Raw genomic sequence first — 72,089 nt, 5'->3', positions numbered from 1 at the left:
CCGCGGATGAATGGCTGACGGCGGCAGCAGACCGTAATCCCTCGGGCCACGACAGCGGGGACGGTCCAAGGTGGAGGGAAACATCCATCTGTGAAACCCCAATCAGAAATAAAACCCCAGTAACTCTAGCGGACCTGGGCGGCAAGTGATTACCACACAACCTGACACATATATACAATCCCTCCCTGTCTGCCTTTGCAGAGCTTTCTTGCCTCCAGAAACGCAGAAGAAACAAGTTTTTTTATTTATTTATTTTTTTTTTTTTATATAAAGGCCAATCCTGATGTACACACATGAAAGTTTGAGCGACGGTGGACATGGGGGTGGATAGAGGATGACGGAGAAGAATGATGAGGACGTTTCTTGAGAGGGATAAGATAAGGAAGGGGAGGGATGGACTGTCGAGCTCACGATAAGAGACGACATCATCCAGAAGAGAGAGTGCCCTGCCGTTAAAGCAGCCAATACTGGCAGTCATTACCAGAATGACGTATGCTGTCTGTGCCCCTTGTCTGTCCCCAGTCTGACCCTGAATTCACACTGGCCCCAGGATCCCAGGATGTAGGAGACGAGCGCCAATGCCAGGAAGACCTGTGGAGTAGAAATTCTTAAAATGTACCCACATATAGGGGGTCTCTACACCATTCCTCTACAAACTGGGAATACCCCCTTGGTCCTCCCTGCTTTCGCACAATCCCTGCAGACTGTCTTCTCTCTCCCTGCTTGCTTGGTGTGATAGAGTCTAGCAGAGGGGCTCTGCGTAATGCAATTTGGTTGATTAAAAGAAAACATTAAAGCACTAGCTCATTGAATTTGACGGCACGTACGAGTCCGGATCTCACTGGCCACTCTGTTTTATTGGCTGGTAGAAAAGGGGATCACGTCATCCTCCCAGCCCCCACCGCCTCCGGTACCCAACTCCGTACCTTCCCTGCCCACCCCCTCCGCCCCGCCTTCGCTCGTTTCTTCAAGCCACAGCAAGACAAACCTTGACAGGAGGACGTCCTGGCAGGACGCACCTTTGTCCCCTCCACCCCCCCCCCCCCAACTCAATACATTTCCATATGCTTGCCCATTATCTTGCACATTTTCACCTTGAACAATCACAAAACATTGACAGGAAGTTACATGAAGGATTGCTCATCATGTTGTACACTGATACATCAAGTAAAAGTGGAAGAGAAACATTAAATACAGTAAGAAAGTTGTTTATTAGAATAAGCAAACTTCTAGGATATTAACGTCATAGTTGGATGGGTTAAAGGTAGTCAACTCCTTGACTGTTTGACAGTTACAAGCTCCTTCCAAGTATCGTAGTCTATAATTTAGTCTCAGACGGGGGGTGGAGGCAGAGATGGAAGACGGTGGGAGGTAGCCCTCAGTGAATATCAAACAGCCAATCTCTTCAGCAGAGGCCAAATCCACTCTCAGTTCACCATATTCAGTCCATATATTAGAGTTATGTTGATGGTCCCGCTCGATCCGATTGTGTACGGGGGCAACAAAAACAACTTCTGATTGGACGTCCCGTGTTTTAGATGACATCATCTGTGGCTACTTCAGTTACACAGCAAGAAATGAATAATAGCCCATCGGGGGTGATGTCATGTTTCAGCGCTATGTTGGGCCACCAAATGTAGACTTTTCATCCTTATTGGCCTCAGTGCATTGTTGAAGCCAAAAACTTCATTACATTCTCTAAAATTAGGTTTGTCCTGAGCAAGGTAATGCTACAAGAAAGAAACTTTGTTAAGAGGATCTGCATTAATCAGCCTAACACACACACACACACACACACACACACACACACACACACACACACACACACACACAGAGAGAGAGAGAGAGAGAGAGAGAGAGAGAGAGAGAGAGAGAGAGACTGAGACAGAGAGAGAGAGAGAGAGAGAGAGAGAGATGACACATAAACACATGTTGGTGCACCAATCATCAAACCCAGTGATTTACATTACAGATTCAGTCCAGATTTAATTTCCTTAACTTCATTTGCCCTGTTGGTCCTATTAGGATCCCAGAAATTATACTTGTCTTGTTGGGCTTAACACTAACCCTTGCCTGTGGTTTCTGAACCTTCTGACAGAGAAACGCGTTGTTGAAAACATCTCTAAAATGATTACACTGAGAGCACTGTGACTTCTAAAGATGTGGGCTCAGTCCACCGGTGTTCCAACCATTCATCCATTGTCTTTTGCTTATTGGAAATTGGGTCGTTAGGGCAACTGGCCCAGGAGGGAAACCCACACATCCATCTCCTCTAGCTCATTCCATGGGAACCCAAGGCATTTTCCAGGCTAATCGGGATATATGTACTCTCCAGGGAGTTCTGAGTCTTCCCCAGGGTCTCCTCCTAGTGGGACATACCCAGAAAAGCCCTAGAGGGAGGCGCCCCGGAGGCATCCTGATCAGATGTCCAAACCACCTCAACTGACTCCTTTCGATGCGGAGCAGCAGCAGCTCTACTTCTCACTCCGCAGCAAACCGCTTCAGTGCATGCTGGAGGTCATGGCCTGAAGAAGCCAACAGAAGAACCACATCATCTGCAAAGGTGAAGATAGGATCCTGAGGTTCCCTAACCGGATACCCTCGTCTCCATGACTACGCCCAGAGATCGTGTCCATGAAAAACACAGACAGGATTGGTGACCAGACTGCCTCACCACTGTCTACCATAAGCTTTTAAAATGCTGATTTTTTTCTAATTCTATTTTGTGATTTCATGTTTATCCATTTACACTGTTTTGTTGAATGTTCCTCCACAATGAAATGAGATTCAAATCTGTATATTTTATTTATTTATTTATTAATTGGATTTGCATTTGTGTTGTGAACTTTTCTCTTTAAAAATTGGGAAGGAACATTTAAACAGGATTTCAAGCTAGATCTACATTCCATGAGAGTGAAAGAGGCATGGAGAGCAAAAACAAGAGGGGAAGAGAGAGGAACACTCAGGACTACAATAAACAGAGACAACCAATGGATAAAGTGTGAAGAAATCACTGTATGTGAACCTAGAGCAACAGCAGTTTCTTCCTTTTTAATGAAAATTCAGAAACATGTCAGCATGAGAGCTGTGACCATCTGCTACAGATCCTCAAATAAAATCCAGTAGGCTACAAAAGTATTACAGCAACTTGCAAGAGTGTTTATTCACCTTGGACCTTTTTATAAATATATTTTTGATCAATTTACTTCATTGTGAAACAGAGAATTGTGAAGTGGAATGAGAATGTTACCTGGCTTTGAACGTTTTTCTTTTTTTGGCATAGTTTTTTTTTTTTTTTTTACAAATAAAAATTAGGAAACTCAGTGCATGGGCATGGATCCCCCACTTTCACTGTGGGGGATCCATGCCCATGCACTGTATAAATCAATATAATGCTGCTTGTCAAGACTCAATACAATCTGCTGGGTTTCCCTAGAAAGGAAACTTTTTGACCAATCTGTATGATTTGATTGAATTTGACTTTGTAAAGTGCCCATGAGATGACATTTGTGGAGAATTGGCGCTTTATAAATGAAATTTAATTGAATTAAACCTTCTAGGACATGGCTGTCTACCTAAATCTGGCATATGTGATTTCAGTCTTCGAGAGCTGGTGTTCTGCATGTTTACGATGTTGCTCTGCTTGAACAAATAAAATGATTCAATCAACAGTGAGGTCCGGCAGACACTGAAGACAGGTTAATGAGATTAATCTGCTATTTGATTTGATTCCAGTATGTTGGAGAAGGAACATATTTCAAAGTAGAATCAGAGCCACCTAGCCTCGTGAGACCATCCTGATCTCGCGAGCTTTCAAGGTTTCACTCGCAGATCAGTCTGGATACTCTCCGTTAAAGAAAATTTGGAGCTGTTCACCAAACGAACGTCCAATCAGTGTTGGCTTTGAGGCGGGTTGAGGTGTGACGCAACGAGAAGCGACAGTTCAGTCTAAAGACATGGCGGCTTCAGCCGATGAAACTAGCGTTAGCGTGGCTATCGAGCAAGTTTTATCGGAATTACAGAGTATTTCTTTGCTGAGCTAACGAGCCTTTACCTGCAGCAGCAAGAGTAGCTTGGCTTGTGGTTGTGTTTTCGTCGTTGCTCTGTTACGAGCGACGACGAATCTGATTGGTTTATTTGGCCCGTCTATCACCAACATAGGCCAATCAGCTAACCAGTATTTTCGCCCCTTCCCAAAATTACTTCAACGGAAGGTTTCCAGATGGATATGCGGAGCAAATCTATCTGGCGGAGTCAGGTAAAGAGCCACCCGCCTCTAAAGTAAACTTAATGCAACTTGAGCATTAATCAGATAAGCAGTGAAGAGGGCCATGGTTGCTTTGGAGGAGCCACAGAGATTCAAAGCCAGAGTGCGAGAATCAATCATTAGTCATGTACTCCAGAAATATGACCTTTATAGGGGAGTGGAAAGAAAAAAAGCCGCTGCTGAAAGAAAGCCATAAGAACGTCCATTTGATGTTTACCACAAGCCATTAAGGGGATACACAAAACATGTGCATGAAGGTTCTCTGGTCGAAAGTGACCTAAGTGAACTTTTTCCCCTTCATGCAAAAGTGCTATGTGTGGCAGAATAGTGCCCCAAACACACCACTCCCCACGAAACACGGTGGTGGGAGGGTTATGCTTTATGGACGCTTTGCCTCTGCAGGGATGGGGTCAGGGTTAATGTGAAGATGGCTGGAGGTATGCAGAGAGTGTTTCTAAAAGAAAACCTATTAGAGGCCGCAAAAGACTTGAGACTGGATCGGAGATCCATCTTCCAGAAGGAGAACGGCCTAAAATACACACCCATCGACACAGGGGATTGGTTAGGTCAAAGCAAATTCATATTTTAAAATGGCCCATAAAAAGTCCAGCCATGAATCCAACTGATCGTTTTAGCACAAACTGAAAATCCTCATCCCTTAAGGCAGACCTTTTGTGATGTTTGAATAAATAATGGGTAAAAGTTTCAGGTCAAAATGTGACAAGATGGCAGAGACATTACTCTGATTACAGATGCATGTCCCAGATTTATTTATTTTTCCTTTTGTAAATAACTTTGAAAAACCATGTGCCTATTTCCTTCCGCCTAACAGGTATGCACTACTTCTAATTGATCTATCAAACAAAATCTCTTTAAAATTTGTTGAATTTTGTTGTTATAATTTGTTAAAAAAAACATTATATTCCCAAGTCACCGTACAGTGTGACCTCAGGCTGATGAGGTTATGAACCCTGAGGGAAATGACCTGAATGTTATTCATCATGTATATTATGTATCAGCACCTGGAGACAGATTCTTATTGGTAAAAACACATAGACTAAACAATAGTAATAAAAGACTTGGGTTATTTTCAAAGTTATGTTCAGTTGGGACATTATGTGATCCAGCTGCTTAAAGTTTAAAACCCGAGGGCTGAAGTGGTGCTGACCATATCTCAGGTTAAGATAACTATTGACAATGTTTCAGTAGCTCAGAGTGGATTCTGGCAGCTTGTTTAACCACGTTGCATCATTGTTGGAATTGATGGAATAACAAAAACTATGAGCACTTGTGATGATTACTCATTGTTTATAGCTGTTCAGATTCATCATCATGCTTATCGTCCAAATCTTACTTTAGCTTCAGTGCTGCATTTTTAATCCAAGACAGAACCAAGTTCTCTGCTGTTACTACAGTCTTTACTTGTATCGGAAATAACATGTCAATTTGACTTCGGATGTTTAGGCTTTCAGAATGAAAAGGGTACCAGCATCGGTTTCTCACCAAGGACATGTGTTTTGGGTCTTCCAAAAGAATACCAGTGGTGCGTCATGTCAGTTAGCAATGAATTAAAGCTTCAGCAAAGTAAAATCAAAATCGTTAAAGGTAAAGAGACATCCCGACAGCTGTAACCCTGTTTTAGGGTGTTATTGACAAATTAAAACATTGTTTCTTTTTTAAACAGGGTTGTGTAGAGTAGCCAATTGCCAATCAGTGTCTTAGCTATAGTAAACAGCGATAAGAGAAATTTACTTTCAGAGAATTTGGGTTAGTTTTCATGATTGAGTGAAGTTAATTGCTTTTCAGTGGAGGCCCCATTTTATACAATTTATATCAATTAAAAAAGAGGCTAAAACCTTTTCCCCCTCCTGTCAATAAGATCATCCATTAAGAACTTTAAGACCACACAAATGTTCCATTATACCTTGAACTGTTGTTCCTGTTAGCGAAGCCAAAAAAAATCTGTATATTTTTCTATTGTAACTGCCCTCATTGCTACTTAATAAAGTAATATTCAATAAATTCGAATGTTATTGAAAAGATAATTTATTTTAGTAACTCAATTCACTAAGGGTAATAATAAGAGTAATGTTTCAAAGCCTTTATCTCTGTTAATTATGATTTATTTTCCATCTACAGCCAATAAAAACTCAGCATGATTAGAATATTGCATCTGACCAATCAAAAATCAAAATTCTTTTTAATGCAGAAATGGCGGCTAAATGAAAAATATATTTAATACAAGCTTAAAGGTTGTTTTTCCCCTCAAAAGTTACTTTTAATCTGACAAACATATTAGAGATGCTTATTCTAATTTATTGAATATGACTAAAAACTGCCATCCATCCATCCATCCATCCATCCATCCATCCATCCATCCATCCATCCATCCATCCATCCATCCATCCATCCATCCATCCATCCATCCATCCATCCATCCATCCATCCATCCATCCAACCTACTTGATCCTCTCATTAGTGTAAAAGTCCATTTCAGTTGTTAAGAATACAAATATTTAATGTCTAATGAGTTTATTGATGTCTTACCTAAATGTTTCCATGCTTAAAACTGTTTCCAGACATTTCTGTTGCAAGTCCAAATATATTTCTGTTTTAGATGAGACAGGCACGCACAAAAAAAGCCCCCTTTAAAGAAAGAAAATCCCTTTAATGCCCCTGAGATCATGTAATTACGTGTATGTGTGCATAACTTCAATATCTTGCGGTCGCTTCACCCAGTGGATTTTCTTTTGCATCGGTGCAAATCAAGTTAAACCGCTGGATCAAGGTGAGTGTGAGGTGGGTGAAGATGGAGAAGGAAGACATGAGAGACGGAGGCAGAAGACAAGAGTCCCAGCCAGAGGGGGGAGGAGGGGGTGGCTGTGGTGGGCCGTGCAGGAGAAAAGCAAATCTGAAGGTTAGGTTGACGAGAAAGCACGGTCTCATATCGGCTCTCGGTGCCACTGGGAAATTTGAGATGTGAGCAGATAGGATTGTGTGCTAGAGTTTCCCGCAAAGAGCCCCCCCTCAAAGCTACGCTCGTAGAGGGGCTGGGAGGAGGGTGGAGGTATTATCACGTTAGGACATCAGATCCAGGGCCGCATCATCTTTATATCAACTGCGTAACACTTGTGGTGGAAAGCAAGATAACTGGACAACAGCATGAAAGTCATAAACGAGAGACAAGGATCATAAATCATCCAATCTGTATAATATGATTGAACTTGACTTTGTAAAGTGCCTTGAGATGACATGTTTCATGATTTGGTGCTATATAAATAAAATTGAATTGAATTGAATTGAATAAATAACATTAATAGAGATGGGTTAAAGTCATGAAGATCAAAATCATCCCAGTGTTACAGCAACAAAACTCTAATTAAACAAAAGAGAGTCAGTGACGTTGGGGAAGATGGTTGGAGGTAGGGGTCTGTTTTAAAACCTTATTACACCACAGATTCCTGGAAATACTAGGAATGGGAGAATAATGTGAGTTATTTCTGTTTTAGTGAGCAGATCTTTGAGATTGATCCCCGCTCCACATGTATGTTAAACCATCACTTCATCATATATGCTCCCTGGAACAAAGGGTCCTTAATATAAACCAAAAACCACCCAGTGCACTTTACTCACACTGTAGCCACACTCCCCCTCCTTCTTTTACATACCCCCCCCCCCCCCCCCCCCCCCATATTGATCTTAGCCAATATCAATACATAGCAGGGGCCAGATGTTGCAAAACTCCACAGTGCGGTAGAGGAGCTTGGGAAAAGAAACCTCTGGAGGAAGTTGTGTGCATGAATCTTTTAATACTCATAAGCATGCCAGCAGATTTCCATTCAAGTGAATTGATATGAAATAGTTGACAGCAAACATGTTCATATTATTGATTCATCCTTGTTTTTCACAGTTTACATTTTCATCTTCATCTCAGTAAATCAGCTCTCCGAGTATCACAATCGGTTGTATAAATATATTAGACGCAACACTTTTGCTGCGTTGAGAGGTCTAATGCTGCCATCTACAGGCATTAATACACAACAACAGAACTTAGGCGACCAAAAGTGTTGCACGGGGGTGACTGTCGACCAAGTGCAGGCATTTTTCATGTCCATGTAAACGATACAGCCCTGGGGAGTCTGAGGCTTGCTATTAGTTGTAAACTGCTGGCACACTAGAATCCCCCTTCCAAACAGAAACAGGCTGTAAAAGCTATTGGACTAAGAAGAAGGCTGGGAGACAAGAATAGTTTAACACAGATATACCTAAACTTGACTGAAACTGTCGGAGCAACAACCCAGTTGCCTTCTGATGAAAAGATTGATCTGTTTAGCCATGATGAGGGGTGGCCTTAAGAATGCTGGGTTAGCTGCCAAGCATGGTGGTGGCAGGATCATGCTGTGGGTCTGTTTCACTGTGATTGTACAAGGTGTCTGCAGGGATGGATGGCTATCTCCAAATTCTCCTGCTTTCCCTGAAATGAACTGAAACACAGACAAAACCATTTAACAAGATAATGTTCCCAACCATGTTAACATGTTTTGCATGTTTTGGACTGGATGAAGCAGGCTAACATCAGGCTTCCAGATAGCCCTCTCCAAGGTTCTTACCTCACTGAAATAGAAAGTTTGGGGACTATGCCTAAAAGCCTTGCCAGTACCAAAAAAACAAAACTAGGCAGCAGGCATTGTGGAGGACGTGTGATGCACCTTGGAAAGTTTGCCAAGCCACTGCAGAACAACCAAGATGTACACAGAAACTTCACATAGAAACTTTACATCGTGAGCAACCTGAACCATCACAAATGTGCATCATCAAATGGCACAAACATGCTTCCAATACTGAAAAAAAAAGAAAAAAAAAAGCTTGTCTTGGCACGCCACATTATTCTGCGTTTAAAGATAGCAACGTTGTTTTAAGAAATCTTTAAAGCAATTTCTCTTCTTTTAAACCAGAATCATTTTTGTGCTTTTAGCTGTCAGGAAAAAAAATGTACAGTAGAGCATCAGCTGGCAGAGAACTGCAGAATAAGATGATAAGTTCTGTTTTTGTTTAAAATTAAACTACACTGTTAAAAATGTCATTCAAAATGACATAGAAATTTGAATTGGAATGGTATGAGACCATTAAATCAACCAAAGGAAATTAATGTTACAGATGCTATAAATTATCCTTATCAAAGAAACAGCGGAATGCCTACATATTTACAGCATTTATTTATTGAAAGGTAAGGCAAGGCAAATTTATTTGTACAACACATTTCAGTACAGAGACAATGCAAAGTGCTTTATATGATTAAAATATAGGAAAATAAAACAGAATAAAAGCAAGCAGGAATAAAATGCAGAAACAAAATAGAACATGGGAAAATAGAAACTAAAAGCAAACATTAAAAACAGTTGGACTACAAAGTTGAACTAATGATGTTTAAGTAGAACAGTTTAACTAGAACAGTTGAAGGCAATCCTAAACAAATGTGTTTTTAATCTTGATTTAAACAAACTCAGGCTTTCAGCACTTATACAGTTTTCTGGAAGTTTGTTCCAGATAAGTGGATCATAGGAACTAAATGCTGCTTCTTCGTGTTTGGTTCTGGTTCTAGGTATGCAGAGTAGATTTGAGGCAGAAGACCTTAGTGGTCTGGAGGGTTGATACACTGATAACAAGTCTGTGATGTAAGACATTGCTTTACCATAACAAATATTGCAAATTTGTGCAATGAAGGGAGAAAAAACAATATTATCATGTGCAACATATTATTATACAATGCTTCTGTCTAAATAAAAGGTTTGACAACTAAATGTGTTTTAATTTAAAACCTATAGGACATGGGTTCATTCTTGCATCAGCAAAATGCTAAAATCTTAATATGTTAGGCTTATGTTCAGTTACATTTAATGCTCAACATTTAGTCCAGTTTTGCAAATTTTGTCTGAATGATAGTGAATAAATTAAGCTTATATTTTATTTTCCAAAACTAACTGGTTATTGCAGTAAAATCTATGTGGTGCAAGTTGCAAATGTCTCATAGAAATTAAGTATTAAGAAAATAATTTTTAAGTGGTATAGCACATTAAAGTTGCATGGTGTTGGTGGAGTTTGCATGTACTCCCTGTGCTCAAGTCTGCATTTACTGGTTCGCCTTCTATGATGGACTGCTGACCTGTAAGATGTGCAATACCTCTGAGGTCATGACAACAGAAAAAGGCTTCACGAACATTGACCAGGTCAAGACTGAAAGAATGAATAAAAGACATAAATAGACATAGATTAACTAGGGATATAGTTATTTGCGATGCCTGCAAAAATAATGCTACCTCACTTTTCTTTTTTTTTCACTTTCTGTCTCATTAAAAGCACACACTTCCATTTATTTATGGAGATTTTATGTAAGAGATCAACACAAAGTAGAACATGTGGGTCAACATGAAGAAAGAGGGTGGACAGTTTTCAAACATACTTACCAATTCAAATGTTCAAAATGTGGCTTGAAGGGAGTTCAGTTCCTTTTAATGTGACACCCGGAGTAGAGTGAGTTCAGAGTAAGGCAAGCGATGCGTAGGCATGGCCCGGCAGATGCTTCAATGCACTGCAAACGCTTACGTTTAAACTTTTAGCACCGCTGTAACCTAAGGTGAGCTGTGACAAATTGACATTTGGCTTCTAAGATTTTGAACATAAATTATTTATTTGAGAATCTAGCAGTCTCAACTGTTGGGTCTGTGATGCTGATCAAGTGCACAAGTAAACCCATCCAGATGGTTAATTCGTGGGCCCAGAATTTAACCCCTGCGCTCAGGGATACAGCTCAGCAAAATGTAAAGTCTGATAAATTCTAAAATAATTAATAAAAATATTTAATTATTAAATAAGACCCCAGGCTTTTGATAATTTAGATCACCAAATACACAGCTGCAAACCTCCGTAGACACGGCCATCCATCTCAACCATAATAAAAAAAAGCCGCCAAAAGGTCTATGGTGACTGTGGAGGAGCTGCAGAAATCTGTAGCCCAGGTGGGAGAATCTGCCGTCACAACTATTTGTCATTCACTTCACACAGCCTGTGAGGGAAGAATAGTAAAAGGAAAGCCATCGTTTGCTCCACTCGCGTAGGGAACTCACCATCCCCGCCATGAACAGCTTTGATAACCAAGTAAGGGTTTCCTTCTATTTTACAACTATGAATTGGTCTGACTTCTACTTGTGTTGGTCTATCACAAAAAATCCCAAGAAAAAAATTGTTATTACAGTGTGGAAAAAAAAAGACACATAGTTTTACAGGTCACAGTCAGAACAAAAAAATCACAACTTAGTTACAACTAACTATGGTTATGGTATTTAAAGATGTAAAACTTTACATATATTTTAAAGTGCAAATGCTCTAATGTATGCTCATAGCTGTCTCAGAGTGTCAGTATGTAACACACGTACACATTCCTGTCCTCTGATGGACAGTCTAGGGTGTACCCTGCCTCAATGACTGCTTTTCCACCCCCCTCCCCCCACCCCACCCCCACGACCCTATAAGTGGGTATAGATAATGGATTGATGAACATACATGTTCCCATGAGTGTATCAGCATGCTCCCACTCCACATCCTGCTGCCTCTCTCCATCACTAGGATCATCTCTCAACACGCAGATGCTATGGTAACATAACACTGACAGAGACTGAAAGGCACTGCAAGACTATCAGCTCTGGAGCACCTGCTGTTGGTCCAGGTTTCAGACCAAACAGGACTGCTGACTCTGGCCACAGTCTGGCCTCTTTTTTCTTTTCTGGGTTGCTCATCTAAATATAGCCTTGTTCTCTTTGTCGAGTTAAGGCCACACTGCAGGTGCTGAAACAGCAAACGTGCAAACTCAGAAGTGTGCAAGGGTAGACGAGCTGGAGTTGTGGTGGCAGAGGCGAGTACTATTTTCTAATCCATTGAAGTTTTTTTTACCATGAGCACATCCTCATTATTGTCCTAACTGATCCCAATTAACTTTACAGTTACACTGCCAAGCAAAAGTATTCACACCCCTTGAACTTTCTCAGATTTTTTTTTTATGACCACAGACTTGACTAAGACTGAATTTGGCAAAGCAGACTCACAAAGGGAATTTCTAATCATCTGAAAACTATGGAGTGAATATGGGTTCAGATTCTTATCTATCAGGCAAATTGCCTCATGTAGTCTTGAGGTGCAATCAGACAATCAAACACATGGATGTGATTCAGTGTGCACAGTTCCCCTGCAGCTCTGGCTGCATTTGTAGGGCGGTTGTTATTCAGGTAGGTGAGTCTCTGTAATCATCTCAGCAGCTGACAGATTCCCCTACCTGAGTTGTGGATCTCTGCAGCTCCTCCAGTTATAATTAGCCTGTGGTAAATGTCCTTCTGGCCTGATGGCTCAGTCTTGCTAGGTTTGCAGTTGTGGTATACGTCTTCCACATATGGATCAAAGCTCCAGTTCTTGTGTTATAAGTGAATCCTTATTTATCGTCTCTGACCTTGTGGTTGTTCTCCTTAGTCTTTATGTCATCACATGTTCCCTAAAGTTTCCACAATAGTTGACTTATTTACTAACTGGTTGCCTAATTAGTTGATGCGAACAAATATTCTAGTGCAGCATTAATCTTTGTTGTTCCGCTTCACAACCTTGCGATGCCTTTTGTTAGTTTATCACCTAAAATCCAACCAAAATATGTGGAAATTTATGGTTATAATGTAAGAAAATAAGAAAAGGTTCAAGGGATAAGAACACTAATACTACTAATACTTCTGTTCTTTCAACCATTTTGTTGTTTTGTTGATTTCCTGATTAAGATCCTGTCTTGGAGCAAATCCTGGCTGTCATCCAGTCTACACCTGACAGGTCAACGGTAAGTTGCAGAGGAAGCATCCATCTAAATAGGAACCATAAATGAAAGAATACTTTCCTAATAGTATATTATTATAAGATACTTTCAACTTCTATAAACTGAATACATTTTACAGATTAAAATGTTTTAATTTTACATAATTATGAAAGAATCAATGATTTTCATCAGCTTGCTTTCCATATCTATTTCCGGTTCCTTTTAGACAGAATTCACAGTTTAGACTAAACTAAAAAGTCAAAAAAATGTTATCCGTGGCATGTTCCTTGGCCTTCATGAAGTTCATTTACTGACGGTGAGCCCACCTCCAAAGCCTTTACAATACAAGTATATCTATCTATCTATCTATCTATCTATCTATCTATCTATCTATCTATCTATCTATCTATCTATCTATCTATCTATCTATCTATCTATCTATCTATCTATCTATCTATCTATCTATCTATCTATCTATCTATCTATCTATCTATCTATCTATCTATCTATCTATCTATCTATCTATCTATCTATCTATCTATCTATCTATCTATCTATCTATCTATCTATCTATCTATCTATCTATCTATCTATCTATCTATCTATCTATCTATCTATCTATCTATCTATCTATCTATCTATCTATCTATCTATCTATCTATCTATCTATCTATCTATCTGTCTACCTACCTACCTACCTCTCTCTCTCTCTCTCTCTCTCTCTCTCTCTCTCTCTCTATATATATATATATATATATATATATATATATATGCATATAAAACTTTTCATAATCAACATGGTCATATGTGAAAAAGTAAGTGCTACTTGAATAAAATTGTGAAGGCACTGTGAATTTTACCAGCCATGTCCGGCCAAAACCACTGCCTGACTTGTAGAATCAAGAATTCACTTAAACAGAACCCTGTCTGGCAACATGAAGTAGACTCTCAAAGAGCAAGACTTCATGCTCCAGTCTAAATAAATAAAAAAAATTGCATCCATGGGAAAGTTCCAAGATGAAATCCCTTGCTGACCAAAAATACCACAAAGGCCCGTTTCCCATTTCCTCAGACACATCTTGATGATCCACAGCACTGTATGAGAAATGTTCTGTGAGACAAAAGTCAAACTTCTGAAAAGTGCGCACCTTGTTACACCTGGCATCAAACATACTCCAAAAAAGAGCATCATTTTACAGTCAAACATGGTGTTGGTAGTGCTGTGTTCTGACACTGCTTTGCTGCATAAGGACCAGGAGAGCATGCTGGGATTGATGGAACCATGAATTCTGTGGCCTGGCTAACCAGACAGACTTACGCCTTAAACACACCTTATGAGTCTGAGAAGCATCGGGTAGAGCCCGATTTCAAAGGTGGGACCAGGGGTCTGGCTGGCCAGGCCCTAGCTGAAGACATCTGACCATCCTTTTGTACCCTGAAACTCTGGTGTACTTCAGTTATAGCAGGATAATAAAAATCCCTGAATCAGGTATAAAAAAAAAACAAAACAAAGTAAGTGTTAGGAGTGACCTAGTCCAAGTCCAGATTTTAATCTGACTGAGATGCTGTGGTATGGCCTTGAAGAGGCTGTTCACGCTTATACTTTAGAACCTACAATGAGGCTCACTTTTTAAAAAATTGTAAAGAAGACTTCTAAAATTCCCCCACAGCTGTGTAAAAGGCTTACTGCCAATTCTAACAAACTCTTAATGGCAACCGTTGCCACAGAGGGGGGCATAAGCAGCTGCCAGGTTTGGGGCAGCCTTTCCAACTAGGGTCATCTTTGTCTGGATTTTTTTTTTTTTTGCCTTTACAAATAATCATATTTTTAAAATTTGCCCAGCTTATTGCTGTGTAGATTGTCAGAAAACCGAATAGGTTGTTTTTAACCACTCTCTCGGCCGTGGAATGCCGTCCCAAAGGCCAGGCTCCGACCCATCTGGAGCATTTACCGCGGCAAACTTGCAAGCAATCACTGTGATTAGAGGTAAACGCAAAGGCATAATGGGGCAAACGAGCATACAGGAGGCATTGCATGACCAACCACCACATTAGCAATTTCATTCAAATTAAATCAGCAGAGCCCAGTAAGTTGGGCTGTGTGATTTACAACAGCGTGTGTGTGTGGGGGGAAACAGAGAGGCGATCGAGGGGCGAACAAAAACTGTGATTTGTTGAGCAATATATCCGCATCACCCGCACGTTTGAAGCTGAAGAGGCGTTAGTTCATCTGTGATATTGTTGTGGAAGCAGCGCCTCTGCAACCACATCACCAAAAGAGGCATTATCCCTGCCACTGCATACAGCGCATTAAATATTCACTGCAGCAGACGATAGAGGCAGGAGAGAGAAAAAGAGACATGAAACCTGCATTGTCTTCCTGCAGTGGCTGAGTGGTTTCACTGTTTGATTGATCTATCCGATCACCTAATATCCTCTCTCATCTGACGTAGCATCTGAAGCACTGATGGTTCGCGCATCCGAGAAAGTGAGAATGGCTCGGTGGACATTTATGTGTCTGCTTTGGTCTACCAGGGCGAGGGAGCAGTGGCACCAGTGGCACCAGGGAGGATGGACAGGCAGGGAGTGATGGAGCACTTCTCAGGAAGGTGACAGTGCCAGCAATTGACAGCAAGGGGCTCACCGGAGATCTGATACGTTTTGTCATAGCTAGAGTTTTGTAATTTAAGTTAATGGTTGATTGGCAGGTTGTTTTTTTGTAGAATTCGAGGCTTTAAAGGACATTGTCACTGTTGAAATGCAAAGCAGCCGAGCCTAGCGCGTTCTCAGCAATGAGCTTTATGAAAAACGAGCTTCCCAATAACCCACTATGCATATAGACTAAAAATATCCTTTCTGAGGCAAAAAAAGAAAAAAGGGGGATGGAAGGAACAACTGAGAATGAACTCAGATGCCTTTAGGAGCTTGGCATTAGTTTTCCTCCTCAAACCAATCAATAAAAGTGGAAAGCTTTCCTTTTTTTAACCGCCAAGTAGAAAGTCAGCCTTCTGAATACAAAACTGAAGCAGATTTTTTTTTTTATCTTTAATCAATGTAAAGCTTATGTGCAATATGAAAATAACTGAATGTATACTTTTCCAATAGTTGTTTTTTTAATTATACATTCAACTTCCATATAATGAATACATTTTACAGATTAAAATGTTTTGATTTTGCATATCTCTTTCAGAAACCTTTGAGAAAGAATTTACAATTTAGACTAAACAAAAAAGTCAAATGAAATGTCATCCGTGGCATGTTCCTTGGCTTTCATGATGCGGTTCGTACAGTGATGGTGAACCCACCTCCAAAGCCTTTACAATAGAAATGTTTTATTAAAGGGCATCAGAGTAAAGGCGGCTGAATACATACGCATACCAAACTTTTCAAACATTTCTTTTATAGTATACCAACAAAGAAAGCATCCTCTATGACTTCCACCTTACAATTATGTGATGATGTGTGTGTGTCTTTAGCTTGACGTTCACCCAAATATAAGGAACAAGTTGTCGGACCAAAGAAAATGACTTTCCTTAAAGTTTGAGCCAGAATTTCATGTTTTCGAACACGTTTGAGAGATTAGCGTTTGTGAGCTTAAAACACCAAAGCCACGTTATAGTTTATATTCAAACAAACCAGGTGAACTGCAAAAATAAAGAAAAATAAAAAATCTAATCAACCAATCCTACACGGACCACCAATAAGTATTCGAGGGGGTGGGGTTTGTTGCGTGGTTGGACCGGACCCTGAATAGGCTTAAAACCTAAACAGTTTATCTGAGGGAATGGCTCTTTGTCAATTCTGGTGGCTTGCACTGCAATGAAACAACATATTTGTTGGAAATCTTATAAAGAACTCTTTAATCATTTAAAAATGGAAATAAAGCGCAGGATGACTGCAACCAAGACATAGCCGACCACCTAAGCTGATAGGTCGGGCAAGGAGAGCATTAATCAGAGAAGCAACCAAGAGGCTAATGTAAACTGTAGAGATCAACTGCTCATTTGGAAGAATTGGTCCAAAAGTCAATAATTAGCCATGAACTCCACAAATCCAGTCTTTATAGAAGAATGTTTATTAAAATATCCAGGAGAGGTCACCTTTGCAGTTTGTTACAAGTGATGTAGGGGTCACACCAGATATATGGAAGAAGATGTTCTTCTCAGTTGAGATGAAAACTAAACTTTGTGGCTTGAATGAAAAACCGTCTGGGTGACAGAAGCAAATATTGCACACCACCCTGAACATATACTTGTGTTCGAATGGCCTAGTCAAAGGCCAGACCCAAGTCCAGTTAAGAACATGAGGCAATACTTATAAATGTATGTTCACAAACAATCCCCATCCACTTCATTCGATGAATTCAAATGCATCCAGTAACATCTTTGTTTGTAGTAAATATTGGTTTCTTTTCTTCCTCTTCACATTATATTTGACTTTGTGGTTTATGACATAAAACCCCCCTAAAATACTCTCAGGTTTGTACTTGTAATGGTGCAAAGTGTAAAAAGGTGCAAAGGGAGTGCGCATCTGTGCAAGCACTTTAGTTTTCCACGTTGGAGTTTCGACCAATACAAATATTTGCAGTGGACACACAAAGCATTCACCGAAACAGACTTTTTAATAAAATCCTAATATTGCGTTTATTTATTCAGGCAGAAAGTAAAATCCGTTCCCCTGAGATTTATAATGCTAAATGAAGAGCTCAGCGTATAATTTTATTCCATTTAGGTCCCATTTCTAGTTGGTCGTGTCTGCCATTGCACCAGACCATATTCTGAAAGTCATAAATAAAATAATCAGCTTTGACTCAAATATTCCAGCTCACATCTGGACTTTTAGTAAAGACAGGACTGTCAGTGACCCCATTAAGAAATTCAATGACGGGGACAGTTTAGCTCCTCTTCGGCCCCAACTAAAGGGGTCGACTTACCCAGAAGCCGAGCAAATATCAATAAATGTGATTTAGCTGTGCACTGCTCAAGGATCAAGAGCTTATGTATGAAAGCTCTGAAAATACACTTGAGCCCGGCATGTAAAATGCTGTCGCCTCATACAAATCCCAGATTAAATGCCTCCAACACGTTTAGTTGGCTGTATGACTGGAAGCCTGGATGCATACGTGCTGCCAGCCGTGATTTCAGAAGGTTGAAAGAAGCAGAGGCACACTGATGCAGAGGGAAATGCAAAGAGGAGGATGTATTTGTTTAAAAAAAGCATCTCACAAAGCAATGCCTTACATTCTGCAAATGAGGCTCTCTGTGTCTGTTTATGGCTTCCATTTGGGATTTAAGCTCCTTTGTGTTTTGGGATGATGGCATTATCATAGATGAAACATGAGAAGACGACTGTTTCAGAGATCCTAAACCTACATGTATTTCAGGAGTTTGGGTTAAATTCTCAGCGTTTTCCACCCATAATGTGCAGTGCTGTGAAAAAGTGTTTGCCTGCTTAAACTTCCTCGGAATTTGCTGTTGTGTAACAAAAGGTACAGCTCATCAGGCAAATTATATCTGACAAAAAATCTTTGTAAACACGCACACACAAAAAAATAAAAAAAACATTTTCCAAAGATGTCTTCATTTATTAAGGGAAAAGAAAAAGTTAGCCACAGTAATCGGACAAAAAGCTAACCGATGACACATCCAGGAGGTCACAAAAGAAACAGGAACAACCATTTGAAGCACAAAAAAAGAAGAAGAACAACACATCTTTACAATTTCAAAGATTTTTCAAGAAATATTCTGTGGACTGACATTTCAAGTTATATCAGCTGTAAAACTAACAGCATTTCAGAAAATGACAGTCCAACATGGTGGTGAGTGTCTGATGGTCTGGGATTGCCTCGGTACTTGATGGCCACTACAACTTGCCTTCATTAATTCTGCACTCTAGCAGAAAGTCTTGAAGGAACCCCTTTGGAACCTTTATCAAATGACTACTTGGGTTAAACAGCCGTACCGTGGCTGAACTGATGCACCCAAGAAGGGTTCAACGGTTTTCGAGTGCCTTGGGCAAGTACCGCACTTAAATCCAATCGAGATGTGGCAGCTTTTACTTAACCAGGCTGTTCGTGCCCCAAAAACCCTTTAATGTGGCTGAATTTAAACAATTCTGCAAACACACATGGAACAGATATCCCCACAGCAATATAAAGACCACAATGGCAGTAATCACTAACACTCCACGGCAGATGCGCCACCAAGGAGGGCCCAATCAGTTATTAAGCTTAGGAAGCAATTACTTTTTCCACACAGGTTGGTTTGGATAGACGTTTGTCCTTTAACGAATGAAATCGCTTGAAAACAACGTTCTTTGTTTAAACGCCGTATCTTTGTCAGATATTAAAATCTGCTTGATGATCAGACATACTAAAGTGTGGGAAAAAAAAGCAAAAAACAGAAGAAATCTGTGAAGGGGAAAGAAACACGTAAGGCACTTTATGGTCGTGGTGACCCTGCTGTAGAGAAATCTTCCACAACCTGCAACTTGGACTTTCCTGTTGGCAAGAATAGACGGTTGTAACTGAATTATTCATTTAATATCTTGTCAAATGGGATCTGGATTTACAGAATATGTAAATGGCAAATTTCAAACATTGCCCCGTCGCCGTCATAATTTTTTATTACCTTTCCTGGAAATGTCTTCATTTGCCATTTCATTGCAATTTGAAACAGACGCCATTATTTTCAGAAAAAGCGCACACATTAGTCAGTTCTGTGGTCAGATAAAGACAACTTCAAATGATATATCATTTACCTGCATGAAGTTGATCCCCGGAATTTTCTGTTTTGAACGGTCTTGGCAACAAACGCCTGTTTCTTTTATGCATTGTCTGCTGTCTGATACACAGAACGCACTTCTGTGCTATCAGGATTTTCAGAGATGCAAGGCAAAAGCACGACGGCGCAGCAACACTGTGACCTCGAGCTCTGTGACGTATGGTGATCAGCCTACGTGTCCCATTAGCAGAGCCTGACTCATGCCATTCTGCATATAAACCATTGAAATGGGGTCACGCAGCCCTGCAAATCAAAGGGAGAGTGACCAGGGTTACAGAGACACGGCATAAGAATCATTTGCACCCCAACATCTTACTGTAGAAAGCAATGCCGGGAATTATGCAGTGTTTGCTTGAAAGCCAACCCTCTCCTTCTACTTCTCATATGCAATACACTATAATGCCTTTTTTTAATGAGAAGACAGTTTCATTTATTTATTTATTTTTACAAAAGTAAGTATCTCTATTTTTGTTGTTTTCTCAAATAAAGTCAAATCTGCTTAGGAGCTTTCTTTTGGCTCCAAGCTAAAGGGCTATTTCATCATTTTTAAAGGATTCCAGACGTCGTGTTTTCTCTTTTCTCGTGGGCAGCATATTTTATTCCCTCACTGTTCATCCATCCACTCATCCATCTAACAGTTGTTTATACCTACTTGTCCTTGCTGAGCGACTGATGCATATCTCCGGACGGTGATTGGGTGAAAGGCAGAGTACACCCTGGATAGTTCCCCAGCCCAACAAAGCCCCCTACTATTAAAGTTTGTATAATTTACATCAGTTTGATCAGTCTAGATCTTTTGGATTTTAAACTGAGAAAATATCCCACATTCCTTAAAAAAAAAAAAAAAAAACAGTATTATAGCCCTTTAACGCCAACTTCATTAGCCAGCTGTGGTATATGGCCATATATTTTAAACTGTGCTTAAGCTGTGCACCCATTTCCTATTGGCAGAACCTTTAAATAAGCAACTAAGAAAATTTGTTTGAGTGTCGATGACGGAACAACTTTCTGAGGAACTTGCACTGATACGATGGCAGTGACTATATAAAAGCCATCACTCCAAGTACTGAAATAAAAAAAAAGAATGTTTTAGGAGACAAAAAAGCACCATGTATATATATATATATATATATATATATATATATATATATATATATATATATATATATATATATATATATATATATATATATATATATATATATATGTACATATATTATTGCAACATATAATCAGAAAAAAACTTGTTTTTCACATAAAAGCTAAAATTCTTTTATGTGAAAAATAAAATAATTTTAATTGGGGTGTGGATTTCCAAAGCCACTGAGCCCAAATCTGTGAGTTTATCCTCAGCCATTTCATCGGCAATTCACTAATCACACAAAACGTAGGGATTTAAATATAATAATATCCAACATATAAGAGATAATTGTCTCTTTGAAGTCATGGCAGCTTAGGGTTTTGGAAGAAGGGCGACTCTTTCATGTGTTATTAGTTGTACTTCAACTGCATCTTTAAGTAGGGGATGGAAAAAGAAAAGCTTTCTGATAAAGAAAGGCTGATCAACCATGAAAAGTCACAGACACTCGCGTTGATGTTTTCCCAAAAATCTTTCCAACAGATAACATACAGTACATGCAATATGTAATGAAGGCCTTCTAAGTGGGGTGATTGTGTCAAATATCTAAAGGGCAATGAAATGTCTCCGGCTCAAGGTGAGGCAGAAGGGAGAGGAGAAAGGATCAATCGGATGTCAGCGTCGTCATAGGGAGTCAAACTGCTGGCAACGGTCAAACCAGTGTGTGTCTCAGGCGCACATGCATCAAGCCAGGCTTACTGGCTTACCTCAGCACTGCACCGGAGAGGAACTGTCACTGGATATTACCGTGTGGACCACTGAGCTGATTCTCCTCCTCCACGGCAGACAGGGGGCCTCCGCTTTCTCCCAATCATTTGCCCGTGGGGGGGGGGACGGACGCGTCCTTCCTGAAATGTGTCCCTGTGCCTTTTTACTGCTGGGAACCATCACATTAAAAATGAATGTCTCTAATAAATAAAAGCCCTCGGTGTTGGTCACAGAAAGCTCTGAGTGGTTTGTTTGGAAAATATGCCATTTAAATCTAACAGACGTCTTTGTTGGTTTGAACAGACTGAAACGGGTTCAAGCAGCACTTTGATGAACCGACACGATAATGGAGTTGTGGGAGAGATGAGCTAGGTATGAAAATTCATCAAATCACAGAATGTGTTTTGCCAGACCCTCACATTATTCCCCTCCCTATATTTAAAAAAAACGGAAAGCATCAAATTAATGGTGAATGCAGCATCATTCTGCCGATTTACGCAGACTCAGCAGAGTTTGAGAAAGAGGGGCCAGTTAGTTTCCTTGTGCTTGCAAACACAGGTTTCATTTAGCATTTTTCAAAACTGTCTTTGGATCTATCAGCAGTTAAAGCACGCATGAAACGTAACTCCAGCTAAGAGATGAAGCGATGAAGAAGCAACAACCAAGTGGGATGAGTTGGGATTGTTTACTGGGGGGGTGTCAAGAAATCTCACGAAACAAGACTTTGCAACGCTATATGCCACCGTGTTTCATGTCAAAGGGAAGTCTGCGCGGGGAGGCACTACTTTGCTGTGATTGCAGGACTTTGTCCCGTCGCAGACATGAAGGTGAGTGCTTGTCACTCCGGATCTGTTTTTGACCGACATATTTTAAGAATAACGGGAAGTAGTTCCTGAGTTCATCTGTTGTGTCGTTGGAATCAACTAATAGAGACGTCGATGGGCTGTCTAAAAACATTACTTCACGGAAGCACTGGAGAAGCCTTCGCCGATTGTTTGTGACATACTGTGACAGAAAGAAAAAATACAAACAAGCTGCAAGCGCCTTGGAAATAATGCCAGTCTTACTCTGTGCTCCTAACAATGCTCAGTGTCAGCTTTGGAGCTTAATACTGGAGTTAAACTATAGGGCTATTTCACAGTTCTTCAATAACCCTTGTCCGCATTGGACTGTGTCTATTTTGAAAACCCAAAGCACTTTGATCTATCGAACGAGACCTGAATTATACTACATTGAACAGTGTGAGTTTTATGAAAGTTTTATTTATTTTGTGAAAACACAAAATAGAGGGGAATTTTAATGTGTTTTCGGCATTAAAAACACAGTAAAAGGAGGCAAAAAGCATTAAAAAAACCTAATATGTTGTCAAGTCAAAGCCGGACTGGAATATTCTAAACAGAATACAGATTCTTTCAAAAAAAAAAACAAAAAAAAAAAACGCTTTTTAATCTGTGAAACCTTACTCTGTTGTTGTAAAAAATGATCAGTTCTTTTAAAAAGAAAATGGTATTGTTGTTGTGAACTGGGTGTATTGTTATACCCTTAGCTCAAACATTCCAACCGCATACTTCAAATCCTTCATACATTTAAAATTTAAAGACCTGGAAATTATTTTAAATACGCCATTATTAAACTTTTAATGTGAATCTAGATGTAGGATATTTCTTCGTAAACATAGTTACAAATAGTTTTTTTGTATGTGTTTAATCTGTGTGAGAAGTCAGGAGTTCTCAGTAGATGGCCTGGGGACCTAGCTTGGTTATGTCTCTGTCTGGCTCTGGTCTACCGGTTTACACATGAAACCTATAAAGGCAGGAAACGGGCTGAAAAAAAATCTTTTTGGGGGATAGTCCCTGGGCTACAATGTGAGTGTAGCTACAAGGTTCTCTGCCTCCATAGGTTTGGTCAACTCTGGATAGAGTGTGGCACTAAATGGGCCATGGAACAGTTGTGCAATTTTTTTAAAAAAAATGCTGAGACTGCTTTACTGACAGGAGTTATTACGTTGACCCTTGTAGCTCCCCCATAGGATGCTAACGGGGAGTCCATGTCCACTTAGTGCACATCCAGCCTTAAAATGCATGAGAGGCCCACATATATATGTTGATTGGAGGTAATTTACCACATGGCTTTGGTCCATTGGTCTTGGGATCCTTCTGCTGGGCTGGAAACCCAAAGCAGCAGCTTAATTAGCTTATGCACTAGGCTGCCTTTGGTCCCAGTCATCATTGACATGTGGAACCCTTATAGTAAAAAAAATAATAAAAAAAATAAATAAAATGGGCAGACAAATGCTAGCAGTGGTAATTTCCCAGCCAACTTGTGCATATGGGCCCTTGTTTTTTTGTTTTTTTTAGGGTGAATTAGTATTAAGAAAAACAATAGTTTAGCTTGGTTCCCTCATACCCAGAGCTGTCCCATTTCAAATAGGCAAGTAGCAGGTGTTCATTGTGTAAGCCACACACACTCCCACGTGGAGCCCATCTCTCTGCCCATTTCCTACCATTAAGGGTCTCATATGTAATAGTTGACTGGTTGTTATGAAATGAGTGTGACTGACATTAATCCTTGTTTAAACAAATGGTTCTACGTTTAAAGCAGCAGCTTAAGCCAAAGTCTCCACCATCTCCTCCTCCAGGGACAAGCGCGCAGAGGAGTGGCTGGGACTGGATCTTGTCTTCAGGCTGATGGAGCCGTACAGTTTGGCCGAGCGTTTGGAGTAGGCGGCCAGCTTCCTCCTGTACATCTCCCCCTTCCACATGGAGATCATGAGCAGCGTGGAGAGCACGACGCCGCCCAGCGTCAGCAGGCAGAGTCCCGCAATCACGCAGCGGTCCAGGTGGGCACCTATCCGGGCGCTCTCCATCTCCAGCCGCTCCATCTCCCTCGCCGACACGCTGTCGCGGTCCACCTCCACGTCCCGCGGCACGGCGTAGGAGATGATCACCAGGGTGATCCCCGTCACCAGGAACGTGACCGCGCTGATAAAGCCGTAGTCCACGGAGCCCCCGGAGCCCTCGCCGAAGGAGAGGTCGTCCTCGGACATGAAAGAGAGCTCCGGGAAAGTCTCCGAGCAGGGCTCGCCGTTGCGCGCTGGCCTGTGAGCACTTTTGCTGCTGGTCGCCGGGCTGGCCAATCGCAAGTTAACGTTCTCGTCGACGATGGTAAATGACGTCTCCAACTCCTCGTCGCAGCACACTCGTATCTTCTCCTCGCCGGGGGCGCAGAGTTTCCCCTCCGAGCCCGCCCTGCGCGGCGCCGTCCTCGGCGTGGAAAGGCATTGGCCGCGGCTGCCGCGGACGGGGACGCAGCCGCCCTCCCCGGGGAGCCCCTCTCCTGTTGAGCCGGCAGACTTCCGGCCGTGCGGCGCAGCGGAAGCCCGGCCAAGCGCGTCGGGGTTTAGTGCGGTCTGTCTGCCTCCCTCCGCGACGGGAAGCAGCTTCGGGGAAGCCATTCGTGCTTCGCCGCCCTCTGGATCGTTCTGAGGCTTCCTCCCACGGCGTCTCCTCTCCGCCGCATCCCTAAGAAGTGAACACACACACACACACACATACACACACACACACACCGGCTCAGAGCTTAACATTGCAGCCTAATTAGATAAGCCTTCATCGGAGATCTATCTTAGGACAAAAGTGCTAAAACTTGGGGTGGATTCTGGCAAAGTGGCGCAAAGTGCAGGTGTTTACGGCTTAGAATGAACGAGCGCTTTAAAGCGGATGGGGTAGTTAAAAGAAATCCACGGCCCCGTTCTGAAAGGCGCTTACAGAGCTAGGTGATCAGCCAAAAGCCTTCGTATCCAATTAGGAAAACATACCACGTTTAAACCGAGCTTACGCTAAAGCCATTCGGTCTCTAGTGGGCAATACCTGGCGCACAGACACGTTAGAGTGACACCGCACCATTGCGCGAGCTACGCGCGCACAGTCGTTTAACTTTAATAACCAGAACGCAAGAGATCCACCTCTAGCATGAAAAGCTACTGGAAAGCTACAGCACACTTTTTTTCCCCCTGAATGCCGCGCAGGATCAGGCATAAGCCCCGCTGCATAAGGGTGGACCCTGCACAATCCGCTTTTATTTATTTATTTATTTATTCTTCACTAATCCCTGACAAAATGCCTCTGCACACGGGACAAATACGATAAAAAACAGAAGCAGGAAAGAGGAGAGGACTCACCGCGCTACCTCGGCATCCCGTTACTTTTCTTTCAGCCAAAAGACAAGGAGGAGAGATCAGGGGGAAAAAAGAAAGCTTATCAGCTAGTGTGCTTGAGTCTCTCCCCCCCCTTCTTGCACGTTGCGCTGGCGGAGGGGAGCTTTCCTTTTAGTCCCTCCCACGCACACACACACGTTCAGACCGACACGTCACACGGAGCGCTGAAAGGAGCGCCGTCGTTATCTGCCAGTCGATTGAGATCACTGTCAGTCAGTCAGTCAGCAGCACAGGCAGAGATGGCTGTTTTCATTTAAAGGCTGATCAGAGGGAAGACCCGGATTTTAAGTTCCCCCCTGTAAGCCAGAACGCTTCCTTCCTTTGGAAACAATCCGACAGAAGCTCATGATGTCAGGGTTACTTTGTCATATAACAAGACGGGCAGGCATCTTTTGATTTTAAGTGGGATGTACTACAGTAGGCTGTTCACACATGAACCGTGTTCAGTCTGTATCCAGGGACCGTCTCCAGGGTTGAAAGACAGTTGTGGCTTTTTCCCCCCAGGGGTGGATGCAGTTGGGGTTTAGTCCATCCCCAAGGGGGACAGTAAACATGTTGAATAAAAGGGAGATTACGTAATATTTTGGTAATGTTTAGAACGCGTGTAAAATCCTTCTTTTGTTTGCTAATTTTCCTTTGTGAAGGTTTGACACATTATGTTTTAAAGTATATGTGATGCGTGTAGCGATCTTTAGTCCAGCTTGGACCGCTCCATCTATTCTGGTGCCTCTAACAAATTAATATTAAGGTGGTCCAATTTGCTTTTTAAAATGAAATAAATGTTTCATAAAGATCAAACTGGGTTTGAATATTTTCTCTTCAGTGCCAAATTCTATCCACGTCAGGTTTGACCATATTGCAACACCAGAACTTCAGCGCTTTGGGTCGAGCATTGCCTGGAATGATGTCAGCTTCAGTATCGTTAGCAGCTAAAGGCTAGCTGGGGTTGGTACTGGCCTCACACTTTTCCTTACAAAACCTATCTTGCCTTATTGTCTAACAAATCGTGTCACCTTGTTGTTATGCGCTGCTCTTTTGTCAACACGGCACACTTCTCATCAGCAGCTGTCTTTATTACTTGAAAAATAAGAGTGTGAAAAATAGGAAGCCAACACCTTTGCATCTGAGACATGGCATACTTTTTTTCACCTATAGGTATTTCACACCAAATATTAGAGGTTTATAAGGTGAGTGAGGCATAAATATCAGACAGAGGTTATAAAACATAGCTGAAGTGGTTGGAAGAGACCACTGTTTATGGGTCACGTAAAATATTGGATCCTGTGGCACATGGTGCCTCTAAATAGCAACAGATCCATATCACGTGTCTTCACAAGTAAAGAGAGGGCTTCATAGAATTGGTTTCCATGGCTAAGCAACGACTCCCAAACCCTTTATGCTTTACCTTGTCATGCTCCAACCTATGTAGGAACAATGTGGCCATGGCTTTTTACTATTCCAACATGACTGCACGCCAGTGTAAAATGTAAGGTCCATAAAGCTAGCTGAGTGGGTTTGGCGTAAAATAAAATGAGTGCTCTGAACATGCTCCGGGCCTCAATCTGATGGAACACCATGCATATATTAATTTGATACCAGTGATATCAATCCATCTTGTAAAAGGAGTCATTTCATTCATCGTCCTGGAAGCCTACATTAATGATATATTCATGCCAAAGAGAGGCATGTGTATGTACATTTGTGACTGGCGCTGCATTACTGCACACTTACCTTTGCCATATTTGATTTTCAAGTCAGGCTTTGTGAGATAATTCAGGTTTTCTAAATTGCTATTCTGACTTTTGAGGGAGTTACTTGTTATTTTTCTTTAAACACACACACACACAATTGCAAAAAACTCTACAGATTTCATGACCTGCAACTGGAAAACACTGGTTTTACGTTAGTCCTAGATTCCAGTTTAAACGTTTGATATGAATGAAGCACTAATATGAATAGGTAAGGGGTTCTTAACATATTGTTAAAGACAGTGGAACATGTAAGAAATAATAAATATAGCCTGCATGCATATACATAGAATCATGGTGCACAAATGCTGTCAATTAATTAATGTATCCAGCATATCTCCAAAAAAAGGTATCCAGCTGTGTAAAGCAAATGATATTGTATTGTGACAGCATGCATCATGCACCATCTGTTTAGTTTTGTCCTCTTAGAAGATCACATGGTCAGTAGGTCAAAGTCATCCTAATCCATGTTTAATCTAGAGATCAAATGGGCAACCCCCATCTGTGACCCACCTCATATTATAATTTTGGGGTTTAGTGCTTCTCATTGTTGCTTTTGAAGATGCACACACCAAATGACCCATAAACAGTTAATTTTCTTCTTAGGTAGTGGCACTTCAGAATCTACATCCTAAGTACCATCCACTATCCATCACAGAAGAGCTTAATACGGGTTCAGACTGAACCCTGCTCCTTTGCTGATTGTTCCACATTTTTGGCACAGGCAGACTGCAGCTATAAATATAGTTGCCACTTCTCCTGGAGACCTGGTGGCTGGGTGAATGGCTTTGGCCCACATCCCGATGAGACTCCATTTAACAGATGAGAGCAAGGATAGAGGCAAAAAAGAAAGGTTTTTTTTTCCTGAAGATCCTAAAATTAGTTTTCGGGACATGGAGAGGGCAAGAAGGCTTGTGCATCATTCCCTGATGGATCATAATACCTCGTGGCCTGTTGGGCCGCATTGGAGAGAGGAAACTGAAATTTGACCGTGCATTCCTCTCCAAGGTAAAAATGGCCAACTATCAGATGCTGCCCATCTGCAACAGTGCACCACTTTTCCTGCTGGCAAGGACAGCAGGCCTGCAAGAGGAGGGGCAGCTGGAAGAGTCAGCATGTCTAACAGCTATCCTCCTGGAGTCTCTCCTGACACAAGCATGCACCACCTTGGGGAATAAAAAAGGAACATGGATGTGACACTGCTGCAGTGCAAGGCAGGGGTAGAGCGGGAGGAGGAAGAAGAATAGTTAGGTTGATATGTGTGTGTGTGTGTGTGTGTGTGTGTGTGTGTGTGTGTGTGTGTGTGTGTGTGTGTGTGTGTGTGTGTGTGTGTGTGTGTGGGAGAGGGAGTTATGAAATGAATTCATGAACAAGGGCGTGGGTGCATTCACCTCAGCTTCAGAGAATGTATATACTGCTAGGATCAGGCATTGTCCATCTGTAGCCGTCTGTGCTGCAAAAAGATGCAGGAGTAAAAAGAACATGTATTGCTCTCTCCTTTTCCTCTCCTCTTTTTATTTTATCTTTTCTCCCTTTTAGCATTTTGTCTCATCTGTTTCTCTCTTTTTTCCCTCTTCTACCTTCCCGTTTATGTGTCCATTTAACATTAAATAGTCCCAGCATTAAAGATAATAAAACTTCATCCATGTATAAATCAGGTGGAGCACTATGGCAAAAGCAGTAAGGCTCCGCTTGTGAAAGTAAAATCTGTTGGGCTCTCTTTGGCATTAAGACAGCAATTCTTAATGCTTCCACCCCCCACCCCCCAACACACACACTAACACAGGAAAATCCTGAAATGTAAACCAGTGAAGGTGTGAGTTTAAACTAGTCTGCTATAGAAGAAAAAGGTCTTTGCACCTGCTCTATCCTTACTTATCTGTGATTTAAAGGAGCAATAAGCAATATTTCATTATTTTAGATTGAAAGAACTAAACAATAATGATATGAAGAACTAAAGGTATCTTTTTAGACAGAATATGGTATGGTATGGTATGGTACGTCATTCGCCATCTCTCTGTGTTGTTCTTCATTCTCTTGTTTACAAAGCCAGGGTTGGTATCCCACGCGTATATGCATGAGAATAGCTGCCACTCAGGGCTTAGCCCATCCCTCCCCATAAAATGCTACCACCGCGTTCACGATCAGAACCCATTATTACCACAAAAAAAACAGTCTTTGGCAAAGAAGTTGTCTGATCAGGAAAGACAAAACAAATATTTGGAGAGCATATCAAGAGCAGAAGCAGCTCCAAATCGACTCGGGGCTAGCTTTCTCCTCCAGTCAGGTGAATAATGGCATGAAGTCAAATGCTGGTATTTGTTGGTTTTACAGTCTTGTTAGACTTGTGTTGCTATGATGATTTGATTCAATGCACTGTTACAATTGTGGGACGTGGGTGAATCGTTGGAGTTTGACCAGCAATAGGCCAGGTGTTGATGCTGTGAGGCGAGTAGCCGTTGGTAGCCCAGCTAACATAGTTAGCATTGTTTCATGCAGCCCGACGGGCTTGTGACCAGCCCACTGTGATCCTCGCTTATATTCAAGTGATTCTCTTCCTGTAATTTTTTTTAAATTGAATCAGATAACTGGTCTGGTGATTAGATTTTGGAGGTAGTGAGAGGCGTGGCTTGCCACACATCTTGTTTTGGTCTACGGACAGTGCTCAACAGCCCACCTAGTGGTGAAATTTCACTTTTTGCTCATTAAAACGGTATTGCATCAAAATTTACTCTTTCAGTTTATAAAAAAGATACACCCAATTTTCCACCAAGCCTTGTGTGTATCAGCACTGATATCCTATCATGTATGTACCTTATTCCTGTTCTTGAGTTAGTTCAGTTCTTTCTTGAAAGAAATTATTTCCACTACCACTCAAAATTTGGGGTCACTCAGAAATGTCCTTACATTTCTAATAAAAAAGCACAAATTTCTTCAGTTAAAATAACATTGAATTAATCAGAAATGGGTCTAGAATTTTCAGAGTGGTATTCTGTTTATAATGGAGTGGCCCAGCACAGTCACCAGATCTTAAACCTATTGAGCTGTTGTGGGAGCAGCTTGACTGGATGGTGTGAAAGGGGTTTCCACCAATGCAACTTGTGGGCGGTGCTTCAGGCAGCATGGGGAGACATTAGCTCAGATTACCTCAACACATTGACAGATAGAATGCCACAGGTCTGCAAAGCTGCAATTGCAGGATTTTTTGATGAATGCAACGCCTGAGGGACAAAATTATTATTTTAAGTTCAAATCACTATTTCTTTTTTTGCAGCTTCTAGTGGCTTGCTTTTTTATGGAAAGTAGACTGACAGGAAAGGGAGAGACATGCGGCAAAGGACCGCAGGTTGGATTTGAACCCAGGTCGTCCGCGTTGAGGACATAAGACCTCCAAACATGGGTGGCGCCGCTATGCCACAAGCTAGCCTTGTCAAAGTCTGGACTATATTTTCTATTAATTTTGCAACTCATTTGAATAATATAATGTGAGTTTCCTTTGCAAAAACATGACATGTGACCATAAACCTTTGCACAGCAGTGTAGGTGTTCTTTTATTTTGTGTCTTGTAATATTCTAGCTAGTGAATGTAAATTATCCTTCCAAGTCAAGTCAACCTTTCACTTCAGTAACCTACATAGATAGACAAATGAATTGTAATTTCACATTTGTGCATAAAAACAAGGAATTTGACTTTTTTTTGTAAATATGTATAAATCTGTTGGATTGGTGCAAATAAGCATGGTAACAACATGGGTACTCTGACTGTCAAATGCTCATTAGAGTGACAGCCTGGGGGAGGAACCTGTCTCTGTGGCAGCTGGTTTTGGTAAATAGCACTCTTTAGCTCCATCCGGAAGGTAGAAGTCTAAGCAGTTTGTGGCCAGGATGTGGGGGGTCTACAGATATGTTAGCCGCCCTTATGCTACTCAAGACCTATACAAGTCCTGGATGGAGGGAAGGTCAGCCTTGATAATCCTCTGCAGAACTCAAATTGTTTGTTGTAGTTTGGGCCTTCCATTTTGTGTGGATGAGTCTAACAGAACTGTGTTTCTCTTGTCAAGAAGATACTGATCAAATAAAATCTTCCTTCAGATGCAGGAGATCAAACAACACTTGGGATGGAAGCAACACTTGAAAGATCCTTTCATGTTCTAGCAAAAGATGGAATGGCCTAAGAATCAGGGCAGCTGCTTGGCAAGCAGTGTTTCTCTGCTAGCCTGTGACCATAGGTCTCCATGGGAGGCAATTTATTTACCGGCCAATGGTTCACAGTAACCAACATTTCTTTCATTAATGCTTTGAGTTTTAGTGAATATTTGTGCCATAGAATGAGGGTATGGGTTTCACGGAAGGCCTGTTGCACCTTAGTTAAGATCTGGTGAGACCTTTACAATAAATCAATCTTTGCTTACATGGAGTGGATTGGGACCCCACTGGGGTTGTGAAACAACAAGTTGAGATAAAAAAAATCATAATATATGGCAAAGCTGTCTGCAAAGCATGTTTATGCCATAATCGTAGAAGAGAAAAAGACAGTACTTTAGATAAAAGCAATATATTGTTGTTTGTGTTGTCATTATTACGCTGTTTACATGACTAAGCAGTGATGCTCCATCATTACTCAGTGGGTAGTTCTGTTAATTTGTGGATTGGAAGCGGAAATGTTTATAAACCACAGCCTTGGATTCTCCAGAGTAATGGGTCCTTTGTTTTATTCAATTATCTGCAACTCACACCACAGTTTTGTTGGATTTCTGTCTGGGAACAGAGATGACAATAGAAGAAGGTAGAGTTTATGTCTGATGATCCAAATCTGGGTAGATTTGGATTATTGTTGTTTTGAAAGACCCAGTGACAGTCATTTGTTTCTGTGTTCTCTGCCAAAGAACTGTTCATGTCCTGGTGTTTCAAAGAGTCTTTGTTCCTCACACCCAAATATTCATCAACATTGGCAGGCCAACTGTTAGGATCATCAAAAATTGGGCAGTGAGGACGGTCCCTGTAGTCCAGGACAGGTTTCAGGGCGTGTGCAGGGTGTGTGCAGAGCAGCTCACCGGGATCCTCACATTTACAACCTGTTCCTTCACCCATGTAGCTGTGCCAAAATGCTTTAAAACAACATCCATCGTGCCTGTGCAGAAATACTTCACCCCGACGCCCCTCAGTGACTACGGCCCTGTAGCACTCACACTCTACCTCATAAAGTGCTTCCAGCGACTGGTCCTGGCACATGTAAAGAGCTTTCTCCCATCCACAATGGATCCACACCAGTTCACCCACTGCAACAATAGGAGCCTAGGAGGTACCATATCCACAGTGTTGCACTCTGTGCTCACACCACTGGACAACAATGACACATATGCACATTACTGTTCGCTTACTTCAGCTCACTATTCAACGCTGTTCTCCCCTCCAGTTTTATCACCAAACTTGGAGACCTAGGGTCTCAAGTTTAAGCTGTTCCTATGCGCACAAAAGCTTGTGTCACATTTTCCCATTTCAAGCACAACTCAAGATGTAATAAAATTAAAGTTTGCAGAAATCCACTCAAACCTCTGACCTGCCGTGAAAATGAACGACACCCACGCAAGGCTTTTTAGTCCACAGTAACACATTATAGAGAAGTAAAACTGCCCAAATACACTGAAATGTGACTCTATTCAGCTTATTTAAACTCAAAGAGCATCAGTTTGAGCTTTTATGGTTTAAAGCGGTACAAAGAAACTGAACCACATTTAGCCCCATATATTAATGTTATACACCTAAAAACGAGGAAAACAATGTCAATCAGATGTAAACTCTAAATATTCCTCTGTTTTTGTCAGTCTGTGCACCGATAAGCATAAAATGCATGTAAACGATATAAGGGACTGTAATTCTCACTGAAAAAAACTGTTGGATTAGCAGATTAGGCCAAATGTTTCCTAAAGTGAACAACATGGACACAATTACACATGTCCATAATTAGCTGCATAAGGATGGGAATAATTTTATAATGATGGTAGCTTTGGCAGTGCTGGAGGACATCTGCGATAGAAGAATGCAGAAGGAGCGTGTTTTTACTGCGCTGGGATTCCTTACAACTGGAAAATCTTTAGAGAGAGCTGGCTGACAATTTAGGTAAGCCGTAGTCATCCCGGACAGCCTCATCCATATATTACCCAGATATATGAAGTTCCCCTTCATGGTGGCTGAAAAAGCAGAAATTAATTTGCAGCAAGTAGCTGATTTCCAAATGAGACGGGAGCTAACGACTGCATTCATATTACTATAAGGACAGAAAACAATTCCACTGAATAAATGTGCAACTCATATGCAAATGTGACAAACAAATATAGTGGCACACTGGCATTTTAAAGAACCTGACTGACACTGAAAGTAGACTAAAAGACCTCAAGAGCAAAAGATCATGCCCTGATCAAAAGAAATTGAGAAATAGATAAGAAACAAAGTCACTGAAAAACCATGTTGGGTTACAAAGGAAAGGGTTACAAAGATATTCCTGATGCTTTGATGCTCTCAAGATAAAAAGGAAGGGCTATTATTCAAAAAAAAAAGAAAGAAGAAGAAAAAATCATTGAACACTAGATAACCTTCCTAGGAGTGGCCAGGCTACAAAAATCCCACAACACATTAGCGACTCATCCAGGTGGTCACACCAGAACCAAGAATAACATTTGCAGGAGACGTTTGCCTCAGTTGAGGATAGTGTTCATGATTCAACAATATGAAAGAGATTGGGCAAAAATTATAACCATGGGAGAGTTTGGAAAGATAAAAACATAGGTGGACCCATCTCACGTTTCCCATTAAACAACTTCATGATCTTTAAGACCTTTGTGAAAATATTCTAGCAATTGACAAGACAAAAGTGGATCAAGTAATGTAAGCTGGAAAAGTAACACAGCAGTTTAGAAAATTAAAGTGTTGTCTACAGTGAAACATGGTGGTAGTGTGATGAACATGGACGACTTGCTATAATTTACCCAGGATTGTACTGTGGCTAACTTACATGATGGTGGCTGAAAACATAATTTTTTCTCTTGTATGTTGGGGGATCACAGGGAACAGAAAATATGGAAATGGACAGTCTCTAGTTTTTCAAGGAAAAGATATCCTGAAACAGTTTAATAAGATAATAAGATTTTTCGGTGTGCACAACTGGTGGATGGCAGGTTTACATTGATTTATGCTACCTGGAGCAAGTTTGTTGAAGACTCTATTGCCAGCTACAAACTTGGTGCCAACATCCCTATAGATGAGCAGCTTTTCCCAACCAAGACCCAAGACCTGGTGCAAATGTATTAATTGCATGGCAAGTAAGCCTGATAAATATGGGATCAAAGTTTAACTGGCAGAAGATATTGGTTAAAAATACATGCTGAATGGATCATCACATCTGGAAAAGGAGGAAACATGGAGTACAGGTCAGCTCCATGGAGAGAATGTGGTTCTGAAACAGGAAAAGCCATTTCTGGGGAAGGCAAAAAATATCCCCACTGATTTCTTCACTTTCCTAAAATTGACTACCAGCTTGCAGGCCAAGCGATCCAGTATTGTGGGCACTCTGGGGAAAACAAAACACAAGTTCCATCCCTCCATCAAACAGCAAGTGGAACTGTTCTTTCCATGGGTGCTGAAATTTGGAGCCGTAATGGTAGCAATCATATCAGAGGAAGCCCTGATATTTGTTTTTATTCTCTGCGCTGTTTACATGAGTTTAAGCTTCACTAATGGGCTGAAGACAAAGCCAGCATTGGTGCAATATTAAAACGACACATCATATGGTGTGGACATCTGGATCAAATGACATGGACATATTCACACACACACATGACCTTGCAGGAATAAAGGCCAATGTTCTTTTCCAGAAATGCACTCTGCAGCAGCTGACAGAAGATCTTCGAGCTGAGTTTATGGAGGGGAGACAGCCATCAAGGCAGGTGGAACAAGGTGGTATTCTATCCCATCTGTGCTGCAGCCTCAAAAAGGAGGCAATGCCTGGTGTGTAGAAGCTGCACTAAAAACAAAACCTCAAGCACCTGCAGAAGATGCTGCAAAAGCAGAGTCTCTTCAGCTTGGTTGTAAAACGGACAGCTACAGGAGATCTTTCCTGCCTACAGGCATTATCATCTATAATAAATCCTTGACAAAATGAGGTTTGTGAACATTTAATTTCCCTTTGGGATAAATAAAGTATTTTTGAATTGAACTGAAAGCCGTGTGTGGAAGTTGAGAGTTACTCGCTTATTACAGACATTTTGTTGATGTGAACATTTGTGTTTAGATTTGTCTCTGTGATAAAGGAGAAAAGATTTTTGTTCATTTACAATAATATATTTTGTTAGATTATTCAACAAATTTTTTAGCAAAATTAGCTTTTGTATATATGTTATGATAGTTTGTTTGATGACGATGATCAATACAAGTAAACACTTATTGCCTAATTAAACCTTATTTATTCAATTAAAATCAGTCTTTTTTTGGTGTTATTTTATTGGTAAAACATGTAGATAATTCAGTTTAGTATTTAGTTTCAGTTCAGTAATCTTGAGTGAGACAACCCCTTACGTTTACGGGGGCAGTTTGTTTTTCACATAAGGTCAAGATGGTTTAGAAAGCTTTTTTCCCTTAATGTTTGAAATTGCCATTCAAATATTGTGGTTTAAATGCACCCAGGATATCTTTGTCAGTTAGTAAAATGTGTTTTGTGATTTGGAATATGGAAAATATGACCAAGCAAAACAAAAACTAAAGTAATCTTAAAGGGGGAACAAAGCTCTGTAAAATTGTTTCCAACAATCTCACCCACGGAACAGTTATCAGTATCCATAAAGATCCATATTGAATTAAAGTTTAATCAAAGTCCCCCCCCCCACACACACACTAAATAAATCTACTCAAATTAAAGGTTCATTTTTTTCCTAATTAGAAGTATCAGAGATTACGCTACTACAAATTTTTTTTTAAAGAAAAATGCCTAAACCCTATAACGGCAATTCTATTTTGAGAGAATACTACCTCATTAACCTTATTGGTTTCTTCAAAAAAATATGCACCAGATGTATTGTGGTAAATGATCTCTTGGTCAAGTATACAGAATATAAGCTGGCATGAGTTCATTCCAAAAAGCTAAGTTTAGAAATGCCTAATGTATAAAGTATGGTATGTTGTTTAAGCATCCAATAAACAGTCAATATTTCATACATCATTTCTTCTGTTCGGCTTTAGAAGGTTAGGGATTTTTATACAACTCTATACCTCACATCTTATTCCACATTTAAAATTATCGGCATACAGGTCTGAAGAAGCCCTCAGTAGAATACACTCCTCCTCTGTCTGCCTGAGATCATCTCGAGGACTCTGAGGGGAAAGTGTGCCACGACAGCATAGTCCTGTAGATTATTAATAAGCAGGTGTACACGGTCCCCCGGGTTTGCTTGGAAAGTCTGGCACGCAACCACCCCACCCCCACCCCGAAGCTCTGAAACAGCATTTCAGATGAGGGCGCTGCCAAGGAACGGGAGACAAGGGGATCTAGATAGAGGTCATCTGAGGTTCTGCCTGGACTAGTGTTTCCTTCCTCTTTGACTGAGTGTGGGTCTGGGAGTGGATGCTGGCATGAAATATTCCACATTAATGCATTTAAGTTCAATAAAAGCAAATTTACTGGATGAAGCATGTAGGTTTGTCAACCAGCATGTAGAATGTTGGATATTATTTTAGATAATCTCAATTATTACATCTTTTGGATGTTTTCATAGGCAGCAGCCACATAGGGGTCAGTTGGTGTCCTGCTTCATTATAATGAGGATGGCATGCTTGGTTTCACCCTTTCATCAGTCATCCAGGTCTTCATCACGTCATCATATTATCGTGTTCCCCCACAAACAGTTTCCATAAGCAATGCTCTGTTTTCTGTCACTCTTGTCCATTTGGGAGACTAATTATCTATGAAACACGTTCTGATGCCTCCTGTTAACATGGCACATTAGTCGGAATGAAAACACCGGATTGATGCTGATTGATCAAATGCATTTTCCACCACGCGTGTCTTGACCCTTGTGTGGGTTGAAGTCGCTGCTTGGTATGTGGAAGGCAGAGGCTGTAAACAAAGATGGATTGAGACTCATTCATTAGGTAAATAAAGTCTGGAGTTTGGGCCAAAGACCTCATTTATCTTAAAATGAGCCAAACACTAAGTGGTCTCCTGGCACGGCTGCTACTGGTGACATTTCAGTCTTAGGCTTTCCGTTGGAGGGTTCAGCTTCTTTCTCAACGACGAGAGGAAATATATGTATCTTTAAAAGTTGCAGCAAATTAATAATGAAATGTCCTTGACATTCAGAATATAAGTGGTGATATGCTGACATGATTTTTTTTTTTATTGTCTCTGGTAAAAGACTGTTGTTAATATGCATCCTAGTTAATGCTCAGCTGCAGAACAAAATGTCTCATATTAAAAGACAGGGTTAAGGTTAGGGTGGGGGATGAATTCATTAAATGAAATACTAAACAATTAAAAACAAAGTTGCAAACAGTGCTACCGATTCAATTGTGTAATTACAGAGAGGGAGCCTTTTCCACGGTATGCTGTCGTAGCATAAGAGAACCATGAGAGGGCAGCAAAGATCAATTCAAACTGATCAGAGAAAAGAGACATGAAGAGAGCGCCAGCAAAAAGAGAGAGGCTTTCCATTTAATATGTTCACATTAGCATCTTATAAACCTGGAGGTAAAAATAGCCCAGCCTCTATAAATATATCAACCAACAGCTGCATTAAAAGAGAACAGATACCATTTCAAGTAATCACAATTGTTTCTTTGGAACCATGATCATATATATATATATATATATATATAAATATATATATATATATATATATATATATATATATATATATATATATATATATATATATATATATATATTTTTTTTTTTTTTCCGCAAAGTAATACCACAGAAAGTGACATGTGTTAGTGGCTGCTGGAAGGAAGGTGTCTGTGTTATTACATGAATTTACTCTTATTTAACCCATTCCATTGTAGCTCTGGCTGTAGGTTTATGATTACTGTTCTGCTGGAAGGTGAATCTCTTCCCCGGTCTCAAGTCTTCTGCAGCTGCCCACAGGTTTTATTTGGTTTGTCCTGTTCTGTTCCATGCATCTTCAGGTCTACTCTGACCAGTTGAAAGAACCCATCTCCACAATACGGTGCTGCTACCACCAGGTACACAGTACAGGTGTTTGATCAAAGTGACGTGTAGTGCTAGTTTTCCACCACGTATAACGGTTTACTAGCATGCCAAAGTGTTAAGTCTTGGTATCATTCGACCAGACCATCTACTTCCATGTGTTTGCTGTTTATCAAAAGGCTTTTGGCAAACTGCAAACAGGAATTCCTCTTACAGTTTCATCATAAGGTTACTTCTTGTCGCTCCACCAAGGTCAGATGGTGGTGGAATCTTTAGGTTAGACTTTAGACAACACCCTTCTGAGACCCTGAGACCCTCTCTGAATAGGATAAATACAGGGATTTAATTACAAACAGGCGATCTTTAGCTAGGTTAGATTTCCAGCAAAAAAGTAACCTTTGAATCCTTTCAAGCGTTCTAATATTTTTCTGTTGTCTTTGTTTTTTTTACAGCCAAAGATCTTGGACACTCCTGGGATTCCTCGAACAACTATTCCTTTCCATGGTCGTCTCCCGTAGCTCCTTCGTCTCTGAGTCCTCTGCTTGTCCACTTTCCAGCCACACCAATCCCTCTGGATAGCTTGCAGTACCTCACCTTCAAACCCGACTAGAACCGCTCCCTCTGAGCCATCACCCGACACAGGAAACTTAAAATCACCCATTTGTCCAAACTTCAACTTTGGTCCCGACTTTTTCAAACTAACTCACACTGTCCTCCCTACAGAGAATGGTCATCGGGTTTGTCAATTAACTTCTTTCTCCTGCATTTGGATCAAAAAAATATCTCCAATATAAAAAAAATGTCATAACATCTCAGTTAAACACATTGATGTTTGTGGTTTTGTTGTGACTAAGTACTCAGCACAGCCTGTGTCCCAACAGCATGATGGCGGTCTGCTAGAATTAGCCTTAAAATTATGTTTTTGAATTTGCTCTCACAACCGCCCCAGGCTGTCTGTCCTCCTCCACCACCCACTCTATCATCTCTCATGCATCAAATAGGCAAATTCCCTAAAATGCCAAACAAGACATTTTTTTTTTTCTAAAATAACAAAGGGAAACTTGTGCTGACATTTGCAGTGCAGTGTGTCAAAGCAAACACGCATACATCTACATGTTACAAATCAATGCTATTAAAATTACAACCGTACATCATGCTGCCATTGATAGCGCTAGCGGTGTACACTATTCAGGGATCCCAAATGAGTTTGACTGATGTATCCATAATGAATGATAGCGAATACAGTGAAACACTTCACATTAATGGAATCAATAGCTACATAAAATGACCTATAAGCCTGCGACATGTGACACCTCTGCAGGATGTGTTCTTTAGCGGAGCAATTACCAAATTCCTCTCCCCACCTGGGATTGTGTCATTTTTTTTCTCTTGACCTCCCGGCCGGGAGGACTTATGATCTGTCACGGTGCTCCACCTACGCTGAACTCTTCATTTACCCTCCCGTGATGTGGCATAAGGGCTCAGAGGGGATCGATACAAAGGTGTAAATGAAAGGCAGCAAGTTATTTTAGGGGCCTTGGAGGGATCTGCGGATTATATAACTCGCTGATTAGACTTAACACCATAATAGTTCTTTGCCAGATTCTAAAACAGTCATTACCTGTCAGGTAATGTTGCATTTTATCTGTATTGACTGTGGCCAACCTGTAGCCTAAAGGAAAAAAAAAAACACTGGCAGTTTCCCTTAAGAACGCTAAGCCTTCCTAGCTAAAACAACTCTGGGGGATGTTATGTACACAGTTATAAACAGCTGCACCCCACGCTGTGCTGAGACATCATATTAATTTTCATCTTTCCCATCATGCATTAAGGCAGCCCACCCCCCCCGGAAAAACAATCGCACCAATATGAATAGCGTTGGGAAGAAAACTGCCTGAAACCTCAGCGAGTTTGTTTATCTCTGTAGCCACTGGACTCAAAACTCCAGAGGGAGGAATAGGGAAGTGTTTATCATATCAGCAAAATCATAAACACGCATGTCACAGTCTGTTGTTCTGCAGCAGGTTTCCGTGGACAGAGATTTGTTCAGACAACAGAAGGCAGGGGCATGTTTCCTCCAGCTCCTTTAGCTAATGTCACAGGTATCCCCACTAAAAAGAGAATTGCAGCTTGGGATTTATCAGCGGCCTGTTTCCTTGTGGCAAAGCAGAGCAATGATAACATTTGCTCCCTTTTGTTGTTGGAGATAGAATAAGTCATGTGGACGAAGGGTTGATGACAAAAAGTAGAAAAGCGTAGGAGCCATGAAACAATTTTTGTTGCTCTTTAAATGATCCACCTCTTATCCAGGAAGCGGAACCACCGCTAAATGAGGTCTCCCGTGTTGGCAGCTTCTGATTTAAGATGGCGACTTAAAAGACATACATTTGAATCTGAAGACACATCTCGCGTCTCTGACCTGCCTCTCCATCATTACGAGACCTTTAGGTCTCACTATACGAGGTGCAAATGGTGGCAGAGGCACCTGGGTAGGTTAAAATTCAGCATATATTAGTGTAACTGTTCCAGTTACTGCTGGCAGTGCTTTGCTCAAGTATTCATAACCCGAGGAGAGCTCAGTATATGATCTAAAATTGAAGAGCATTACACAACTGCAAATCTTCCAAAACATGGCCACTGATCTAAACTCACAGGCTGGGCATGGAGAGCATTATGGAGGAAATTATCTCACCATGGTGCATTTGGTGGACAAACCCACCTATATATTAATGGTATTTTAAATTTTCATTAAAACATGGGAGGGAGGGGGGGCAATGCTCTTTGTAAAATGTCTAATTCCGATAATTAGACACTTTGGCTAACAGCTCTTTGAAAGGGCCTTGGTTTGGTACAAATATCCCATTCCATGCTTTCCACTTTGTATTATCTCTCTAATTCACAGATTAGGTGAGGAAATGAGCACAATCTGTGTTTTTGCAATAACCTGTTTGTCAAAACATGCATTCAGGGTACAATTAAAAGAGTGATTCTTTGCTAAATTGTCTGTTGCAGCTCATTCCTTATTTAAGTACCTTTAAATGTGTTATACGGCAGTGTTAGGTGACTAATAATTCATTTCTGTTCATTTACAAGGACGGGATATTTTAAAAATCAAATGATGATAAATAAAATGCATGTCTGCAAGGGAGAGTTGTGAAAGCTGTTTAGAACACCTGCAGAAATATTGCTCAGACCAATTTTATTAACATGCAAAATAAAGACAAATATGGCTCCTTTTTTTTTTTTTTTTACTAAGATATAAGGATATGAGAGTGTAGTTAATCTTTTGCTCCATATTTTGATAATGGTGTTTACATGAATTGCAACTACTTTGTTCCTTATTAATATTGCAGGGCACATGTCATATTAAGTTTGATTAATGGCTCATGCTGCAAATTAAACCCACCTTTTTTTTTCTGTAATGATGTTTGTAACAATCCATAGCATTAATTTATTCAGTCTGATCTAGATTATTTCTATTGCACCACGTAACAACAAATGTAATCTCAAGGCACTTTACAAGACTAACAATTCTCATCCAGACACGTGTAATCAAATTACTGCTACAAAACCTAATCATATTGACATATTTAAACTCAACCGCATAATTTGCAATTTAACTCTAGTTATAAAAACAATGCAGTCAAATTCAGTTAATGATGCCTACTGGTAAAAAGTTATCCATCTAAAGAAGCCAAGCTCGGTTGCATTAAGTCAACGACTTTGCAGCAATCACTTCTCGTAAGCAAGCATGTAGGAATAGTGAACGCCTGATTGAGTTAAATCATAAATAGTTGGATGAATAATTAATGAATGAGCATAATTAGATCTATACTTCAAAATGCAAACTTTGCTAAATTTCTGCTTCATTTCTACCCAAGGTCCTGCTGCGGTCCATTGAATCTACCTAAAAACAATGTTGTGCAATGTCTTTGACATATTTGTCTTGCCTAGTTTTATTGGTATAACCCACCTGCCCCCCCCCCCCCCAACCCAGACCTGATCATTTTAACTCCATATATCTATCAATATGAACGCGTTGCTGCATTGTAATCACATCAAACCTAAAGGGAAGACAGATTTTTCCTTTTCTCTTGCTCTGGCAGCTGGTTTTATGCCTCCTGCAGCATCTGCTCTGCTCTATAACCTTTCACAGCCAAGTCAAGGTGTCAGCTGCTGGGAAAATGGTGTTTACATTTCATGTGGGCGCTCATTCGGTGTGTGCCTGGAGTGCGCGCATTTTCTTTGAACACCACAATCCCAGACCTTTCTCAGACACCGCGGGTTTCTAAGAGAAAGACGGCGTTACCTGTAGGATGAAACACCCAACGCACGCCGCGCAAAGTGTTGCTGCACAGTCAGGTGATAGTTCCGTGATAAAAAATCCTCACGGCTCCGCTGTTTTAAATAAATAAGCTCGGTGCGTTTCAACTACCACACATCCAGGAGTCTGTTTAACATTAAACCGGTAAAGACTGGATCAAACCAAGCCAGGATTAGAGATACTGCGTGCTTGTTTTTCCAACAACAGCGGTGAAGCAAGCAAACTGCTACCAAATGATCTCTGACCCTATATAGAAGTAAGAGTGAGGTCTTCGGGTGAAGGCACAGCAGTCCTCCTACATCTGGAATAGAAATGAATCCTTTAAAGACCCTAATGCACATGTGTGGAATGGAGAAGATAGAAGGGTTACTAAGAGGTGAAGGTGCAAACTACACACAACAAAACCACTGGCTTGTTTCTCTAACCCCAGAGCAGGGTTTATGCTGCTGGGACAGATGCTGAGCAGTTTTGCTCAGAGACTAAATCAGAAATCCCGACCCAGTTTGTTAGAGTGCAGACTCCAGGGAGACTTATCCTTTTTAACAAACTATGTGGTATAAAATAAGATGCAGTCAGGTAGTAAAAACTATGCTGTGTAACAATAGTAATGTCTGCTGACTGTGTTAACGACTGTAGTCCACACTATAGAATAAGTTTATGCACTTTAGTAACAAGTGTACACAATGACAAGTGTGTGAGTATCTAGTGTAAGTCGGTGATAGCTGAGCTGCCAACTCCCCTGTTTTCTTCTCTTCTGCCCTCCATCCAGGCTATAATCAGTCAAAACAAGGCAACTTTATTTCACCCCTTCGTTATTTCAGACTTTTGCAGTCTGCAGGACATTTTATGCCAACCGTGTATCAATTCATACCCACTCAGGAGACAATTTGCACACGCTTTAACGTCCAACAACTTTAATTAATTTCAAATATGCTTTGCATAGGAAAATGTTATTACATGACTCAAATAAATACTATCTGCCAGCAGGAGCCAGTTTGGGGCGATTTTGGATTGATATTTGTTCAAATAAGAATCAGAGCTGAAACAAATTGAAATAGAGTGCAATGCTATATTTTCAGACAATAATTCATAAATGAATTAAACTCTAGGTGTGTTTTGAGAGTTTTCCATTTTCATTATTATTCATCTCCACAATTCATGAAAGCTCTGTGGAGTCATTCACTGTGGTAGCTTAACTTTTTATTTTTACTTAATTTAATACTATTTTTCATTATCTGAATAAAACTGAAAGTAGTAGAAAAAACATACATTTTATTGCGATCCAGGCTGTGGAATATTCTTTTCAAATCACTCTTTGCCAGTCAGTTTTTGAGTTGAAAACCAAACCGGTGTCCTGCATCAGAGCCATAACCCAACCCCATTGTGTTGAACCAAGTCAGGCCTGGATTGGTCCTAACCCTGAATGGGTTAGCAGTATAAACCAATTTTTGTTGTTTTGCTTTTGTCCTAGCACTTTTACATTATTTAGAGATGGACAAACAAGAAGGTTCCTCAATAAACACGAGCAGAGCTCTATCAGTGTCTGTCTGGCGATCACATATAATGTGGTTCTGACACTCTTTCCTGTCACACCAGCACATGCAACCTAACCCATGTAACCGTGACCTCCCACATGATTCCCATCGCAGCTGGGTTGGTCAAAGACCCACATATGACTGTAGGGTCTCTAAAGCGGCAATTAACTTAATAATAGGTGAAGTACAAAAGACTCCTTGATAGTACTATGAACAGAGGGCTATAACTCGAAGTTGAAGAACTTTAAAAGCAGAACAAATTTAAGAATCCTTTGCATTCTGCTTAAGTGCCTGATTACCATAAATATGTGCACTAACAGTGGTAATTTTAAATATAAAGGAATATGGCAGCACAGCCTGGAGGGTCCAGTGAGGTAAATAAAAAAGTACTGTGCGAATAACGTTCTAAGTAAATTTGTGGTGGTGGTTCTCATGTGAAAATCAAGCTGGGGAAGACCCCCCCTCTCCTTATCCTGCCTCTGTCAACACCCCAGTTATTTTCACACTCTGGGACAGGATAGGGTGCAGCGCCATCCCACACAAATCTTATCTTCCTGTTCTCAGAAGAAAACAGGGGGCACCTAATCAGCTCGTGGGGGTTCCACTTCTCCTTTCAAAATTAAAGTCTTTTTCAGAACTTTTTCAGACCGCAAGTGACAAATGCCTATTGTTTTTTTCATGGTGCTTCTACACCCCCCCCCCCCCCCCCCCCCTCCCCAATCTGATCCTGCCCTGGGCAACTGCCCACATGGCCAATATGAAATGTTGTCACTTCCTCCCACTGATGTGCGCCTCATCAGAACATCACTGTCTGATGATAACAAAGCTGTTGTTGAAACTGCAGCTTATGATTCTGGCAAAATTAAAGGTTCATTTTAGGGGTTTCATTTCATTGATAAATTGTATAATAAAACTGCTACAATGCCCATGATTTCTACTGATTTTTATTTTCTTCCATATATCATCAAAAAGTTGATTGATTATGAATTGATAAAACATTAACTAAACATTTTCATGTTTTTGCTACAGATAGGTACTTTAAATGTGAGGAAAAACTGACATGATGAATGACTTGAAAGGTAAATCGGTAATAATAACATTTGTTCTGAATTAATTTACAACAAAACTTTAATAACAATCAAGTTCTTGACAGCTTTATTCTGGCAGGTTCCCCAGTACTTAGTGTGTAATAATATGCTACAATTATTCTGTTAAATTATACTATACAAATATGCAGTTTTAAATTAAGGCATGCACTATTTTCCATTCAATTATAGACACTAATGCAAAGACCCTTGTATTGACACAAAATAAGGTCTAATTTTATGTCTGCAACACTACCAGCTCATAAAATAATATTTTTCACATCTGTGCTGTATTTATAGGAGAGTCCCTATGACATTGTACACTGTTAAAAAATATTAAAGGAACACATCAGCTCTCAATTGACAGGAAAAAAGTAATTCTAGAAATTCAGACTGATATAGAATGAATAATGAATTAGGAGAACAACAGATGCTACAACATTTGATGAAAATGATCACACAGAGGGCTTAATCCAAAGTCACCAAGAAAAAGAATCTGAAAAACTGATGCAGCAGGCTAGTCCAATTTGCTGAAATGTCATTGCAGCAACTCACAATGGTACTCAGTAGTATGGCCCCCCGCATGATTGAATGCACGTCTGACAATGTCAGGGCATGCTCCTTACGGGATGATGGATGGTGTCCTGAGGTATTTTCTCCCAGATCCTGATCAGGGTATCACGGAGCTCCTGCAAAGTCTGAGGCACAACTGGTAGTTTTAGCCAGATCAAAACGGGATGTCCTGCCTCGTCAACTTCTTTTGACAAGACGAGGCAGAGAGCTTAGGAGGGCAGTCGTAAGGTTTTTCCAGACAAGGCAAGGAGATCAGGAGAATGGCGGTGGAATTGTCCAGATGAGACACTTAGTCCTAGATGTCCTCGACGCTGGCAGAGATCAGGAGCCCGACGGCCCTGGATGTGGTCTGGAGGCTAGCGGGCGCAGGACCCCTAGATGCTGCGGGCTGAAACCACAAAGATGCAGGCTGGGACCCAGACCTTTATTTTGCTGACTGGAACACAGAGCTTGATTTCGTCCAAGAGATGATACCAGGCAGAAGTAGCCTCAGGCGGACAGAGAATTACGGTTAGCACCTCCAGAACAGCGACACCAGCAACTGCTCTGAAGCTGTGAGTTCAGATCGACATTCTGAGGAGAGAGGGATGCCAAGAGTGATGAGAGGTTTCCCTCCAGATAAAAAGGACCCCCTGGAGGTGAGCTGTAGCAGAATGCAATGCTTGGAGTCAAATGTGACATATTAGCCAGTCATAACCTTTGGTCAGAAAATCCCTGATCATTTAAACCACCTTTCCTCCTAATTCCATTGCATTACACCATCTGTGTCGCCAATTTCCCCTGTCTGGTCGGAGTTGTCACGAGGACCGCACATTTTCCCCTCAAGTTATTATTATTTTTTTTATAAATCCCAACTTTTGCGTGGAAAGTGGCATACACAGGTTTCAGGCCCACATTTTCTGCATGCACAAGCTTTATAAATGAGAGCCCAGGTCCTTCTGTCAAGATGCGGTGTTGGGGTTGTTGACGGACCGTAGCGCAGGCAAGAGCATGGGAGTCGCCATATGCGGTGAAGGCGATCTATTAACCAAAATAATAATAATAAAATTTACAGACAGGCAGGCAAAACAAGTATCAGGAACACAACATGGAGAGAACCGGAACAGGGTTGGCACAACGAAGGACCTGACAATGAGATTCAATAAATAGGGGCGTAGACAAAAGGGAAGACAGGTGGAGCAATTAGCACAAGTGAAACATGTAGGGGTGATTAAGCAGAGGAAGAGAGAGCAATGATCTGGCAGGGAGAGGAGGCGAGCAGAATCTAACAGGAAAACATGGTTAATGAACAGATATTACCAAAAGGACTAACTAACCAATAACTAATAACAGGTAGGTAGGAAAATAGGAATCTAACAGAACAAGTTAAATCTTAATGAAGAGAAACTGTCTAATCACAGGAACTGAACCTAACAGTTTTATGTAGATATATACAGAATATAGATAGATAGATAGATAGATAGATAGATAGATAGATAGATAGATAGATAGACAGACAGACAGACAGACAGACAGACAGACAGACAGACAGACAGACAGACAGACAGACAGACAGACAGATAGATAGATAGATAGATAGATAGATAGATAGATAGATAGATAGATAGATAGATAGATAGATAGATAGATAGATAGATAGATAGATAGATAGATAGATAGATACCAGCCAAACCAGCTGACTCTGATTAACAACCCCCTCTAGTACTGATCTGACCAGATCATTATTACAGAGGTTTCACTGACTTCATATTATACTCTGACTAAAAGCATTTTTTGTACTGAAATTGTCAAGTTCACATAGTTCATTATTTGTGCAACCCATATGAGTGCACAGCGGCCACCAAATACTGCACCAATCGGAAGAAATAAAAGAATGGCAGGATTTAAGAAAAACACATAATAAAATAAAATGGAGGCAAAATGGCTTCAAAAAACCTGTGTGTGTACAAGATTTGTAAACTGTATAAACCTGTTTGTGCATAACTTTGGGTACTTGCAAATTGTGCTTAAATGCACACAGAAATAAAAAAAAACAAAGCAAATGTACACACACACAATTATAGATTACAAACATGTGTACATCTGTATGCACAAATCACCTGATACACAGACAAAACTACATTCTTGCACAGATCACAGAAACATGGGGTTTTGAGACTCATTTCACGCTTGAGATTTGCGCATACATCTTATGTTTAAATGTTGGTGGAAAGCTGGGTCATAATAAAATTATCGACCTCTATAAGTGTTGAAAGTATGCATAATCTTGCAATGCATTGTGGGTTGTGGTCACCATTTTCTAGGGAAACTTTTCTCTGTTTACATCCCCGAGTTACATACGGTGCTGTGAAAGACAAAGACCCATACTGATTGAAAAATGGATCGTACAACAGTTAAAAGGCGATGGACAGTACCAAGACAAACCGGAACCTGTTCCAAAAATTCACTAACTCAAAAAGAAAAAAGAGTAATATCGCTGGAATTGATCCATATTTCAAAGTAGGTAATGATCTAATTTAAGGATATGCTTTTTATTTTCCTTTTCAGAATTTAATTTCTTCCAGCTGCTCAGATGTGACGCAGAATTTCTTTTGATTTTTATTAAGGAACACCTATGCTATGTCCAGAATCAATATTTCATATTATACATATTATCTTTTTTTTTAGGAAGATGCAGATGAAAACATCTGAAGACTATTTTTCTCTCTTCTTTCCAATATTTCCATCTTTCAAGATGTGATGTAAAACTCTTCTTTACTCAGTTTTCTTTTAATATTTTCACATTTTAGTTTGCAGTTTTCAAATGAGATTCAGATTTCTTTTATGTCATTGTTATGCAGTTTTGGTGTGTAATTTGTATCATCGGTCTGTAGGAGGTGATTCAAAACCTCCACTGGGTGTCATATTATAAGGTAACTGTTTTAATGATTAAAGTGTGGTTTTTGTTCACCAACTGTTACAATCGCTGCTCTTCTTTTGTTTCTCCATATTTTTCTTTCAGCAAACGAAGAGTTATGTAGTTTCCGCACCAGCTTGAGTTAGAGACCAAAACACGAATATACCTGGCAGATTTAGACTGAAAAAGGATATTTTAATATTACATTGTTTCGCCTGAGTGAAAGAAAAATAAAATTTTAGGACCGTCCCTGAGTCCTGATATGAATCCGATAGAAAATCTCTGCTGACAGATGAAGATTAAGGTGATGTTGGGGAGGCCTTTAAAACCCAAAGACTTTGTTCTTTTGACAAATGTTGAATTGTCAAAAATAGCAGTTGAAACATCCAAAGAGCTTGTAAGCAATTACAAGAAATGTTTCATTGCCACAATGCTAATAAAAGTGTTTCCATCTAACTGTTGTAAAGGATGTAAATAAATGTCAATGGGCTATTTTTTTAAGTATTAAAAAAAGGATCGATATGGATGGAAAAGATGGAAATGCAGTGATTATGAGAGAAAAAAACTATTTCAAATGCCAAACTCACTATGTGTGTTCTCACCTTGGTCTATCTCCAAAAATATACTAAAAAAAACAACAAAATATTTATTCTGGATATAGTATAGGTGTTCATTTGGTAGGGGCTGGAAGAAATAAAATTCAGAATATGAGACAAAATGATTTTCTCACATCACTTAATAGCTCAACAAATGCAAAAAAAAAAAAATATTACCTAAAACGAACAATCTAAGTTATTACATTTTTATATCTACGGTAACTAACCATTTTAGGCTGCAAAATTCAGGTATTTATTGTATTATGTTCTGTTGTGTTTGTGGTCATTCCTACCGTTTTGTTTCCTAATTTTTGCCTCTTGGTGCACTATTTTGATTGGTTGGTTCTAATTGGCTGTTTTTCGTGCAACTAATGCACTATGGTTGGATGATTGGAGGAGAACAAAACCTATCTGCCATTGGCTGGTGGCGCGGTTCACTGTCATGCACTCTGTCAAGTTGTGAGCGCAGAGACGGGAGCCAAGCGCGAGCACAGAGAAGGCAGAGCAGGAGTTTGTCCGAGTTGAGCGCGTGCCAGAACATGCGTGACATTTAAACGCACGCGCCGCAAATTGTTGTTTGTTCACAAAGATGCGCTCGCGCCAGCCTCGTTGCGCGCTCAGCTCGGTGGCGCAAACATAGTTGGCGGCTCCAGTGCGTCACCGCGAGGCTCTCAGGAGCAGAGAGAGGGGCTCTGCAGAAAGCTCTCAGTCATCAGTGAGACAGGAGCAGGAGCGGGGCGCGAAGCTGCCCGCAACACATCCTCTCACCCGACTGCAAACTTCCACCGCCAGTCTGTTTTATGGCTGCACGGCATGCGCACAGGAGAATTATCTGCCGGCTTTGCGAGCACCGTGTCATTTTCTCCATGAGGAGGAAAAAAACTTCCAGGAGTGGATGAAATCAAGTATTTTTCTGTTTAATAAAGAGATTCCTTTTTCTGCCTCAGTTTTGTAGACATTTAAAGTATATTTTTTCTTCTCTTCTTCAATGCTCAATGTAATTTTTTCCCAAAGCGCACAGAGCCACAACCTCTCTCCGCGATGGAAAACCTCACGGTGGATGACATGACTCTGGAGAATGACACGTCGGCGCAGAACAACCAGACTCAGGGCGTTTGGACCGACTATTCCGTTGAATACAAAGTGGCCAGCGTGTTCCTGGTGTCGCTCATTTGCGGCGTGGGCATCGTGGGCAACGTGATGGTCATCCTGGTGGTCCTGACCACCAAGCACATGCGGACCCCCACCAACTGTTACCTGGTGAGCCTGGCGGTCGCCGACCTCATGGTGCTGACGGCCGCCGGGCTGCCCAACATCAGCGAGGCCCTGTGCGGGCAGTGGGTGTACGGCTACGCGGGCTGCCTCGGCATCACCTACTTCCAGTACCTAGGGATAAACGCGTCCTCCTGCTCCATCACCGCCTTCACCGTGGAGCGCTACATCGCCATCTGCCACCCCATCAAAGCCCAGTTCATGTGCACCTTATCCAGGGCGAAGAAGATCATCATGCTGGTGTGGGCTCTCACCTCGGTCTACTGCGTCATGTGGCTCTTTCTGTCAGACACTAAAACGACGGTGTACGACAACGTGGCGCTCCTCACCTGCGCCTACAAGGTGTCCAGGAACCACTACCTGCCCATCTACTTCACGGATTTCACCGTTTTTTACGTGCTGCCCCTCATGCTGGCCACGGTTCTGTACGGGCTCATCGCCAGGATCCTCTTCCTCAACCCGCTGCCGTCCGACCCCAAGAGCGGAAGCAAGAAGTGGAAGAGGGAGGCGAGCCAGGGCGGCAGGATGATCAGCACCAGCTCCTCCAGCAGCACCACGGCTGCCTCCCGCAGACAGGTGGGCTCCTGTTTACTCGCTCGCTCTCTGGGTAATGATGTGGATGGGACAGAGCAGCTCCTGCTGGGCCACATGGTCAGAAAAACCTGTGGGTTTTATTTCTGACCTGTGGCCCAGCTGGCCAAAATCAGCTCGGATTGTTGGGGAGAAAAAGAAAACTCTATTTCCAACACTCAGAAAGAGATTTTGATTGAGCTAGCTGCTCACTCATCTTCTTATTTTAAAAATATTCTTTAAGTAGAAAAACTAAAACAGACACAGAAAATGTCTATTTTATAGTAAATGTATCGTAAACAAGAATATATTAATAATAAAGTATAAAAATGAGTACAAAAAAACCCTGGAAAGTGCTAAAATAAAAAGGAATTTTGGAGCGAGTTAAATATTAGCCGATAAAATTTGGAAAAAACATGTCCTATAACAATCAAATTCTGTCAATATTAAGTCTCGTTTGTTGAGAAATTTTAAGTTGAGGGTCTTTGGGTCAGCTGTTATTGTGTGTGGTGTTGCTCAGCAGATAATGGTAAGCCTGACATGCACAATATTCGTATTAATTGTATTTAGAACTGGACAATTTAATCACTGATTAAATCATTGTCACAATAACAAGTTCAATGTTAATATTACAGAGGATAAGACAACACTGATGCTTAATCGAACTTGATTGAACTCGCTAAACTGCAAACAGCTGTTGTGGAGAGTTTTAAGTATTCGCCGATGAAGTTGTTTATATTCTAACCAAGCACGCTACTGTAATCTTCTAACGTCATGCTCAATAATGGTTGAGTTCTAATATTTACTACTTTTTCCTATTGCCTAAACATCCTGCTATTGAATAGGGTTCTGATTAGAACTTGAGTGAAGATGCTTCAAACTGCTTTGGTTCCTATTAATAATTTGTGGTCCGCAGGGGGTAAGGCTGATTTTTTTTACAGACTCAAGTTATGGATGAACATATCAACCTGAAGAAAACGAGAGAATGTAAGACGTATGTTAGAGCTTTAATTGCTTAGCGACAGTGTTGATGCCAGCTTAAACTTGTTATCAATACGTTACAAAAAAGAGTTTTGGAGTGAATTAAATGAAAGGTATTTAAATTATTTGAATTTCATTTGTAAATGTAGTGTTTCATAATGGCTACTGTCTGGTAACAATGGTGAATCTATTTTGTTTAGAATTTAGGTGTATATGTGTGTGTTGGTTACATTTGTATGGATTGTGTTGTGAATGGATCTCTCTTAATAAAGGCTCAATAGGTTAATAAAAGTTAAGAACCAATCATCAGGCTTGTGGTCGGGAAAGCCTTTATGTTGTAGCGAGAATTGTAGTTTATATCCAGTTGGAACTGGTTTAACAACAGCACAAATGCTCAAATCTAAACTGGCAGCAAGCTGTGCTCCTTAACCTCGATGGAGTCCGCATGGACAGCACATCTTAGCTGAGCTTGTCTAGGGGAGATTTTACACATGGCCTTGTTAGAATAGATTTAGACAGTTTATTACAATTTCAGTATTCCCCCCCCCCCCCCCCAATATCACATGCCAACTTTCAGTTTTTCTGTGGCTCTTTCTGTTGGATTACAACCCATATTAGCACCATCATGTCAATAATAGGAATTTAGCAAATTTAGTGGAGTGTAGTTGAGCTGTTAATCTTACAAATGTTTTTGTTTGCTATTGATTAAAATCTTCCCAGATAAAATGTATGCAAATTGGTGATTGTTCTGGTTAATTCAATGATTGCGATCAAATGGGTAAAAGAAACCTGATTTTATTGTGCCACAGTTTTGGTTCAATTAGGATAAAGGCCGAATGTTTCAAATTTGTATAATATTGGGGGCTAACAATGATAAGGACTCCTTGACCCGAAACAGCCATGGAAAGAGGTAAAGAGCTCCATAGACATCCAGCCTTGAGGGGATATATCACTACGTTCACCCACTGAAGCAGTTTTTTTTTCATAGCATGTAAGACCTGATATTATATGCTAGCATTAGGGTTGGATTGGAATTTAAAGTACCTTCTGTTTTTAATAAGATAAATATAATATGAGAACAATGCCTCCTCTACAATATAAATTCTTTCATGAATTTCATTTTAAATCAGCATATTACATTTCTTCCTTTTTAGAGTTTCTATCCATTTTTGCCCAATTTAGTCAAACTGTAGAAATTATAGTCTTATATTTGTGACATGAATTAGACACTCAGAAATGCTCTTTATTAGCAATCTGTTGAATGCAATAAACAAATACAGTATAAGTGAATAAGGGGGAAAAAAGGGAAGCGTCAATATGTTTATGTCCAAAATAATAGAAAAAGCACCTTGTGTGCTATTATTGTGTAGTTTTCACTTGAAAAGAACACCAACAAATGCAGTCAGTAACACAATACCTCAGCTCTAAGCCAAATGACTTATCCTGGGCTCTTTGGAGGAGGTCACACCTGGCAGAATTTAAAACACAATAATCCCCTCCTTATCAGCAGCTTGAAGTGGGATTTTTAGATCGATACGCCCAAAATGTACACTCTGAAATGGGATGAAAGATAAGACACAATCGTATTGCAGCCAGCCCCTAAACTGTGCTGTTATTGAACCCAGTTGCCCAGTACTTTTTATGCTACTTCTGTTTCAGACATTGCGGGTGGCCTCTAAATGCAACTATTTGTAAAGACAGGCAGCTAAACAAAGGGTCAAGTGTCAAAAAGTGTTTTTTTTTTTATGTTTGTATTCCTCCTTCCTACTATGTTTTTGACATTCAGCTCACCACAGTACTGCCAGCACCCAGTCACTGTCACGAGTGCAGTGGAGTGCAAACACAGCCAGAATCTCCCTATTTTACTGTTGGTAAGAAGGTCATCTGTACCTTGGAAACTTAACCAGCACGTATATTTTACTTAGAGAAACGTTTTATACTCTCTGAAAAATGTTGGGTTCAGAACTACCCATTTACAGCACATTATAAAAAGGCATGGCAACCCCTTTCATTTCCACTTCATTTACAGGGGTAAAAATAGAAAATGACCCAACACGAAGGCCCTAGAATGAAGGCGGCACTTTATCATTTAGCCAGAAGTTTTGGATGCAGTTTGCCAGGGCAGAGTGTGAAGCATTTTGATGTGTAAACTTTTTCAGCGTCATAATTCATCATTTAATTCACATAATTCAACCTCTAACTCACATTTCCTTTTGACTTTAACGGTAATTCATTTTAATTCACTGACATCTGCTTTCAGTCATCGGCAGTGGAAAGGGAATCAATAACCCCCGTTAAATATGTTTCCAAGTTTTGGACGTGGCCCGCTCTGAGGCATGGATAAAAACCACAACACTGAATCAAGAACAGGTTTTAAGCTAAGACATGAGGGGCTGCTGCTGTGTGGTTGCTTTATACTCTTATGGAAAAGTATTCCATCCCTTGGCCCTTCATGTAGAGCTTTATGAGTTATGTTAACTGGCCCTGCATTATGAAGTGGAAACTGTAAAAACTGTAGGGTTAAAAAGAGCGTCATTTGGATGACGTTGCGTTTGGGCCGGAATTAATTTAACTCCACAGAGTTGGGGTAGGGGTTTGATCCTGCAGCCGTTTGGGTTTCAGCCTGAGAAATTGCTTACAGTGTCCAATATTGAGAGAATAACCCCTAACTTGCATTAATTTATCTGTGTGTTAAAATGAATGAATTTTATATTTTAGTTAAATTCCCTTTTTTTATGTTGACAAAGTTTTGAACTCAGGTCTTATATGTTATTAATTTCCTAGTTTATGCGGAAGTCACAGTATAAAGTCTTTCAAATTAGCATTATTGTGCATTCATTTATTTTATTATTTGCAGAATATTAAGTTTAAAATGCTTATCTGTGAAGAGAATTCTTCTTCTCTAACAAAACAAACTTGAGTCGCAGTTTTTGAGCTAGGGTTTGGTTAAAATATAATATAAAGCCAGCATTTTAAAATTAAGCCAGCACTATTTTGAGTCTATTTGAACTAAGTGATAAGACTGTAGCGTAAGGTCAAAGTGTAGCTACTCTTTATTTATCTTGTTCACTTTCCTTGAACACCGTTAGATAGGAGTTAAACCACAGTCCAAGTCTGTTTTTTTGTCCTTTTTTTAAAAAAAAAGACCTTCAATAGTTAATTTGTTTGTTTATTTGTTTGTTTTCACCCAGTTTAAAGTGAAGCAGAATGCTCTAAGGGCAAAGACCCACCAGGCTGTCTCAGATAGTCAGCGGCGGGAGACGTTTGTTTATCTGATGAGGTTTGACGCCCTCCTGGAATGAGGAGGGTGGGGTCCCCTGAGGGAGCTCCATGCCTTGTTGGATAGTCAAATCAGTTAACCCCTGCGCGAATAGGCTTTGGGCTCTTTCTTTTTTCTTTTTTTTTTCTCCATCAGTTTAGCCAACAAATCCTGGTTTTCAGCATTAACCTGCTCATTGTGGATGCCAGCAGAAGTCCATCCCCGCCGTGTAACCATGTTACTCAAAGGTCAAGAAGTAATGAGGATTTACCTTAAACTCGTGTTCTTCCTTTCATATTAAATAAAGGTGAGCATATGAGCACATACTGGTGTGGTCTAGTAATTCACCTGTGCATTTGAATAAGTAATGTGCTTAAGAACTAAAACGACCTGCTTTTATACTTTTATGATAGGCAGGGTGACGGGGGATTGCTTGCAAGCCTTTTAATGGGGTACGTTTATTCTCCTCCTTAATTTCCTCCTGGATAAATACCATGCAACATATACTATAGATCAGGTGGGGCTCACGTAGGGACAAAAAAGCCTTGACTGAGTGGCCCATCAGCAGAGAGACACAGAGAGCAGGGCTGAATAATTAGACTCTATTCTTTATAGCATTAGCCGGTCTCTGAACGGCTCCTTATCCGTATCATTTGCTACAGTAAGATTATGTGTGCATTCTAAAAGCTGTTGGGTTAGAAACAACCCAATTAGGGTTATTTTTTCAACAAGGTCTTGGGTAAAATATGGACAGGGCTGATTTAAAACAACGGGGTTGGGTTATAACTTTGAGTCAGCCAACTGGGTTAGATATACAATCCAAAAATGGGGGATGACCGTGTAACATTAAAGGCCTCGAAATACCTCTTCCAGTCCATGAAGGTCAGCTGCTTGGCCGTCGCAGATAAGCAGGACCCCGTATTCCTATTATTTATACAAGCCCATTCCACTTGATGCATTCCTCTTGGAGAAATACTGTTTCTGCCAAAGCTTGATGGGGCAATAATGCTGTTGACTGAGAGGAAAAGAAAATAAGAACCAAAAAGCTGGAATAAGGGGATTTCTCACCAGGAGTTCAGTGCAGCTTTTTGTGTCATTATGGTTTCTGACAGACAATTTTTTCCAAATGGGGAGAACACTAGTATTGCCCACTCTGTAATTCTTAAAAGTAAGCATTGTTGTTGTTGTTTTTTTCCACCTGTCATATAAAATGGTGAAAAACAGATTCCAGTTGCTGGCAAAGAGATATGAATGGAGCAGTTCTGAAGCCTTTATCATTGTCATAGCAAGGGAGTGGAATATTTAATTGTTGTCAAAGGCTCTGGCGTTATTCTTGGAAGAAAGGAGAGCCTATAATAGACGTCTGCAACCTTTACAGTCAAAAGAGCCTTTTTTGCCTTCTGTCCAGTTGAATAAGAATCGTCACAAATTTATGATTTATGATACTTGTGATTTTTGATAAATGTCTACAGTATGAAATATGGTGTATTTTTTTTTAAAAGAACCAGCATTTTATTTCATACTAAAGTTTTAAAATAAAAGATTTAAGGTTAAATAAAACGTTAACATTAAAACACTTTAGCAGAAAAAAAACATGGATACATTTCCTTTTATGGGAGGTTTATATTTGTGGATGATGATGGAGATAAAAAGCATGGTTTTCAACCAAATCAAAAGAAAACAGGTCTAAAGAATGTTACTGATACTTTTCATGTCATTCTTTAGTGAAAATTCAATACAATTATTCAATGAAAAACCGCTAAAAGCTTCAACTTTATATATGTATATATATATGAAGCTGCGATATACTGCGATAGACTGGCCACCTGTCCTTGGTGTACCCTGCCTCTCGCTCATTGATAGGCACCAGCACCCCAAGCTGCAGACCCTCAGTCTTTATCATGTGGAGCAAACATTCCAGGACAATTTCAGCAGTGAAACTGAAAGGGAGACTAACTATGTATCTTTAAAGATGCTTTAGGGAAAATTCCTGCAGAAGTCCAGAATGTCCACAGGAATGGAGCCAAAGGGTTTGAGGATGGTTTGGAATGTTTCCTTGGGAAGTGAAGGAATCCAGTAGATCAGGGATGGCCAACCCCAGTCCTCAAGACCTACTATACTGCCACCTTTAGATGATTCATTTCAGATCTGAATCAAGTAAATGGTTTTTAACAGGGCATCCACAGAGCTGAATAACACACTGCTGAGGGAACTCAGCCACTTGAGACAGGTGTCTAAAATTTGCAGGCCAGTAGTTCTCGAAGATGTGAGTTGGGCATCCCCGGAGTAGGTTCACAGATTCTCATATGAAGAATCTAGTTGAGGTTGGATGAGGTGGAGTGTGAGCTGTCAAATGCCAGAAGGAAATTGCAGAGAAGAAACACTGGTAAGGTGAATCATAGTCTTTTCAAAGACACAACTTTACGCTGTCCTCACGACTGAAATTAAATACAGAAGGAGGATGATGAGGGCGAAGAGCAACACGGCAGATTGGAGGCAGGAGACATTGAGAGCAGATGGTGAACATAGAACCACTGGCTCCATCCCCTAAGACCACCAGATCCTTAAATCTTCAAAATATCCCACAGTTTTGCTTGACTATTCCTTTTCATTGCTCTTGATGCACACAGTCATTGTGATCACAGATTTCTGGCTTGGACACAGATGTCCAAGGAGAGTTCTAGCAGTCCAAAGTGAGCAGATGCTAATGGCAATATCACAAAGGCCTTGTTGTTGAGCAGATCGTAGATGTGGCTGAAGGAATAAAATAGGCTTAAGGTTACTAACAGATCAGTTAAAAATAAATCCTTAAAACTTGAACTACTGTTTTGTTTAAAACACATTAACTTAAACAAAGACAACCACATACGTCACTTTACGTTAGTACGTCACTTTTGTGAAGACCTGGCAGAAATCTCTTAGAGTGACAGAAATGGCTTATATTCCTACATGTTATTATCCCAGAAAGGTGTCTACACATGTATGATTCTTTTTATCTTGTAAAGACCCCAATGTCTGCTCCTGGATGGGGAGAAGCAGGTGGACAGATGTCATGGTATTTTGCTAATGCTTGCCATCAAGCATCCATTTGCCCCATGCACCCAAGTACCTGTTAAAACATGTGGTTTCATTTAAATCTTTTCTTTCCTATTTTGTCACTTAAGGGTAGTGCTGCACTCACTGTGTCTAATGCCCTTCACTCACTGTTAACACTGACTGCTGGGTCCTCCAGTTACGCCCTCTGATGCAATTTACATACCTCTCAATGCTCTGAGTCTTAAAAAAATCCTATACAAATAGTAAGTGTCAGAACATAGGATTTTTATACGACAGACCAATACCAAGTAGTATTCAGAGTCAAATTCCTCAAATGCGTACACATATCTGGAAAAAAAAACTGATTCCTATTCTGATATAACTGTGTTGTGGACGGAAAATCGTTTTCACATTAATTTTAGAAATGAAAATAAAAATGTTGTATGGATTTGCATTCAGCTACCCTGAGTCAATACATGTAAGAACTATCGTCTGTGGAAATTAAAGCTTCACATCTCTACCAGCTTTGCACATCTAGAAACCATTTGAAAAATGACTTATTTTTAAAATAGCTCAGGTGCAGTCAGACTGAATGGAGAGTGTGAGTAATCCTAACTTTTTAAGTCTTGCTACAGATTCAAACATAGATTTAGGACTGGACTTTGACTAGGCCACTTAAACACATGAATAGGTTTTGACGTACTGTATTTGTGGGCCATAGCCATTTTAAAGGTCAGTTTGTCATGAAATGCAACAACTGAGAAAACTACAATCTCAAAAACTCTTCAGATCAACTTACCGTGCTTTACAGCTGCAGTTGGCTGTGAGAGAAAACCCACCCATGCTGGTATAAAACCTCCAGAGCTCAGGAGGCTGGTTAGATGCCATCAATGATCATTTTTATGGAAACTTGCATTCTCTGACACCTCAAGATATGGCTTAAAATTCATTATGTAAAAGTAATGAAAATTTCTAATGCAAAATTAATGTCCACTTGCTGAGCACGTGTTCCCAGCACTTAGCTGAGCAAGTGCTGGGAACATATAATGTTTGAAAAGCAATGCCATCTATGTCCAATATTTATTTTTTCTTTGCAATGATATAACAGTGCTCTCCTGGTTCCTGCCAACCAGTGCAGTGCACATGTGGGTAAGACTGTGGCACTGCCTTTTTCTCATAACCTTGAGCTGTATAAACATCGCAAAGTGTGTTTTAAGGCAACAGATCAAACTTCATATCCAATGTAATTTTTTCTGTTTTTGATTTAGAATTAGAAATGTTAGAAAAAAACGTAATATGTTTAATGTCTAATTAACGTTATTAAAGTTCCTGTTTACCCATAACCATTCTTAAAATACTGATGAACTCCCTGCATTTGCACCTAAGGAAGCAGCTTTGGTGAACTATCAGAATAGTCAAATGCGGCTTGTTATGCAACAATACAAGCCCATGATGGATTATTAAAGAGGTCAAGAAAGGACTTTCTGTCCTTGAAAACTGATTTTATGCAGCACACAGTCTAAGCTGACAGCAAGGTATACTGGAGTTGCTTATCAGTTAAAGGTATGCCGCCTGTCTTCTTCAACTCATCATCTTAATGCTTTTTACTCTGTACTGTCCTGTCAAAAGTACAATAAAAGCATTTCTGGGAAATGACAATATGCTGAGGGCTACAGCGTATGACCAGTACTCAAACTATTAAGAGTGCTTTACAAAAAACACAAATTATTTAAGTTAGTTGACATTTTTAATGAGTGAGACCTCAAATTGCTACATTAATGTGTGTGTGTATGTATACAAGGACCAAGTTTAATTCATTTCATTGGGGCTTTATGTAAAAGACCAATGCAAAGCACCAAGTAACCCCAGCCCTAAGTACAATATAAATGAGAAGTGGAAGAAAAATTATAGGTTTTACAAATACAAATCTAAAAATTGGCTACAGAAATATATTCAGCCCAGGGTTCCCCCCAAAATCTGGCTAAGCTTGGTGGTAGTTGCCGCTATGGCAGCCCACCGTGTTTTTGTTAACCAACATAACAAAGTACCAGGAAATTTGAAAATATGACTGTTTAATTATGTGGTGTTGTAAGTCATTAACAATACTTCAACAACTACAGAGTTTTAAAACAATGCACACTCTTAAAATACTTTTTAACAAACGCAAAAAAAATACAGCTGAAATAAACATCAATTGTTTACATTTAGATTTAATCCTAATTAAGTAATCAGACAGCACCATCTTGTCGTGCGCTAAATGCTTTTCAAAGGACCCCGCCGTTAAGCGCAAAATAACTACTAAAAAACCCGCGGAGTGTCATAAATGTGACCGTGACAACATGTCCTCCATGTATTTGGTACCAAGCTACTGCTAATAGCTAATAGCTACGGTCATCATGTGGAAAGGTTTTTGGCACTGTAAATTCTGTGAATCGTTTTTTTTTTGTTTTTTTTTCTGAATGTGCAGTGGCTTTTTTGGGCTCTAAAATAACCAACTATAAACACAAGTAAGAAGACCCACTCGCGCTGTTGCGCTACAGACACAATGAACCGGCTCAAATATCACTCCGCCCCTCTGCATACAGGCACGCTCCCTGACAGGCAGAGGGAGACAAGATGAGCAAACTAGCCATCTCTGCTGGGAGGACAGAGTAGTTGCTAGACTACACCGCCCTGTTTCTAACATAACACCAAATTAAACTTCACTGTTATTTTGAAATTTCACTCGGCAAAGAGTAGGAATGGTCCTCCATTTTAACAGATAATGCCAAATATAATGATATAAGGTTGTCTTTGCTTGTTTATACTCCTCTGCTGACAGCACGTCTTCAAATAGAAGACAGATAGTTTGGCCCCTTTTGGCTACCGAAATCAGGAATGGCGACACAACATGGCGTCTCCCGGGGGTGCAGCGCCACCTATTCATTTATAAACTACAAATACTAAGCTATGAGAACGCTTTTATTTTTGATGGGATGTTGTTAGATGTCAGAATATGTATTTTCATACAAGCAATACTTAGTTACAGACTGTCCCTTTAAAACAAGCAGTATAATGCTGGTCACATTTAAAAGTAAAATACATTTATAAGTAAAGTTCAAACAAGGAACCAACAACCTGATCACTTAAAAGCGAAATAATAAAGTCAGGGAACTCCTAGAAAAAGAGGTATGCTATACTTTACTATTTATGGACCGTTTCTATTTTTTTCGACAAGCTGCAGGCTGCATAAGCTACATGCAATCCTTTTGGGTTTTTCAAAGAACTCTTCCAGAGCCTTTTGGTAGTCCATCTCAATCACACAACATCCATTTATTTATATCCAATTGTATTGCTTACTTCTGTGTGCTGTCATCTCAATGCTAGTGTGAAAGTGGAGAGAGCCAATATGTGTATTTAGCACATCTAGCTTGTAAGCTGTGAAAGGAGCTTTAATGAAGACTCTGGTTGAGGATCGCTGAGTTGCCCGCTGGTTGTGGTTGTTTCAAACTAGACAAAGCATACCTAAGAAGGCCACGAAATACAAAAAAGGGTATTTAATGACAAATTTAATAACATTGTCTTGTTAAACCAACATAAAATTGGTGTTCATATTTCCATATAGCACAAAACGTGCTTGCCGTACTTGGCCTTGTGGATTCCTCTTGGTCAGCTGGGAAACGAGAGAGCTCACCATCTCCCCCACTGCTCCTCCGACTTCAGAAAAAGAAAGAGTCCTGTGTCCAACGTCTTTTGACCCTTTCTTTGTGACATATCACGTTATTCAAAAAAGTTGTTTGCTTGTAGACAAGTAGAGACAGCTAGGGGCTTTGAGTGTAGGGTGATAGGTCCCTATGAGCTCACGTATTGACCATAAAATGACACTACTGTGCTTTTAATGATCTCACCAAAGATACTCTTTGAAGTAGATTTGAAATAGATTTAAAATTAATGAACAAATGATGCTTAGCCTGGTGGTGGGTGGGTGGAAGTTGGTAGTGGGGGACAAGAAAAGTCTGGTGGCCAGCCGGGCCTATATTACAACACTCATATCTTTATGGACATTGCTCTATGCGCTGGTGCATAGTCACATTAGAAAAGAAAGAAGGCATCTCCAAACTTTTTTTCCCACATAGTTGGTAGCATGAAAATGTTCAGTCTTGGGATGCTGGACCATTAAGAGTTCCTTGCACTTGAACTAAGTGGCCAAGTTCAACCCATGTTAAACAGCCACACATCACATTCCCTCTGCACCAGACATTACGTTTGACACAATGCTGTCAGAGATGTCGCCCGGCATTGTCAAACCCAGACTTGTCCGTCTAATTTCCGGACAGAAGCGCATGATTCATCACTCCAGAAAACACATCTATGCTGCTCCAGTGCTAGCTTGCTTTTAACCATTGCATTTGACATTTATCTATGTCAATTCAGTTTTATTTATATAGCGCCAATTCACAACACGTGTCTCAAGGCACTTTACAAAAGTCAAATTCAATCAAATCATACAGATTGGTCAAACTTTTCCTGTCTAAGGAAACCCAGCAGATTGCATCAAGTTTTGACAAGCAGCATTCACTCCTAAAAGTTTGTAGTCTGTGGCGATGTAAGGCTTAAAGGCAGCTGCTCGGCCAAAGAAGCCTATTCCATGAGGTTCTCTATACAGTGTTTTAGATCTATCTGACGGCTACATGAAGAGTGGCAATTTGTAGCTTTTGACACTGCAGAAAAGTGGTAACCTCTGCACACTATGTCCCTCAGCATTTGCTGACCCCACTCTGTGATTTTGCATGGACTTCCTGAGTTGCTGTCATTCCCGATTTGTTTTAATAACGCTTACAGCTGACTGTGGATTATTTACTAGCGATTAAATTTCACAACTAGACTTTTGCACAGTTGGCATGTCATCTCGGTACCAGGCAGAAATTTACCGAATTAAAAGCTGTGGATGAATGAGAGAGAGAGCGAGGGAGAGAGACAGAGAGAGAGGGAGGGAGAAAAGGGTGATAGAGTGCATCCATAAACAACAATTCCCATGTCTTGACATAGATTCTCAACATAGGTCATGACTTTGCCATTCTTGAACATGAATTTATCAATAATCCTCTTTAACTGTCATTGCAAAATACATTTCAGTGAAATTCATCCCCTGCATTTACCCCTTTCCCTTAGGGAGCAGTGGGCTGCCACTGCACGGTGCCCATGGAGCATTGTGGGGCTAGGGGTATTGCTCGGATACTTAGAGTGGCAGTCTGTGGAATTTGAACCCAGAACCTTGCAGCCTCTCCAGGACTCAAGCTCCCTGCTCTCTAACCACTAGGTCACCCCCAAGCCCCCCACTGAATATGCTGTGATCTAAACCGTTTCATTGTACCTCTGTCTGTATGTTTAGGCCATATTTTCTGTTAGTAGGTGAAACACCACCCCAGTTCAAGATGTTTTCAAGACCCTAATTTGTTTAGTTGGGGGGGGGGTTGCCTTTATTTAGTACCTGTCATCATTCCATCCACTTTGAACAGTTTCCCTGTCCCTGTAGAAGAAAATCCTTCCCACAGGATGATGCTGTCACTACCATGTTTCACAGGAGAATGGTGTTCATAGTAATCTACAGTGTTAGTTTTCTCCCAACTTTTGCATGTAGGCTGAAAAGTTAAATTTGGTCCATTCAACTGTATCTCCTTCATTCTTTCCTGTGTTTACTGTGTCCCCACATAACTTTTAGCATACCCTAAGTATGACTTTTTATGACTTTCTTTAAAAAATGCTTTCTTCTTCCCAGCTTTCCATAACAGCCACATTTATGGAGTGCATAACTATCCTTTCAACAGATTATCCCACCTGAGCTGTGGACCCCAGCAGCTCCACCAGAGTTACTATGGGCCTGTTGGCTGCTGTCATGTGACCTAGAGCACAGCTCTGAGCTCAGACTTCCATAACAAAAAAACAAAAAACAAATACAGATATGACACCTACCTGATCAGACCTGGTTTTGGTTCTCTGATGTAGGATTTAATCTAGAGGGGTAATGTGGCTTTGTCTTTCAATCAATCTGCTGGTCCAAAGTGCTCTGCTATCAGATTCCAAAACAAGGAGGGAGGCTGTTTAATTTAGTGACAGTGCAGTGTTTCCAGTGGCCATCATGGGCGCTAAACCTGGAAGTTACAAGTCTGGCACCTAGTGGCTAAAAGTTACATGGAGCTGCTTTGATGAACAGATCCATTAAAAATAGTTGTATTTTCTGTTTGTCTTCCTGGTCTCTCTAACTGATGTTTACTGACTGATGTTTTACCAGGTGACGAAGATGCTTGCCGTGGTTGTAATCCTGTTCGCTTTACTCTGGATGCCCTACCGGACCTTAGTGGTGGTCAACTCCTTTCTAGACAAAGCCTACCTGGACAACTGGTTCCTGCTCTTCTGCCGTCTCTGCATCTACCTAAACAGTGCCATCAATCCAGTGATCTACAACGCCATGTCGCAGAAGTTCCGCACCGCCTTCAAGAAGCTGTGTCACTGTGGCCCCAAGCGCCTGGAGAAACCTGCGTCCTACAGCGTGGCGCTCACTTACAGTGTCATCAAGGAGACGTCCAACGGTGAAAGCCCAGACCATTTCACGACGGAAATGGACGAGCTGCATTCGCCGTGCGATCAGTACCTGCCTGCCGCAATTCTACCGAGTGCCAAAAAGATGCAGTACGTAGAGGCCTCGCTCTCTGGCAGAGAAGTCAATGCCTGAGTAGGGACGAATTTGGAAGGCGCACTAACATGTCCAGCTTTAGTTCTTTTTGTTGTAAATATGCCGTTTGATGGAACTGTTCGCCAGAAGTCGGTTTGCTGTCATGTTTTGTGGGCTTTGAATATTTTGCACAAAATAAATTAAGAGAACAATTATGAGAGGGTATATGTACATCTGTTGAGAGAGTATGCTTAGTTATTAGGAGAAAGCTTCATATGAGATAACTGATTACAGTAATTAATGCACACAGCACCTCTATGCTAATATAATTTATCCACCTATTTTGGACAGCCACTTTATCCTTGGAGGGTGTTTGGGGAGGCCGGTGCCTATTTTCTGTGGTAAATAGACAACATGACAACACATGGAAACAAAGGGATACAGAAGAAACAAACAAGTATACACACACTCATACCTAAGGGCAATTCAAAATGTCCAATTACCCAACATGCATGTTTTTGGAATGTGTAAAGAACCTGGCAAGAATCAACACGTGCATAGGCAGAATAAGCAAATTCAACACAGAGAAGGCTTCAGCTGGATTTTTAACCGAGGAGCTTCTTACTGAAAAAAAATTAGTTATGCTGCAGCCCTGCTATAAAAAAAGAGTCAACACTTGCCTTTGAAATAGATAGTTAGAGGATAAACTTTCATCTGTGGAATTTAGCAAAGGCATGACCAATCTGGTTAAAGCAGGTTTAACTACCAACTGCGGGATAAGATCAATAAGACAGGATAGGTCCTGTGAATGAAAAGATTAATAATTATTGTATGGGACAGGGGAGCATTTTATATGCTGCTTCAGTTCTCTAAAGAGTGATATGAAACGGCTGCTTGTACGGCTACAGCAAAAATCTCATTTCCCCCATTGTGCAGTATTTACACAGCATCAGAAGACACATTTGCAGATACTAATACTGTGCACACAGGGAAGGATCTACCAGGTACAGAGACAGATATTTTTTCTGTTCCCAAAAACTATTTGGCTTAAATAATCCTGCTCCTAAATAGCCAACTAGGATTCAAACCCAGGTTGTCTGTATCAAAGAGGCCGACTTTGCCCACTGGACGACCGGAATGATCCATTGTGACCACACGAAATTCGACAGCAGTCTCTAATTCACTCAAGCAGAATAACATATTTTGTGCTACATTTATCGTCTTTTTGGAAGCAGAAGAGTTTGTCTTTCATCTCTTTGACCAATCTTAAAAGTTCCATGCTATTACTACCAGCGCAGTATAGTCGGTGACTTGTCAGTAGTGCTTTGATGTCAGTGCAGTTGGTGACTGTAATTGAACAGATGACTGAGGCACTGTGTGTTATTTAAGAAGAAGCAAAATGAGAGATTTTAACCATTACATTTCTGGGGATCTTATCTAATCTTCTGATTTGTTTTATAGAAGCGTCAGCCCTGGGGGACTCTAGCTTGAGCCACTTATGCATTCACCTTCCTTTCCTTGATATACAGTCCAACAATGTGCCTCTAGAGAACAATTTACACACTGTGCACGTTTGACGCACGAAGCCAGGGGTACCACCACTGACACTAACGCTGCCTTGCTGATTTTTTCTAATAAAAAAAGAAATTGCCAGCAGATATATAGTTCAATGAGCTATTGAGATAGCAGCACAAGGGCTCAAAGGTGTGCTGGCTGATGCTTTATTTGATCGAGAATAAGAGACGCAGGTTTTAACCGGCTTATTTAAACATGGCCCTTTGAAGAATTTTTATCAACTTAAAAGCAGTCTTTAAACAAGAGCTGGGAATAAGCTAGCTTTGTTCTGTATTGAGGGTGTGAATTTTTTTTAGGTAAGGTCCCGCTGGGGTTAGTGATGACTACCCCAAAATCATTAGCTGGCAGAAAGCAAATAACATTTTTTTTTCTTATCTGTGTTTATTGCATAATATTTAGTCCATGTATGTTACAGGTAAATGTTTTGTCCATACAGCTGGGATACCTTCATTTCCACAGTGAGAGTGATAACCGCGACAAGCAGTGGAAAATACAGCGGGACAAGCACTCATTATGAGTCAACTAGTATTCATTTTAGGCCCTTGAGGATGTATTTGACTTCCTTTAAGAGTGGAATGATCACACAACAAAAAACTTCAATGATTTTCCAAATCAGCAATTTCTTACATAAGTTCTTACATAAGTTCCCACCTATCTACGAAGATCACATATGCATTTGGGTTCAGATTAAGGTGGCCAACAAAAAAAAAATAAAAAAAATAATTGAAATATGCCAATTTGATTTAAAGTTGATTGAAACTGAGCAGCTGGCACACAACTTTTCACAGCAGCAGTGCAGATGCTCAGAATCACAGCCTCTCCTTTCCCTTGCAGCAACCCTTCTGAACAATTACCTTCTGGGCAAAAAGGCAAAAAGCTCAGTTATTTTGCCATGAAGGCAGACAAAAAAAGCCAAAGAATGACATTATTTTTTTTTTATTTAACCTTTATTTAAATAGGTATTCTCATTGAGATCCAACATCTCATTTTCAAGAAAGAGCTGTTTGATAACAATCTAAACAATCTCTGAGGCGAGCTGTGCTACGAAGTGCGGCCACAAAGCTCTACAATGCTGGCAAGGCATCTTGAAGACAGATGCTCTGATGTTTAAGAGAAACTTTAAAATGTCAATCCAGCTCCTATATTTGCAACATGAACGTTTTAAATATGTACAATCTACTGTTATCTGTTTAAATATTAGCAATCTACTGACAGCGCCATTACTGTTGGCCTTGAGCCAAGGTCCTGGGCTGAGATGCATTTTTCCACCGCTTTAATTTCTAGCCATTCAGTGAGAGTTTGAATTGATGCGGGGGAAACGTCCAGCTTCAGACAGCTCCGTCAAGTACAAAATGGTAAGGGACAAAATGGCCAGCCGATACCCCTTATGTTACTCCTCTGGTAGAAAACAAGTTAGTGGCCTAGATGGCTGATAGTAAATCTAAAATAAATACCAGGGGCTGAACAGCGGCACAGTTGTTAGAGCCCCTGCCTTGCAGCAAGAACGTCCTTGGTTTGAATCCTGGCCTGTGGTCTTCCTGCATGGAGGTAGCATGTTCTCCCTGTGCATGCGTGGGTTCTCTCTGGGTACTCCATCATGACCATTGAGTTAGGTGGGTTCGCTAAATTGCCCATTGGTGTTAGTAGGAGTGTGTGCTTAGTTGTTTGAAATATTCTTATTGTGATAACCTTAGCTCAGATATATACATACATCCCTACTAATATGTGGTTAAATGTCCCTGACCAAATCACAGACATATAATCTGTTATTTGTAGTGTCAACAAGCTTCTGGGTAATATCTGGCTGGATGTCTTGGTAGCATTGTTGGAATTAATGCAAGTTTGTTGGTTTCTTGGTACTGATCTGTCTTTTAAGAATTGTCTATTCATTTTCAAATTAGTGCCATTTAAGACTCTTGACGTTAACCTACTTTATCAATCCCTCGAAAAAGTCTCGATGTGTGTTTGGTATCGTTGTTCTGCTGGAACATCAAAATTATCTTCAAGTTCCAACGATTTAACTCTCTAGCCAAGGTAAAGTTAGGGAAGTTGGAGGAATCCATCTTCATTATTCAGCGCTACTGGCAGCAAAAACAAACCCACAGCATATCGTCACCTCCACCATGCTTGGCCATCTATAAAGTATTGCTTTAGGTTTCAATCTTCTAGACATATTTATTTTTACTGTGGCCAAATTGTTCAGTCTTTGTCTTGTAAACCTTTCTCCATAGGTCATTTTGTCAGTTCGGTTGCTGACTAATTTTAGCCATGTTTGAAGGTGATTGTTTTGCAGCAGGGGCTTCTTCCTCATTCAGGATGCTTTTGAGGTCAAAGCCATGTGAAACTTATTGATCAAACATCCAACCAGAATTATACCAGAGCCCTTTGGATGGCTACAAAAGGTGTGGATAAGGAAAATGTTCCCAAATGTAAGATGGGGTGTGTGCATATATGTCTCAAAGGTAGGTTGAATTTTAATTTATAGTTTTGTGTGGATTGTAGAAAGTCTACAATAAATTCAAACTTATGCTTTTTTTATGCTTTTTTTGATACTCATTGAATGTTGTTTAATGATCATCCCACTCTGGAAAAAAAATGCTTAAGGCATCCTCAAAAGCCCACAAATGATCATACTCAAGAACGTTTCTCCAGGAAAGTTTCTAATTTTCAGATCAAGTTGTTAAGTTAGTATTATCTAAACCGTGTTGTCCTAATGTTTCATATTACAGCCTGTCTTCTGCCGGGGTTTTACAAGTGCTGCAAAATTCCTCCCGCTTTGTGCATCCCAGTCCCCACCTGAAGCCATGTAATCCAAATTAATCCAAATGTACACCGGCGTGACATTTTAATTTTGCTTCTGGAGGTAAAACGCAGATGTCGAATCGCGTGACCTTTAAAGATGGACTTGGCACAGAAGGAGGCAGATATATTAGACACTCACTTAAACCTGCTGTGTCAATTTAGAATCACCTGAATGCTAATGATTTCTGCAGGGACTTGTTCGATTAGTCCTCTAATGTGGCAGACACACCAAAGCCCTGGTGTTGCTGTGAAGAGGACCCCTATGTGTGCTGTGTAGAGAGCCTGTGAAGGTCAGGGAGCATTGTGTTATAATGAGGGAGAAGTGTAGTTCTCAGAAGCAGCTGGGTGTTTTTTTTTATTTTTTTTTTGGTTAAAATTGCTTTTGTTTCATTAATTCACTTTACTGGGTTGAGATAGCAGAACGCAACACCTTCCTTTGATTTATCTGCTCAGCGAAACTCCACAAATCAATGACGGAATGTGTAAATAGACAGTAACAAGATGCCGTAGTGATGACTTGATGAAACCCACAGTGCATATGTGGTCGTATTCAATAACTCAGAATATGCGTTCAGACGAGGCCTATTTGTCAGATTAAAACTACATTTTGTAAAATAATCCTTCAGGCAGGCATTTCAGAAACCCCACAAATCTGTATTAAAAATGTTATTTTTTGATTGGTCTTATGTTGTGTTCTAATATTAAATGTTGCGTTTTCATTAGCAGTAAGCGGAAAATCATCTTAATAAACAGAAATGCAGGCTTGAATACACCAGTATGTCTGTAATTAATCTACATAAGGTGTTTCACTTGGTGAATTGAGTTACTGACATAAATTAACTTTTCAATAATATTCTACTTTACTGGATATGACTGTGTGGCTCAGTATAGTCCGCCTGTATAGGAGGACTTTTAGAACCCCTCTGAACTTCTTTCTTTGTTTGTAATTTACTCATAAAGCTGTTGGGTTTGAAATTGCCAGCTGTTGTAGCCCAGTCCTGGGTCAAATATGGACCATCTAAGTCAGCGTTAATTTAACAAAGCCAGGTGGGGTTATTATGAGTTAAATAACTTAGCTTAACCTACTGGTTTAAAGCTTTTATGGTTTTCACATGTTTTCTTCTGTTATACTCCCTAAAGAGTATACAAAAGCTGTATACAAAAGATCACACATTTTGATCAGAGTATTTCTGTTTAAGCTGAGTAATGTCTAATATTTGAGCTAACAGGGCATACAAAAATAATTGTCCCTAAACTGGATTACTAATTAATAACATTTTGGGTCACGATGAATTATTTTAATGTTTAGTTTAATTCTATATTTATAATGACCAAATTGAGAAAAGAAAATCAATGACATGTTTGATATGGCATTTGTTGAGAAACAGTTAAATCTGGAGAGCAATACAGTATTGCCTATATGGATTTTATGATCAATACCTTAAGTGTTGTAGTTTCAGTGTGAGCTAAAGTCATTATCACACCCAACCGATGTTAACGTTATTCTGCCAATTTGACCACATTTTATTTCATCATGCAGAAGAAGTTTGAACTCTGTGAAGAATGATGAGGCTCCTTCTTTAACCCCATAAACTTGGTCACAATTTCTGACCTCATGTTTGATTGAAACTACCCACCTTCTCTCACAAAAAAATCCAGCAAACAATGGTACAAAAATGAACCTAGTGGTGTTTGTGTCTGATGGTCCCTTAGAAGATAATAATATAGAACTGAAGAAACAGACCTGCTTCATAATGAACAGCTGTTTTTGTTTTTGCCTAAATTGTGAAGCTATTTGAAATCTTTTGTGCCGTGCAATGTGAATTTCATGGAGTATTGTATTTTTAAATGTGCTTAAAAAGCCTGTTTTGATCTCTTGCTTAAACAGTTTCAATCCAGTGGGTGAAAGCTAATTTTGAAAGTAGGATAGATGAGAATATATGGAAACTAAAAACTGTGGTTTGTAAAGTACCTCACGAGTTTTTGCATATTTGTTCAATTATCATTCTGTTAAATCTTTATTTTTTTATTATTT

General features: G+C 40.4%; 2 protein-coding genes across 2 annotated transcripts; one reads left to right on the top strand and one right to left on the bottom strand.

Moving 5' to 3' along the window:
* Positions 1–23,368: 23,368 nt before the first annotated feature.
* Positions 23,369–26,072, bottom strand: LOC105933387 (transmembrane protein 74). The gene is made up of 2 exons (XM_012872881.3): positions 25,921–26,072; positions 23,369–25,261 (listed from the first exon to the last, which is right to left on the bottom strand). Exon 2 carries the CDS (start codon positions 25,192–25,194, stop codon positions 24,346–24,348), a length of 849 nt encoding a protein of 282 aa, XP_012728335.2. The 5' UTR covers positions 25,195–25,261; positions 25,921–26,072; the 3' UTR covers positions 23,369–24,345.
* A 24,289-nt stretch (positions 26,073–50,361) lies between these two features.
* On the top strand, positions 50,362–65,892 carry trhra (thyrotropin-releasing hormone receptor a). The gene is made up of 2 exons (XM_012872872.3): positions 50,362–51,755; positions 65,297–65,892. The coding sequence occupies exons 1-2, from the start codon at positions 50,949–50,951 to the stop codon at positions 65,735–65,737; spliced, it is 1,248 nt and encodes a 415-aa protein (XP_012728326.2). The 5' UTR covers positions 50,362–50,948; the 3' UTR covers positions 65,738–65,892.
* The last annotated feature ends 6,197 nt before the right edge of the window (positions 65,893–72,089 follow it).

This window comes from Fundulus heteroclitus, chromosome 3, assembly GCF_011125445.2.
Source record: "Fundulus heteroclitus isolate FHET01 chromosome 3, MU-UCD_Fhet_4.1, whole genome shotgun sequence".
Lineage (NCBI taxonomy): Eukaryota > Metazoa > Chordata > Actinopteri > Cyprinodontiformes > Fundulidae > Fundulus > Fundulus heteroclitus.
Note: the sequence above shows the minus strand (reverse complement) of the source record. Positions and strands in the feature narration are given on the sequence as shown.

What these genes read in the sequence shown, in the direction of transcription:
- LOC105933387 (XM_012872881.3), bottom strand. Translation starts at nt 25,194, where the DNA reads ATGGCTTCCCCGAAGCTGCTTCCCGTCGCGGAGGGAGGCAGACAGACC.
- trhra (XM_012872872.3), top strand. Translation starts at nt 50,949, where the DNA reads ATGGAAAACCTCACGGTGGATGACATGACTCTGGAGAATGACACGTCG. An exon ending in CGGCTGCCTCCCGCAGACAG is followed by an intron (nt 51,756 to 65,296) that starts GTGGGCTCCTGT and finishes ATGTTTTACCAG; the next exon opens with GTGACGAAGATGCTTGCCGT.